Source organism: Erythrolamprus reginae, chromosome Z (genome assembly GCF_031021105.1).
Source record: "Erythrolamprus reginae isolate rEryReg1 chromosome Z, rEryReg1.hap1, whole genome shotgun sequence".
Classification (NCBI taxonomy): domain Eukaryota; kingdom Metazoa; phylum Chordata; class Lepidosauria; order Squamata; family Dipsadidae; genus Erythrolamprus; species Erythrolamprus reginae.
In genome coordinates, this window is record NC_091963.1 from 44,274,732 (window position 1) to 44,346,820 (window position 72,089).

The following is a 72,089-nucleotide window of genomic DNA, read 5'->3' on the forward strand; positions in this document are numbered from 1 at the left end:
CTTGTATTATTGATTTATTTCTTTATACAAATATTTGTATATTTTCCACCCTTGAGCCTCATGAGTTATTTTTCTTGTTCACAACTTGACGTTCTGATTGGCATTCCAAGGAATAAAAGGAAGAGAAACATGCAGTCTTATCCATCTTGCTCATTAGGAAAAACTTGGGTTCATTTATAATGGCTTGTATTATGTAATCATACATACAAGGCCTAACTCACATTTCCCTCCATTTGAATATGGCTAGTTTGAGAGAAGGTAGTTTTTCCATGGTGGTATTGCCTTTTCATAGTTATATGAGGAAGTCTTTCTGCCTTAGTTTATAAAAACTAAATTTACATGATTTAGTTTAATTTTTTAAAAATAAATTTGCTGTTTTCAGTTTGCAAGTGAAAAAAATGGTGAAAATATCACAGTCTTAACTTTGATTTGAAACAGTGTATCTGTCATGATTATTTCTAGAGATAACCGGCATCCTTCATCCTCTTTAGTGTGAGCAATCAAAAAAATGTTTTGCAGAGATTCCTTCTTACCTTCAAATTATGGATTTCTTTGTGATGTGATAAAAGTCAAAATAAGTTATTGGCCCACTCTGGAGGTACACAAAGGAAAGCCTAGATCCCTAACAAAAATCTGGATTATTTACATTTTCTTTCCAGCATTCTTCATGTACCATGTTATCAGGGCCACCATCAGGAATTTTGGGCCCCCATACAGCCTAAGTGTCTGCCCCCCCGCCATTTTAAAACTATTTTAAGTCGCCAAGCCACTCCATCCCCCGGGGATCATTTCCCGCTTCACGCCAAGCGAGGCGGTCCCATAGGCCAGTGTTTCCCAACCTTGGCAACTTGAAGATATCTGGACTTCAACTCCCAGAATTCCCCAGCCAGAAAACGCTGGCTGGGGAATTCTGGGAGTTGAAGTCCAGATATCTTCAAGTTGTCAAGGTTGGGAAGCACTGCCATAGGCTATTTCAGGAACTGGGTTAAGCCGATTGTGTGGACTCGTCCAGGAGAAAGAAAAAAGCGGGAGCGATGAGGGAAAGAAAGATCCTCCTGGCATCGGTCAGGCGGAGCGAGGCTTATTTACAGCTCCTTGGCACTTCTCCCTTCTTGGAAGAGGCCTTGTTGACAAAACCATGTGCTTTCTAGCGAGGGGAGAGGGGAGGGGGATCCCACACCCGGCAGCCACCGGCGAGGAGCTGGAAAGGACGAGGGGAGAGAAAAAGCAGGGTACCAGCAGTCAGGCGGGTGTCTTGAGGGGGCACTCCCATCTGGAAGGAAGGGAAGAAAGGCGAGGGCGAGCTATGAAGGGAGGAAGGAGGAAGGAAGGAAGGAAGGAAGGAAGGAATGAATGGTAAAAGGGGCGATCAAGAGAGGAATGGGTGAATGAATGGACGGAGGGTGGGAAGGAAGGAAGGAAAGAGGGAAGTGACAGGGTGAAAAGAAAGCAAAGAAAGGTGTGAAAGGAGAGAGTAAGAGAGGAAGGAGTGAAAGAAGGGAGTGAGGGAGGAAAGAAGGAAGGGAAGAAGGAGAAGGAAAGCAAGAAATGGAGGGAGGAAAGAAAGAAAGAAAGAAAGAAAGGGGGAAAGGACAGGAACAGAGGAAGGAAGGAAACTTATGAAAGGGGAGAGTAAGAGAGGAAGGACTGAAGGAAGGGAGGGAGGGAGGGAGGGAAGAAGGTAGGAAGGAGAAAGAAAAGAAGAAATAGAGGAAGGGAAAGTAAAAGAGAAAAAGAAAAAGAGCAAGAAAGAGAAAGAAAGAAAGAAAGAAAGAAAGAGAATGAAAGAAATAAAAAGAGAGAGGGGGAATGAAAGAAATGGAAGGAGGGAAGGAAGGAGAGAAAGAAAGAGGAAGAAAGAAAGCAAGAGAAAGAAAAAAGAATGAAAGAGCAAGAGAGAAAGAAAGAAAAAGAAACAAAAGAAAGAAAGAAAGAAGGAAAGAAAGAGAAAAGAAAGAAAGAATGAAAGAGAAATAAAAAGAGAGGGGAATGAAAGAAATGGAAAGAGGGAAGGAAGGAGAGAAAGCAAGAGAAAGAAAGAAAGCAAGAGAAAGAAAAAAGAATGAAAGAGCAAGAGAGAAAGAGAGAAAGAAAGAAAAAGAAACAAAAGAAAGAAAGAAGGAAAGAAAGAAAGAAAGAAAAAGAAAGAAAGAGAATGAAAGAGAAATAAAAATAGAGAGGGGGAATGACAGAAATGGAAGGAGGGAAGGAAGGAGAGAAAGCAAGAGAGAGAGAGAAAGCAAGAGAAAGAAAAAAAGAATGAAAGAGCAAGAGAGAAAGAGAGAAAGAAAGAAAAAGAAAGAAAGAAAGAAAGAGAAAGAAAGAGAATGAAAGAGAAATAAAAAGAGAGGGGGAATGAAAGAAATGGAAGGAGGGAAGGAAGGATAGAAAGCAAGAGAAAGAAAAAAGAATGAAAGAGCAAGAGAGAAAGAGAGAAAGAAAGAGAAAGAAAGAAAGAAAGAAAGAGAATGAAAGAGAAATAAAAAGAGAGAGGGGGAATGAAAGAAATGGAAGGAGGGAAGGAAGGAGAGAAAGAAAGAGAAAGAAAAAAAGAATGAAAGAACAAGAGAGAAAGAGAAAGAGAGAAAGAAAGAAAAGAAACAAAAGAAATAAGAAATAAAGAAGGAAAGAAGGAAAGAAAGAAAGAGAAAAGAAATAAAGAGAATGAAAGAGAAATAAAAATAGAGAGGGGGAATGAAAGAAATGGAAGGAGGGAAGGAAGGAGAGAAAGAAAGAGAAAGAAAGAAAGAAAGCAAGAGAAAGTAAAAAAGAATGAAAGAGCAAGAAAGAAAAAGAGAGAAAGAAAGAAAGAAAGAAAGAAAAAGAAACGAAAGAAAGAAGGAAGGAAAGAAACAAAGAAGGAAAGAAAGAAGGAAAGAGAAAAGAAAGAAAGAGAATGAAAGAGAAATAAAAATAGAGAAGGGGAATGATAGAAATGGAAGGAGGGAAGGAAGGAAGGAGAGAAAGAAAGAGAAAGAAAGAAAGCAAGAGAAAGAAAAAAGAATGAAAGAGCAAGAGAGAAAGAGAGAAAGAAAGGAAGAAAGAAAAAGAAAGAAAGAAAGAAAGAAAGAAAGAAAGAAAGGCAACTCCAAAGAAATGCTCACTGAGCATGAAAAGAGAGGCCGGGATCTCCAGTTTCCTCCCCCTCGCACCTCGCCCTTCCCACCCGGCCGCCCGCACGCGCTTACCTGCTCCCAGCGCCAGCAGCAGGAATTCGAGCGAGTAAGCCCAAAAGAAGCCATTGGCTCTGGGCAGCGGGCGGTGTTCATGCCCCCCCGAACCCCCGGCCCAGCATCTCCGGAGGCCGAAAGGCGCGGCTCTCTTGCCCTCGAGTCGCAATCCTTGGGGGGACACAAGGCCGGCGGAGAAGCCAGCCAGGCTCAGCCCTCTCCCGGCTTCCCCAATTCCGCTTCCCCAGCAGCGCGGCTTGGCTTCTGGAGGGCCGAGCTCCTTCCGCGGCTGCCATCGGGGCTCCCTGCCTGTCTGCCGGCCTCCCTGCCTTCTTTCCTCACGGGGGTGGGAAGAAGGTGCGGGCCGCGGTCGGAGAAACTCCGCAGAGGCAGAGTTCGTCGCAATCGGGGTTGGAGAGTTTTTGGTGGGCGCCGGGGCCCCCCCCCCCCATTATTCAATTTGGCCGGGCCCCTGACACCACTCCCAGTAGTACCGGTCTATCGGCGGCCGTGCATGTTATATGGACTACAAAGATCCATGCCTTTTTGTTTCTGGTCACAAATATTCACAAAGCATGCCAATTAAATGTCATTGATCCAAGAGCTGATCTTCAGCATTATGCCTTTGAGCTATTTTTACCAAAAAGTAAAGCTGAAAATGTGTAGTTTATTATTTCCAAGACAGATATCAGCTCTCCTGGGAAAGCCAGAGAGAAACATGACTAAATAAACTTCATTACTTCATTTTAAGGCTATTTGAACAAAATCTTGCAAGTGTGAAGATACAAACCACTTTTAATTGTCTGGTTAATTAGGGCAGATCCTTCCTAAATTTCTTTATATGACTAATAAAGCATTTAGGATTCCTCCCTCTCTTGACTGATAGTTCCCTAGGAAACATTTCATTGCCTCGCCCCCAAGGTTATCCACATGATCCATTACACGTATCTTGATTTCTACACCTATTTTTTGTCTTGCTAAAGTTAACAAAGTCATCAATGAAAATAGGCAACTTTTGCTAATTTGGGTATGTAGTCAAAGATAGCTCAGGAGACTAAAACCTAGTGACTATGCATTTTCAGTCCTTTTTGTTTTGTTTTGTTTTGTTGTTTTTGTCTTAAGGGCTCGACAGACCGACAGTTGCATCTACAACTTTTTTTGACCCATTCACCTGCTGATCCCCTTGCAGTCAGACAAGACATACATAATGCAATTGCTTTGCTTTTGAAAGGAATGTTCCATGTGTCTCATAACTAGAAATATTTCATGACTCCATAGTAATTTTCTAAAATGTGTTTAATAGAGAAGCAGTTTAAATAAAAATATTCCAGCTGATAATGCTACTTCAGTATTTAGTTCAATAAATATGGACATTTGTCATTTATATTTATTAGAACTTTCTTAAATTGCAAACACATGTTTACTTTTTCTGTACTGCCTGCCACTCTCCCTTAAAAAAGTTATCTTCTATTGGCAGAAACGGGAAGAAATTTAATTCCATCAAATCTATCAGCACAATCATCACAACAAAGTATAACAGTGAATTGGTTGGTCTGTAATAATTTCCCCTTCAAAGGGCATGGCCTGGTTTGAAATTAATGTCTTCTGACCAACCTATTTGGATGAAATTGCTGCTAGCTAATGCACAGCTGAAGATCTGCCACACTATTCATCAGTTCTCTGTGCTCTGCCAAGCACAACAAGGACTGCACTGATTCGCCATTACATGTGTTTCCTTTGGGGCTCTGGGAACTTGGAAAAAGTTGACCTGAAATGCCAGAACTTTATCAACTCTGCTTTCAGTTTAGAGGAAATGTGATGTGTTAAGGTCTTTTACTGAAGAGGCAGGAGACGGTTTAGTGACTTCAGCTCTTTATTGGTCATAGCGAGCAAACATCAGCAACATCCTGCTATAGACAGAGGTTTAAATAGGTAGCCCTTTAAATCAGGAGCCAATCATATTTTACCTACTGTTCTGTCGGGCTCTCTGGTAGAATCCTCCCAAAAATTCACAGGTACAAATTTCAGACACACACACGTTTGAAAATTCAAAACAATGTTCTTTATAATGAAAATTCACTTAAACTAAGCCCTCTTTTGGTATAGCAAAGAGCACTAGTCTCCAAACAAACTGGTAATTTATACAAGTCCCTTATCAGTCCTGTGATACTTAGCTTGCAGCTGTGAGGCAATTCAAAGTCCTTCCTTCACAAAGTGAAACATACTTTGCTCTGGTTTAGTTTCAAAGCAGGGAAAAATCATCACACAAAAAGTCAAAGTCAGTAACGCAGTCATGAAACACAATGATCAGATAATCCTCCACAATGGCCAAACCCTCACTAATTACCACAGCCCCACCCAACCACAGGTGGCCTCATTTTCTTTGATAATCTCTCAGTTGTTGTTGCCTATGCATCGCTCTCTGCATCCATGGCTGTATCATTAACTCTTGTTCTGAATCCAAGGAGGAGCTAGATGATTGATCTCCTTCTGAGCTGTCTGCCCCACTCTCCTCCCTGTCACTCATGTCTTCTTGGGCAGAGGAGCCTTCATCATCAGATTCCACCGGGCGCAAAACAGGCCTGCAGCATGTGGCTGTCTCCCCCACACCCACAGTCCTTGGAGCAGGAGCTGGGCCAGAGCTAACCACAACACCTACTTGAGTTCCTGGTCAGACTGGAGTGAAATCTTCCCAGCTTCTCAGGACATAACATCCCTCCCTCCTTAGTTCAGCACATAATTTTGCATACGTAATCATTTAGGTATGTGGGGCATGATACTGCTCTAGTTGGCTGGAGTCGGAGATGCCCTCTCTCTCTCGGGCTCCCTCTGTGGAACTTGCTGGGACATCGAGTTTGAGGCTTCAGCCTCTGTTGGACTGGACTCATCAATGTCACTGAGTGGCACCTCAGGATCCACATATCTGGCTTTTGGATTTTAATCATAGCTGCAGGAAAGACATGTTTAGGATTTGGGACTCTTTCCCAGTCATTGGTAAGCGGTCAGTGCTGTCATAATTGGTCCAATTGCCACTGCCATTTTCTGCCATCCCCCAGGCCTACTATATATAATTTGGGCCTATTATCTCAACAATCTCTCCAGGTAGCCATAGGGGCCCTGTGGCAAAATTCCTTGTGTGAACTGGATCACTTATTTGGAATGTTATGATTTTCTCCCTGCTGTGAGCTTCCCATATGTTGTGATAATTTGGGTGTAATTTATCCAGGATAGACCAGAGCTTCCTACCCATTAGGAGATCAGCTGGGCCTTTGCCCATGGTTGTGCTAGGGGTTATATGTTGAGTTGCTAAAAGTTTGTCCATTCAGGCCTGCCAGTCCCCTGGGCCTATTCCTCTCAGAGTTTTTTTAGTGGTTCCACTAACCCATAGTGGTTCCACTAACCCATTGCTGCTCGGCATGAAAGAGGCTATTAAGGTTGTTTAATTCCTTGACTTACTAAAAATTCCTCAAATAATATGGGCGTTAGCTGAGGTCCATTATCAGACACTATAACATCCAGCAGCTCATATGTAGCAAATAATTGGGTAATAATAAGCCCCAGGAACACTTGTAACTCGGCCTTGTGGGTGGGCACCTGAGCCTCTCTAATAGCCCTAAGATTATCTTTACTTGGGTAAAGCCCAGATCCATCTATTCAGTATCCAAAGAATTCTACCCCCAGAACCCCTATCTGTCACTTGTTGCCTTAACTAATATGCCTGCAGCTCAGAAACACATGAGTACCTCCCTCAGTCTGTCCCTCAGCTAGCTAACATCCTTGCCATTATTAATACATCATCAAAGTATGGAACTACACCAGGAAGCTTTTTAAAGATTCGTTCCATTATTCCTTTAAAAATTCCTGGGGCCATGCTAGCCCCAAATTGAAGCCTATTACATTTGAAAGCACTGTGGCAAGTAACTATCATTTGGATCTCTGCAGTCTCACAATCAACAGGAAGCTGCTACTATGCTTGCATGATGTCTAACTTTCAAAAATGGCATCTGGGCCCAGCGTGTGTAAGAGGTATTGGACTACTGGCACTGGGTATGTGCTCTGCTGTAATGCCTTGTTCAATGTGCACTTATAGTCAGCACATATTTGCAAAGACTCATCTCTCTTGACAATTTTGCATGATCAACCGGTTCTAGGATTCTCTGCCCTATTAGTCTATCTAGCTCTTTGTCGATCAGTGGCTTAAGCACCAAGGGAACACTATGGGGTGTAATCTTATTGGTTGCACTTGAGGATCTAAACTAAAGGAAATAGAGGTGCCCACATACTTGATAAGGATCAGGTTGAACATGTCCTGCAACTTCCACAGCAGCTGCCCAGATTTGCCACGTTTAACATTTTCGCATCTCTGGTCACCTTCATTCTTAGTGTTCTGAACCAATCATGACCCAGCAAACTGGGAATGTGATCTCTGACAATCATAAGTGGCAGACTTGCTTCTTAGTTCTCATATTTTACAATCACTCTTTTGACATCTACCACCAGAATTCAGTTTCCTTGGCAGTCTGATATTCTCACGAGCTGCACTCTTAAATGTGCCAGAATATAGTTGGGCATGGCTCGCTTTGCTATTACCCAGGAAACTATCATTATTGAGGACCTATGTCTATTTGTGTCTCACAGGGGGACCTTTCCACTAAGTGTGATGCATATAGTGCAGGGGAGGGAATGAAGATTTTGCAGTATCCTTCCCCTACCACGCCCACCAAGTCATACCATGCCCACAGAACTGGTAGTAAAACAAAATTGGATTTCACCACTGCTTCAGTTCCCAAAATTTGTAATCCATTTTATTCCTTCTTTGATTTTAGAAAGCAGAGAATTATGTGAAACTTGATAAAATGGATTGCATTCTGTATGTAATTAAAACTCTATCACAAAACTGCCCTGAAATGAAACATTGTTGAGACAACAGTAATGAGGTGGGTATAACATGTGCACTTTTTATGCATTGACCATTTTTTAAAAGAGCACCTCATTGGTGAGATTAGCCGCAGTCCTATCATGAAGCCTTAGGGACATTTTAACAATAAAGAGATTAATTTTCAGCAGCATTAAAAGGTTTGAATTAAAACTTGTGGGGTAATGAGGAAATATCTCAAACCCCCGAAACAGTGTGCAAAACAATGGGTAGAAATTAATTGGTTCTCTCAGTTTATTAGTTAATTGAGAAAGAATCCCCTATTGTTTAACGAAAGAGAAAATGTACTTAAATTAGTTCTTGGATTATGCATCCTACAGCTCTCAGTATCAGCTTTTCAATTTTTAGTTCACTATTGAATGGATAGTTAGGAATTATTCATTTCACCTATCATATTAAATTCCTCCTTAGGAAATTTAGGTATTTGTAAGCTTGCCAAAATTCTTTTCATTTTCTTTTTTTTGCCAATAGTCAATTTTTTGGGTAAAATTATTTATGGAACAGAAAAGCAGAGATAAGCTTTTTAATATAACCATAATCATAGTATTAAAACAAATGTTTTTTTTAAATTAATTGTAGATTTCAATTGTGAGAGACTTTTAAAGGGTCCAAGAGATGGGACTTTTAAAGGGTCCAGGGGATGGAGTACATATTACTTATTAAAATCTTCGTAATCAAAAAATTAAATCAGGAGTAAAGATGCTAAAATTCAGTAAAAATCGTTGACTTTTATCCAAGGACACTGTATGCATGATTACAATAAAATGTAAATTTGAACACTCAAATGCTGATATTTTTGTCAGTAATGACTTACAATAAAATAAACCCTGCTGGACTCAATAAGACTTACTTCTGTAACATATGCATTAGATTACTATGTAGAGCTCCTGAAAATAGGAAGGAAACCTCTCTTCTGCTGAGATTAAACTCTAAGCAAATTATGAGCAAATCCAAAATTTCCAATTCTAATCTTTAACTTTATTTAGTAAGGGCTATTTTCTACCTCCAACTTATTCAGGACATGTTTAGAACAGCTTTATTTTTGTTTTATTAAGCTTCAAAAATTGTAATTAACATTTCATTTTTAAAAACCCTTCGTGTTTTTGTTATTACAGTGATCCCCCGGTTATTGCGTCCCCGACCATTGCGAACAGGGTAATTCGCGATTTTTCAACCCGGAAGTCAAAACACCATCTGCGCATGCGTGCCCTTTTTTTCTATGGGCACGCATGCGTAGATGGTGCCCGGCAGATCAGCTGCTGGGCGGCTTCCCTGGGTCTTCCCCCTCTTGCTGGCGGGAGGGCAAAGCCCCCCCAGCACCCGCTCGCCCGCCCTTCGCCCTTCGCCCAGGAAGTTCGCCAGGAGTCAGCGGAGAACGGCGCAACTATTTTAAAACGATCGGAGCTTTCCAATGAGTCCCGAAGACAAACGTCAAACTTCCGCGTTTGTCTTCGGGACTCATTGGAAAGCTCCGATCGTTTTAAAGCAGGCACGCCGTTCTCCGCTGACTCCTAAAGCGGGGAAGTTCGCCAGGAGTCAGCGGAGAACGGCGCAACTGTTTTAAAACGATCGGAGCTTTCCAATGAGTCCCGAAGACAAACGTCAAACTTCCACGTCTTCGGGACTCATTGGAAAGCTCCGATCGTTTTAAAACAGTTGCGCCGTTCTCCGCTGACTCCTGGCGAACTTCCCCGCTTTAGGAGTCAGCGGAGAACGGCGTGCCTGCTTTAAAACGATCGGAGCTTTCCAATGAGTCCCGAAGACAAACGTCAAACTTCCGCGTTTGTCTTCGGGACTCATTGGAAAGCCGCGCGGGTGTTTTAAAACGTCCCCACCGACATGGGGGGCTTGCTAGCACCCCCCCAAACCCGGGTTGGGGGTTGGGGGGGTGCTAGCGAGCCCCCCCATGTCGGCGGCGACGTTCTAAAACAGCCGCGCCGCCCCCAATCTTCGGCTCCTCGCTAGCGCTGCGGAAGTTAAAAACACCATCTGCACATGCGCAGATGGTGTTTTTACTTCCGCAGCGCTACTTCGCGAAAACCCGCTCGTTGCGGGGGGTCCTGGAACGGAACCCTCGCAACAAGCGGGGGATCACTGTATATATAAATTGAATATGATTAAAACAATATAACTTTATTATTATTAATAAAAACTATATACATAAGGAAACATCACAGTATTAGGTATTAACTTATGTATGTTCTAACCAGTATAGTGATAGTATGTCAACATCAAAGCTATAGACTCATACTGTTATAGAATTAACCTTTTAAGATTAGAGCTATTTTACATCTTGTAAAACATGGAATCTTCAACATAGATCCTATTTTGGAAAGGAATTGAATAATATGCAATTTATCATGAGAAGAAATGAGAAACAGTAAGTGGGTTTGGAGGACTACTGAGAAAGAAAGAGAAAGCAACCTAATGTTCAAGAAAAGCAGGGCCAGATAGTCTTACTGGAAGAGCAGATATAGCAATAGACAAAGGATCAGATAGCCATTCAGAGCAGAAACAAGCAGACCCTCTCCTGAAGTTGAGGCATTTTCATCAAATGCTGGCAACCTTGGAGAAGCAGCTGACCTCTCCCTGGGGAACATCTGATACTTGAGAAAATTTTTCTGGCCCGATTCTCTTGCCACGTAGTCATAGAATCAGGAGCCAATGGACACTTCCAGAAAGTAATTTATCAATAAAATGCCTCACTGATTAGCTTGTTTTCATGATGCTGTAGCCTTCCCATCTGTGTTGAGAACCACCTGTCATTTGCCTCAATGAAACATTATTTTGACCTTGAACATTTGCCAAGTTGTCAATATTGTTATCTATGAAGAAGCATAGTACTTTTACAGCAGCTTCAACCAGTTTCTAAAATCTTGGTTTTTTAATGTATTTCTTGAAATTGATCCTCCTTCATTTCATTCCCGTTCCCAGTTTTTAAGTACTCTGTCACCATAGTTACAGTTATTCAGGAAAAAAGTACTTTAATGTGGCCATGCATCTATAGCACCATTACTGCATCTATTCAGAATTTCTCCATCCAACTACATCACCAAGCACCATGGTATTATCAGTAAATGGGATTTTCTGTGAAAAATATGGAAGTTGTAGTCTAAACTAGTGCTATGTTATGTTTTTTACATTTTTACACACATACAGATGCATACAAATATAAAATTAAAAATTGCTTTCTAAAGTTTCTTTATTTTTTTCAAAAATTCATCAGGATTACAGTAATAAGGTTCATGGAAGAATACATAAATATTTATTTCTACTGATAAATTTTCAAAACAATGTGCACTGATACTAATCTAATGACACAATCTGCTATATTATACATATTAGCAATTTACCAGTAGGTACTTAGACAAAAACATGAGCATCATTTAATACAGGAAAATGTATAAATGAACAGATTAAACCAGTGATATTGAGTAAATATAAATGACTATGCTAGATATTTATTATCTCTTTCCAATATATACAGTACAGTGATCCCCCGTTTATTGCGTCCCCAACCATTGCGAACAGGGTACTTCGCTATTTTTCAACCCGGAAGTCAAAATACCATCTACGCATGCGTGCCCGTTTTTTCTATGGGCACGCATGCGTAGATGGCAACCGGGAGATCAGCTGCTGGGCGGCTTCCCTGAGTCTTCCCCCTCTTGCTGGCGTCAGCGAGGAGTTTCCCCACCGCCCACGCAAACTCCTCGCTGCCGCCCGCCCTTCGCCCGCCCACGCCGTTCATTCTCGCCGCTTTCGAGCTGAGTCCGGGAGCGAATTTGCTCCCGGACTCAGCTCGAAAGCGCCGAGAACCAGCGTGGACAAGCCGTTCCTTGCCGCTTGCTATCGGCGCTTTTGAGCTGAGTCCGGGAGCAAATTCGCTCCCGGACTCAGCTCGAAAGCGCCGATAGCAAGCGCCAAGGAACGGCTTGTCCACGCCGTTCATTCTCGCCGCTTTCGAGCTGAGTCCGGGAGCAAATTCGCTCCCGGACTCAGCTCGAAAGCGCCGATAGCAAGCGCCAAGGAACGGCTTGTCCACGCCGTTCATTCTCGCCGCTTTCGAGCTGAGTCCGGGAGCGAATTCGCTCCCGGACTCAGCTCGAAAGCGCCGAGAACCAGCGTGGACAAGCCGTTCCTTGCCGCTTGCTATCGGCGCTTTTGAGCTGAGTCCGGGAGCGAATTCGCTCCCGGACTCAGCTCGAAAGCGCCGAGAACCAGCGCCCCCCGGACCCCCAACCCGGGTTTGGGGGGCTGCTAGGAAGCCCTCCATGCCGGCGGCAAACAGCCACGCCGCCCCCAATCTTCGGCTCCTCGCTAGCGCTGTGGGAGTAAAAACACCATCTGCACATGTGCAGATGGTGTTTTTACTTCCGCAGCGCTACTTCGCAAAAACCCGCTCGTTGCGGGGGGTCCTGGAACGGAACCCTCGCAACGAGCGGGGGATCACTGTATATCTAAGGAGACGGGATGCGCCAATTGTACAAGGCATTTTGGTTCAGAAAAAAAGAAGAATCCCATAAATCTGAAGTTTTCTCATTCCTCTTTTATATATACCAATATTGAATTTTTTTGCCTTTATTCCAAAAGTAGATCTCATGGCTTGTCCCCCAAGATGGCCTGTTGAACAACAGACAATTCTTTTTCTCCTATTTATGAACAGCTGATTTTGCCACTAAATGTGGTTATTTGGTAGCTCTTCTCCTCATTTTTTAAAGGGCATTTGGATGATCATGCATTAAAACTGAGAAGAAGAGGGTGGGTGGGTGGGTGGGTGGGTGTCTGGATCCCGCAATTCTTGGTTAGCAGCAACCACAAGGTCTGGTCTCTTGCCATCTTTTCCTTTCAGATGCTCAATTTTCTTAAGAATGCCTAGATATTAATTGTACTTTTTCAAGCTTTACGATTTCTTGATTTATCATTAGTTGACTTCTGGCTTATAACTCCTTGCTAATTTTTTTCTATTCTTTCACTGTTTACTATTAAATTCCAAACTATTTCTTAACCATAAGGAACTTTTCAGTGGGATTTACATTTACACAGGATTATACAACCAATTTTTGGTTTTTCTAGTTTTTTTCTTTTTCCCTTTTTTTTAAAAAAAGAGCCTTAATATTAAGTTTTTATTTTTTGATGGGAAAATTCCCTTTTCTTTAACTTTGGTGGTAGTAAGCGTTTTACAGTGTCTTAACAATTATGATCTACAGTATTTCAGGCAACTTGGCAACTGTAAGACTTGTGAACTTCAACTCCCAGAATTTCCCAAACAGCTATACTGGCTGGAGCATTCTGAGAATTGAAGTCTATAAGTCTTAAGATTGCCAAGTTTGAAGATCTCTGATATATCTGCTTCTCTTGTCCTTGAAGAGAGAACAAAAGGGTTTATCATGCCTCTAAAAGGACATAAATATTGGGGGAGGTAACTGAAAAAAGAATGGTATCCAGATTATAGGCTTTATTCAAAAATATAAACAAAAAATTCAATAGGTAAATAATGGTTCTACAAACTCAAGATGATATCCAAAAATAGGAAAAAAAAAACAATTGAATTTCATTTGCAATTTGAGGTATTGGAACCTGGTTGGTTACATTCAAATGCAAAGAAAAAAGTGTTTGATTTGAAAAATATAGATCTATCAGAAAAGATAAAAAAATACACTGCTCAAAAAAAAAATAAAGGGAACACTTAAACAACATGACATAACTCCAAGTAAATCAAACTTCTGTGAAATCAAACTGTCCACTTAGGAAGGAATGCTAATTGACAATCAATTTCACATACTGTTGTGCACATACAACTTTGTACAGAACAAAGTATTCAATGAGAATATTTCATTTATTCAGATCTAGGATGTTTTATTTGAGTGTTCCCTTTATTTTTTTGAGCAGTATATAAAAATATAAGAAATTATGAGATAATGGATATGATAAATGATGAACTGGACTTTTGTTTTCAAGAAAATGGTGATGTTATCAAGCAGAATTATCTCACAATGTATATACAATGTACAATGGTACCTCTACCTAAGAACGTCTCTACTTAAGAACTTTTCTAGATAAGAACTGGGTGTTCAAGATTTTTTTGCCTATTCTTAAGATCCATTTTCTACTTAAGAACCGAAGGCCAGAAAAATTTCCCAGGAAATTTGAGAATGGCACAAAGGCCAGGCCAGTTTCCTGCCATTCCCCCTTTAATCCCGCCCATCTCAGGCTTTTCTGGACTACCAAAGGAGCCTTTCGGTGGTGCTTAAAGAGGCTTTGGCAGTTTAGAGCAAACAAAGCATTTTCCTTTGAGTGCTTGGAGAGGGAATAAACCACTTCACTGTGGTGACTCCCTCTCGCTGCCTCTCATACACCCAGCACGAGGTTGCCTCCCAGAGCATCTGGGCATTGAAAGGAAAAAGGGGACACTTTGCCTTGTCCAGATCAACTCAGCTTCAGCCAAGCCAAGGAGTCACCACAGTGAAGGAAAGGCGCCAGCTACAAAGCAAGTGACTGAGAAGAGAGGGAAGCCCTTCAGCATGGGAAGGAAGAAGAAGCAGGTAGCAGCAGCTGCCTTTCAGTCAAAGGAATGGGAGGTTCTCCCCTCTCACCTGGCTGGGTTTCTCTCTCTGGTGCAGTGTATGGGAGGCAGCCACGCGCCGGGTGTATCAGAGGTACGTGCTCCTCTTCACTGCTTCAGAGTCACTATTCCGTCTAACCTGCGCTAGGCGCTATAGTGCAGGAGATTTGAGAGCTCAACACACAAATTTTCAATTCTGGTGCAGAGGTCTCAAATCTCTTTTTTCCCGGGCTGTTGGCCATAAAAATTTGGAAGGTGCGAAGAAGGAAGCTAAACTTCCAGTCTTGCAACTTTTTGCTGAGGGTGCAAAGAGCAAAACATTCCAAGACCGGAAGCTGAGTTTACTTCCTCGTGACTTACAAATTTTCCTGACCACCTTGTTCCTCTTAGGTGCGCCGCCTGAGTTAGCCAGTCCTGGCGGCTCTCTGGCTGAGCTCCACCCCGCAGCTTTGGTTTCAGCTGCTGCTACAGGGACCCCCAATAACATGGGGCTGGTGCGGGTGATGGCTCTGCCCCTTCAGGCTCCCACTCCTTCCCCACCGCCGGCACCTCCCACCAAGCCGGCAGCCGTTGCCTGGCATTGACGCTTGAGAGCGGGCTCAGGGCTCTCGGTGTCAGCGGCTGCCACAGTGCTGTTGTTGTCATCGTGGCAGCTGCTGCTCCGGGAATGGAGGAGTGGCATCTCCTCGTCAACCATCTTGGAGCAGCAGCGACTGCTCCTTCCCCCTCCTCCTGTTTCTCCTCCCCTCCACCTGCCATCAGTGGCTCATAGTGGCGCTGCAGATAAAAGCTTTCTAAGGTCACGTGGCTGGGCTGCCAGGAGGGAAGCAGCAGATCCTGCCTGGAGGGTGATGGTGGCAGGAGGGTTGGGCTGCCCAGAGGGTGGTGATGGCAGGAGCCGGCGGGGAGGTAGACGTGGCGCCTCTGCTGGGAAGGGCTGTCGAAGAGGTCCTGAAAGGGGACAGGGTGGTCCCCGCTGCCTGGGTCAGCATAAAAACCTTTGGTAGCATATAATTAAAAAGAAAAATAACAAATATCAAAAGAAAAATGGAGGCTACTGAAAAACAACATGGTTTCTTCCCTTTGGCAAGGGTGGTGGAAATTTGAGGAGGGATGATTGATTATTAAACATGGTAAGAGATATACAGTGGTACCTCATCTTACAAACTCCTCTTCTAACGAACTTTTTGAGATACGAACATGGTGTTTAAGATTTTTTTTGCCTCTTCTTCCGAACTATTTTCCCCTTACGAACCCAAGCCGCTGCTGCTGGAATGAAGGGGTTTCTTTTCCCCCCTTTTTTGAAGAAAGAAAAGGGAGGGGCGGCTTGGAGGGGGAAAGAGTTTGCATTTTAAAAAGTAGGAGAACAGCGTGCTTGCACAGGCACTGAAAGAGTGTCTTTTGAAGAAAGAAAAGGGAGGGGTGGCTTGGAGAGGGAAAGAGTTTGCATTTAAAAAAGTAGGAGAACAGCGTGCTCGCACAGGCACTGAAAGGGTGCCTTTTGAAGAAAGAAAAGGGAGAGGCGGCTTGGAGGGGGAAAGAGTTTGCATTTTAAAAAGTAGGAGAACAGAGTGCTTGCACAGGCACTGAAAGGGTGTCTTTTGAAGAAAGAAAAGGGAGGGGTGCCCTCCTTGCCTTTCTTCCTTCCCACTCACCCTTTAGCCTAGCCTTGTTTCTTCCACCCGTCCCCTTTAGCTGCTCCTCCCTGCCCTCTATTCGCCTCCCTTCTAAAGTTTGGGATTTTCCTGAAGGATTTGCACGCATTATTTGCTTTTACATTGATTCCTATGGGAAACATTGTTTCGTCTTTTCACCTTACGAACCTCCTCCTGGAACCAATTAAGTTCGTATCATGAGGTACCACTGTATTTAGATGTTGTTTAATATTAGGATGTATTAATTCGTAAACTTGGATTAGAATTTTAGAACTATATAGAATTACATAGGTAAAATTAATGGAAGATACATAGGATAAATAAGGGGTTTATGATATGTACTGTATGATTTTATGACTTTGCATTATGAATTTAAAATATACTTGGAAATGTAGAAGATTGCTGAAAGTTAATAATAGTAAATGCTAAGTGCCTGAAAATTAATTGAGCTTGGAAATATTGAATGAAATTATAGAAAAGTAAATATGGAAATATATTAATTGATGAATTGGTGTTCAGATAGATTTTCGTAGTATTATTAGATTACTATAATACAATGATAAATATTTAAGAAATGAAGATTTTAAAGCATGGATTTATTAATAGTTGTGTTTTGTTTTACAATAGTTGTGTTACTGGTTATTTTAGTTTTAATAGTAATAGATTTTGGTTTTGTTTTATTATTAATTTCTTTTAATAAAAAAGAAGGGAATTTTTTTCCTAATTAGGAAAAAGTTGTATAAGGGTTTTTTGTTTCTTTTAAGAAGAGAATATATAAGAAGGAGGAGTAGGCATGACGGCCTATCTGGATTTATAAGAGAATTATGATATTAATTGAAATATAAAATAACAGAATACTGTAATATAGTGGGAAGGGACTTTATTCTGCCCCAACACCGAGCCCCAAATAATTGCACAATAAGTTGTCTTGGGTGACATCTGTGAAAAAAATCAGGCATGAAAATTTATTTGTTTGTTTATTTTATTTATTTATTTATTGTCTATTTGTTTGTTTGTTTATCTATTATTTTGACTTCTATGCTGCCCAGTCCTGAAGGGACTGCCACTCAGACACTATACTTTTCCGCCCACACTGGAAAAAAATTAGAGGGAACATTGCTCAGAGTCCCTCTTTTTTTTTTTAAAGCCTTAAAGTTTTGAATTTTTTTGATTCACTTCGCCTCACCTTTTTCCTTGGCAGCGACTGTCCTCCTCCTCCTCCTCCTCCTCTTCTTCCTCCTTCTCCTTCCACCCAAATTCCAAGCTTTTATTTCTTTCCTAATAGGTTTGCATGCATCATTTGCTTTTACATTTATTCCTATGGGAAAAATTGCTTCTACTTACAAACTTTTCTACTTAAGAACCTGGTCACAGAATGAATTAAGTTCTTAAGTAGAGGTACCACTGCATTTACAGCAGAGATGTATAACTTTGGAAATGAGATGCAATTGGACCATGATTCATTTAGCAAACATTTAAAGTTATAACAGCACTGGAAAAAAATGACTTATGACCAGTGAAGGGCTACCAAAACTTTTATTACCACACTGTGGGTGTGGCTTATGCAGGATGCCATGCATTTTCTTTCAACATCTTTCAGTGCAAATTGGGTGCTCTGGGGTGGAGCTCCATTTTCACTACCCCACTGCATTCCCCCCTGTCCAGGCAGCAGACCGCTCCTGCTTATGACTGGTTATCACACATACAGCTATTGCACTTATCCATGGTCGCATGATCAGAATTTGGAAGCATTGCAGCTGGCATATTATTTATGGGGTGATGTTTCAGAGTCATTTATCATAATTTCTGACTTTTACAGCTGACTTCTGACAAGCAAAGGCAATAGAAGAAGCCAGATATTCTTAACAATCACATTATTCACTTAACAACTGTGGTGATTCATTCAACAACCATGGATAAAAATGTTGTAAAGTTAGGTGAAATTCACTTAACAATTAAGTTGCTTAGCAGGGAAATTTTGATCCCAATTGTGGCCAAACTATCTGTAAACAGACTATGGATCCAGATCGGTTTGGAATATGGAAAGTTTTCCAATAAGATTTTGGAATTAATTATAAAGATCAAACAACTTCATATGGGAAATATATATGTTTATTTGCAAAACATAAGAAAGGTAAGTATTTTTATGGCCCAAAAAATTAAATGCTAGAGAATGCTAAAGATTCTAGGCAGAGAGAAGAACACAGAAGCCTGTATTTTGTGTTAACTGACTGTTGTGGTTGTGGTTAGCTCTGGCCCAGCTCCTGCCCCAAGGACTGTGGATGTGGGGGAGAAATCCACATGCTGCAGGCCTATTTCCCCCCCCCCCCCCCGATGGAATCTGATGATGAAGGTTCCTCTGACCAAGAAGACATGAGTGACAGGGAGGAGGAGAGTGTGGCAGACAGCTCAGAAGGAGATCAATTATCTAGCTCCTCCTTGGATTCAGAACAAGAGTTAATGATACAGCCACGCATGCGGAGAGCGATGCATAGGCAACAACAACTGAGAGATTATTATCAGAGAAAATGAGGCCACCTGTGGTTGGGTGGGGCTGTGGTAATTAGTGAGGCTGCTATAAAGATCAGCCTGTGGGTTTGGCCATTGTGGAGGATTATCTGATCGTTGTGTTTCGTGAGTGCTTTACTGACTTGGACCTTTTGTGTGCTGATTTTTCCCCGCTTTGAAACTAAACCAGAGCAAAGTGTGTTTCACTTTGTGAAAGAAGAAGGACTATGAATTGCCTCACAGCTGCAAGCTAAGTATCACAGAACTGATAAGGGACTTGTACAAATTACCAGTTTGTTTGGAGACGAGTGCTCTTTGCTATCCCAAAAGAGGGCTTGGTTTCAGTGAATTTTCATTATAAAGAACATTGTTTTGAATTTTCAAACGAATGTGTGTCTGAAATTGTACCTGTGCATTTTTGGGAGGATTCTACCAGAGAGCTCGACAGAACAACTGACTGACCAACAAAATGATGCAAAACATGGAAAATATTAAAGGAAACGTTTGTAGAATAGAACCAGAAACCAGTAACTGCAATATCAGCAATATCCCTCGTGATGTCTGGCTCTGTGGATAGACTATGTTCAAAATATGTTATTCAAAAGTGACAGATTTGGAACAATTTTTATCTGACAATATAGGGACGGTTACAAAGTGATTTGATTTACAAATGACAGCCAACAGTATGGCATGAAAAATAATGTGTTACTGGGTATACGAAAGAAAGTGGGTGATGTTTTAAAAATCAAAAAGAAAATACAAACGACCTGAGTTGTTTTTTTCTTATTGAATTTACAAAAGAGACATGTTAAAGACCTGAAGAAATTTCTGCAACGGGATCAATAAGAAATGAAGATAAATCAAATCCTTCAATAATACGAGGGAGGGGCATGGTCAGCGCCTCAGTGAGACGGCATCTCTTGCGCTTCAGTGAGGAGATATCGAATCCCCGCTGTTTGGGAGTGTTGATTCCTATTGGATCAGCCCCGAACCTCTCTGGAGGGGTGTGTGAAAAAGGAGTCTTGGTCCCCACCATTTTTGGGGTTGGCATACCCTCTGGTGAGCTGGCTCTCGACCTCGACGGGCAGTGGGTGAAATGACCTCGGTCGCCATAGCCGCAGCAACTATGTACTGGAAAGATAGAATTTGAAGTGTCAGAAGTCATCTGGAAGGAGAAGAAACATAAGTTCTTGTGCTGGAGGTTGAAAAGAAGAATTTGGAAGAAAGGGTGAGCTACTATGCCAGAGGGAGACCTTCATACAGATGTTTAAAAGAATTTTTGGAAGCTGAGTTAAAGCGAAAGCGGAAGCAGCCGTACTATTAGTGCAGTGTTTAATTAGCATTAAATGGACTTAAAATTAATCAAAACCCAAGAATTTCATAATTTGTTTTACTTTTTGAAGTTGGGAATTAAATTTGGACTTTTCAGACTACAGTAGTACCTCTAGATACAAGCTGCTCCACATGCGAGTTTATTCCAAGATACGAGCCATGAGGGGAGAGAAATTTCTTTTCGAGACCTGAGCTCAAATTCGGGATATGAGATGAGTGTCCACTAGGTGGCACAAGAATCCTTGCTTCTGGTTATCTCGGAGGGGAAAAACAAAGTCTAAAGCCATTTGTTCCAGATATGAGTTGTTCGACATACAAGCTCCCTTCTGGAACGAATTAAACTCCTATCTAGAGGTACTACTATTAGAATTTAAACTAAAAGTTTTTACAGAAACCAAAGAATTGAAAGTAATCGTGAGATCGTATACTGGGGACATCTGCCGGTGAAGTTTTGTTGGATTTGCAATTCACTGGATATAACCTTGATGCAATGGAACTGGGCAGATTGTTTTTACAATAAATGATAAAGAGGAGTTGAGAATTCAAAAAAGAAAGAAAATATTCTGGATTTGAACTTTAGCTGAATTTGAAAGGGGGAGAAGAAAAAGAAAAAGAAAGAAAGATTGATTCATTACAAGAAATTTGGCTTCTGGGTGATATAAAGATTAATTGGACATTTAGTCAAAGTTTTTTGATATATTAATTCCGGATGAGATGGAAGATATAAGAGACTTATTTAAGGACATACTTAAATATATCAAAAATGGAAAGAAGAAAGCAGAAACAATAACACCATTTCCTTTATTCAAAGCTTTAATCAGGATTACAGAGAAAGTGAAGGAGAAGAGAACAATGCTGAACAGCTAGAACAGGCTGATCAACAGGGAAACAAGAATGGAAACATAAAAGTGTCATTAGATGGGCCCTTTTAAAAGGGACAGATTAAAGGATATAATATTGATAAGATAGATGATTTCATATTTAATGAGTTGAAAGTGGAAGGCGAGGGATGCAAAAAGACAAATGAATCAGAAAATGGCTTTATTGAAGAGGGGTCACATCCTTGATGATGATTATTATAAAAAAATAAGCATTAATAAAACTGAGAATAGGTGTGATCCGACATCCTGGAATAGGCAGAGTAAGAAAGGAACTAGAACGGAAATTAAAAAGTTTGGAAAGATTCTATACTTGAGTAGAAAGAGAGGAAGGAGAAAACAATGGGTTACAAAAAGATAAGAAAGAAATTCCTTGGGGATTGGCAAAGATGGCACTGTGAGGAGGGATGATAGATTATTAAATATGCATTGATTATGGAATGATGTAATTAGATCCATTTAGGTGTTGTTTTAAGATGTGTATGATTTTCTGAAATTTTATTAAAATATAGAACTATATAGAAATAGACAGACTTTATATTATTGAAATTGCAAAGATTGGTGAAAGTTAACAATAATGAAATGATAGGGTTTTTGAATATTAACTGATTATAATATTAAATGAAATAATAGAAAAACAAATGTGGAAAGGTATCATTTACATACATACATTTTGATAGACTTTTACAATAATATCACATGATTGTAATATAAGTTTAAGTTATAAGTTTTATTAGATTTGTATGCCGCCCGTCTCCGAAGACTCAGGGCGGTTCACAACAACAGCAATACAATACAGTACAAATCCAATATAAGTTAAAAGCAATTTAAAACCCATAAATATTTAAAAAACAATCATTACTATGATGATAAATGTTTAAGAATTGAGGATTTAACATAATGGATTGATTAATATCTATGTTTTTGTATGCTTTTTGTTTTGTTGATTTTTTTTATACTTTTAATAGTAATAGTTTGGCTTTTTTTTCTTCTTTCTTAATACTATAATCTGATTTTTTTTCTTTATACTTGATAAAGTATATAGTTGAGTCCTTGGAGCGGGGCAGCATATAAATCTAAATAATAATAATAATAATAATAATAATAATAATAATAATAATAATAATAATAATTAGTAGTAGTAGTAGTAGTTTTTTAATAAGGGTTTTGGAGAATGTTTAAGATGGAGGAGTAGGCATGATGGCATACCTGAATTTGCAGGAGGATAATGTTTAACTTAATCAGGTCAAAAGGAAATTAATGTTAAATTCAATTAGAAGAAAATTAGCTGCCTAGATGACAATATCAGAGGTCACGTTTGTAAGGATCGAGGAATACCGAAAGTAATTAATTTATAACCAATAATTGGGGGGGGGGGTAATTATATTTGTTTTACTAATTTGATACTGTTTTATTGTAAAATGAAGATATTTTGAAATGTATTGAAAAAGGTTTTATGGAGGGAGCTCCACCCCCAAAAAATTCCTTCAATAATATTTGATTGAACCAAAGATTAAATCTGTTAGAAATAAGGAAGAAATATAAAGTTGATTTAGTTAATCAAAATTAAAACAAGATGTTACAACTTTTGGCAATCTTTTCTGGATCATCAGATGACTAAAAAGAGGATGTTTTGTGATTTTTCCTATAGGTAAGATATGGGATATAGGATGAAGAAATAATTGTTTGTAACCTTAGAGATGGTAAAGAGTCAGTAAATTTGTTTATACACATGATACTTGTTTATTTGTGTATTTGTGTCCGAACCATCACATATACTTGTGATGTAAGTTGAAAATAACTTCTTTACATATTTCTTTTTCTTACATTCTCTTTTTTCCCCTTTCCCTTTCTTCTTTCTTTAGTTTCTTAAGTTTTTATTAGATTTTACTATTGTAGTAAAAATTCTTAAAATGCATTACCATATTTTTTGGAGTATAAGGCACACCTTAGTTTTGGGGAGGAAAAAAAGGGAAAGAATCGGCTTACCAGATTTTGGCTATTATCAGCACATTATATTATCCCCTGGTTAGGGCTTTTAAAAAACCTTATTCAGAGAGAGTAAAATGAAATCATACAGGTAAAAGCTGGTAAAATCATTAGCACCTGGTTAGGGCTGGAAAGAAACTTTTGGAGCAAGTTAGAGCAATGGGGGGGAAAACTGTAAAGACTTAGGGCTTGGAAAACATTCTTCACAAAGAGTAACAATGAAAGAACCTGCAAGGTAAGAGCTGGGAAGATCATTAGCACCTAGTTATGGCTGAAAAAAAAAAGCTTCGAAAAATGCTACATTCAGCGTATAAGATGCACTTGAATTTTCAGCCTCTTTTAGGGAGGAAAAAGGTTTGTGTGTGTGTGTGTGTGTGTATATATATATATATATATATATATATGTCACATGTTTAAGCTGAATTTGAAAATTAAGGGAGACTAGGATAGATCTATTTCGGCCTTATTTTGGCCTCACCAGCTAGCCATACCCACTGGGACTTGAACCTGCAACCTTTGCCTTGTAAGGCAGAGAATTATCCTCTAGGCTACAGTATCCAATCCCTTCAGCTCTGTACCAGGGAAGGGTTACATTTTGTGTTGAATCACCCTGGTATATTGAAGGAACATCACAGCTCCTTTTTTTATATATATATATATGATAAATGTTTTTAGCTGGAATTTTAAAATTAAGGGAGACTAGGATGGTCCCATTTCGGCCTTGTTCTGGCCTCATCAGCTAGCCACACCCTTTCCTTTACTGGGATTCAATCTGGTGAACTCTGCCTTGTAAATATATATATGACGGTCTTGGCATATTCGGGTTTCTTCCCGTGTAGGATTCAGAAATTTCTGGTGACGTTTCGACGAGGTCCCACTCGTCATCTTCAGACTGGTGCTTCTCTCCTTGTTCTAGGGCGAACACAGCGAGACCCCAGTATTTATAGAGGGAAGGGAGCTTAGGTCATCCTAGCACAAGGCCAAAAGCACCAGCCTGAAGATGATGAGTGGGACCTCATCGAAATGTTGCCAGGAATCTCTGAAACTTACACAGGAAGAAAACCGAATATGCCAAGACTTTCATACCTGTACCCATGAAAATCTTCTCTTCTCTTTATCTAGTCTGTTTCTGTTACTTACTGGTACTTTCTTCTGCAACTTACTTACGCTCTTTTTGTTCTGTTCTTTTTCCCACTTACTGTTACTATTGATTAAACAGTAAAATACTATTTTTAGAACTAGACATTTGCTAAATGTTTTGTTATTTTATTTTATTTTATTTTTGGATATATGTATGGGATAGATTTGAATGCTTACATTGTTTTGACTTAAAGTGATATAAAAATATTCAGCCCAGAACTTCTTCAGAGAACATAGTTCAGGGTAAACAGAAATTTTTCTTAACCTTCTTTGATATTTTTAAAAAAATCTCTCATGTTCAACGTCATCTCAGGGTGTACATTGCAACTTTGACATTTCTGAATCTAAGTTCTTGTGCTTGAGAAGAAACAGAGAGATGACTGAGATGGACTTCCCAGAATCTTCCTCCGGAATTCCATATCTACTACTTTAAACTTATTTAAACTGATAACAAAGATTAAAAACAAGGAATTTGTTAGATGCAATATCTGTATGTGAGAAGGAATAAAAGCTTCCTTCCCATTCAATCTTCCCTTATTCCTCACTTACCAATCCCACAGCCATTTACAGGTCAAAAAATGAGAAACTAGTCATAACCAAGGGATAAGAACTTGAATTAAATTGGCCAAAGGCACCAAGCCATTCAGGTAAACATTCTTTTCAGGATGTTCCCTTGTAAACAAAAGATCCTTTCTTCCAGGAAACTCCCATTTCCATGTATAATGCTAATTGAGCATGAAATAAGCAAAAACTACAGCTCACTAGGGTGTCTGAACCTAAAATATCCTCTTTTTGGAAGACCAGTCAATTACACTTCCTAAAAATTTCTAGACTAGAGGAAGATCTCTGCTGCACACTTTTGAGAAACAAAAAAAAAAAAAATTTACAATAAAAGAAACCTGTGTAGGAAAAATAACATTGCAATCTCCAGTCAGTAGATCTTTTTGCTTTCACTTGCATCATGTTTTTTAGGAAAAAAACTCATTTGCTTCAAACAACTGCCTACTGTCTGCATTTTTAAAGCATAGTTCAGAAACAGATCTGGTTTTCTTCTAATATATATTCTGCCAAAATCTATCTTTATCTAGTTCTCCCATCCATATCAGCTAGCCTACTTAGTTTTTAAAAATCCATTTTTAAAAAATCTTATTTTGCTTTTTAACATTAATCGTAACATTATGTAAAAGTTATTTAAAAATACTACATCAAAATACAAATCAATGAAACAATCCTGCAAATAAGTGTAGATAGCATTTAAAATTAAGACTTGGAAGTGTAAAAGATTTATATTGATGTGCTAAGTTTTTTTGAATTGGCTGCCTCCATTTGATCAGAAATACATCAACAAAAGGTATTGAAAACCCCTGAGATAATTATCAATATTCACTATGATGACCAAGTAGCCTAATGATTTTTTTCTGTAAAAATAAAGACATTTTAGCTAACAGTTGCTGAACTGAGCGGGAAGGAAGATTTGTCTAGCTGGAAGATTATGGTACTCATAGACAAAACTGTCCATAGATGGAAATGAATAAATCCCTAGATACCAAGGCACCCCTCTAAAATAACTAGCCCAACTCTATAGATGCAAACATATTAGAATGACTTAGAAAGAACACTAGTTTTCCCCAGCTTGATTTAACAATAGCAATTACATTTAGGCTTATATACAGTCCCATAGCCTTTACAGTACTCTCTAGGTGGTTTACAATGTAAGCATTATTTGCATATGATCCCTTACAATCTGGGTCTTCAGTTTGACTCAGCTTGGAAGGCTGGAAGGCTGAGTCAACTTTGAGTTCCTTCACATCAAAACTCCAAGCTTTGGGCAGTATTTACCTGGATTACTACACTTTAGCCATGCTGCCACCATGGCTCATATCTCTATAGTGATGGTGCCTGGGAATCTGGGAATGGGGAATTGTTGCTGTAAATTAACATGGCACAAGAAGTCTGATCTCTATAACAGGAGGCCGGTGAGAAAACTTTTCAATTTAATATCTTAGAACTAAACTTCACCTGGCTATAGCAGATTTTTGCATTTAAGCAAACACCTGCTCCCTTCAGTGGGTAACAAAGTGGCAAATGCATTTTAACCTAAACAAGTGCAAAGTTATGCATATCGGGGCAAAGAACCCCAATCATACCTACCAACTGATGGGGACCAAGCTTTCTGAGACAACACAAGAAAGGGATCTTGGGATTTTGGTGGACAGCTCAATGAAGATGTCAACCCAGTGCGCAGCAGCAGTAAAAAAATAGCAAAATCAATGCTTGGCATGATTAGGAAGGGAATCAAAAATAAGTCAGTAAGTGTTGTATTGCCTCTGTACAAATCGATGGTGAGACCACACTTGGAGTACTGTGTACAGTTTTGGTAACCTCACTTCAAGAAGGATATAATGGAACTGAAAAAGGTGCAAAAAAGAGCAACAAGTATGATCAAGGAAATGGAGCACCTCCCTTATGAAACCAGGTTGCAACACCTTTGCCTCTTCAGCCTTGAAAGACGGCGTTTAAGGGGTGACTTGACTGAAGTGTATAAAATCATGCATGGGATAGAAAAGGTGGAAAGAGAAAAAAACATTTCTCTATCACACAATACTAGGACGAGGGGACACTCCCTAAAGCTCATAGGTAAGAAAGCAAGGACAAATAAAGGGAAATATTTCTTCATCCAGAGGGTCGTTGGTTTATGGAATTCACTTCCAGAAGAGGTCATGACAGCTGTCAGACTTGATAGCTTCAAGGCAGGATTAGACAGATTCATGGATGCCAAGTGTATCCGTGGTTACTGAAACAGATGTCCATGTGCCGCCTCTATGTTGGTTGAGGCAGGCAGGATTCCCTTGAGTACCATTTGTTGGGGGTTAAGGGAAAGGGAGGTTTTGCCTTCTCTTTCTGCTCAAGATTCCCATGTACAATTGGTGGGCCACTGTGTGACACAGAATGCTAGACTCGATGGGCTTTGGCCTGGTTCAGCATGGTTCTTCTTATGTTCTTATGTTCACAGTACCGGTAGCAAAATTTTGTGGGTTTTTTGTTTTTTTCCCTTCTGGGCTCTGTGTATGTTTTTCCTATTGAAGTAAATGAGATTGAATGTGTATAATTTTAGAAGAGCTGTGCATGTGTTTATATACATACACTAATCACTACCCGGATGGGGGGAAAATGGAGCTCCACCCCAGAACACCAAATTTGCACTGAAAGATGTTGAAACAAAATGCATAAGCCATGCCCACAGTGTGGTAGTAAAAATTTTGGTAGCCCATCCCTGGAACTCATGATAAAAAGTTCACCCACCCTAGGGAGCCCTAGTTTTCAAGTGTTTTTCTTTAAGACTATTGATTTGCCGTGTCTGTAATGAAATAGAAGTTCTGAATTAAAATAAAAACTAGGGCTCAACAATCTTTCAAATTCTTACAAACCTTCTCTAATTAAGGTTGCTGAACACCAGTGCAATGTTTTAATAATGCCTAAGCAAGCTCTCTCACTCTTTTATTTTTTCCTCTGTTCACCTATTTCTGCATCAGTTTTGTTGCCTCCTTTTCCCCTCCACAGAATCAAAAAATTCTACTGGATCACACCAGAGTCCAGTTTAATATTTTTGTTTCTACAATCACTGGATGCCTCTGGGCTGCATGCAAGCAAGAGACCATTCCTTTCTTACTAATAATGTTCCCTGCAAATATTCCTCAGTAGATCAGTACTACTAGCTCATAATAAACATGCCTTTCACAAATCCATCCAATCCCATTTTAAAGCTATTCAAGAAAATGGTCATTACCACATTTTGTGATAATGAATTTCACAGGTTAATTTTCTTTCTTCCCAGTGCATTAAATCCTTCTTCTTATCCCATCTCCATCCTATGTTTTCTTCTTTGTGGGAGAAGAAAAGGCAGTGTATGTTTATGTGTTTCTATACGCGTAACAGAATGGCTGATATATGCACCTGGGGACCAATCATTGTGGTACTTTATTTTACAGGCAATTAATTTTAATCAGTAGTTATTACTTCAATTATTTTGAAGGTTTTTTTCCTTTCTGCCCTATACTTTTTTGGCAGGTATATACATATCCATGAAACACATGCATACATTTACTGGGAAGAGGGAAATCTCCACAACTGTTTTCTGCTAACTTTCTTTCTTTCTTCTTTCTTTCTTTCTTTCTTTCTTTCTTTCTTCTTCCTTTCTTTCTCTTCCTTTCTTTTTCTTTCTTTCCTTCTTTTCCTCCCTCCCTCCCTCCTTTCTTCTTTCTTTCTTTCCTTCCTGGGAAGAGGAAAATCTCCAGGACTGTTTTCTGCTAACTTCCTTCCTTCCTTCCTTCCTTCCTTCCTTCCTTCCTTCCTTCCTTCCTTCCTTTCTCAGCCCAAGGCAAATCTTATGTCATTTCATCCTTTTAACAACTAACACTTGTATACAACTGAATATTATCATTCTGAATATGAAAGATTTCCATACTGGAGCTTATCATGACTATGGATAGACTTTTCTTCTTTTTGCTATAAATTAATCCATTTAAGGCAGTGGTCATTGTAATGTAGCATCATGTTCCATTAAGTTTTTTTTAAATGGGAAAATATATGAGGGATTTTTTTTTGGTATATCCTGAATTTGGGTTTTAAGTGTGGGTAACAAGAAGTTGATGAGAGGACAGTCAATACAAACAACTACAAATTGGCTTTAAGAAAAATGTCACTTTCATTCTAAACAGTTTCTCCCTTTCCACATCTAATATCACAAACCACTTTAATCATGCAAACTCCTTAACATATTATACCAAATTAAAACACCTCTGCCAAAAATATTCTGTAAATCACATTGGTTGGCTCAAGCTATCATATTTTGGAAACTATGGTCATACCTCATTATTCAACTGCTTTGAAACTTATTGAATTTGGTACTGAACACATTTTGATATGAACATTTTGTCCCAATTTGTTTGGTATTTGATGTGCAAGCTAGAGCTTGTCAGTGTTGGCTACCTGGTGATTTGCTACCATTTCCAATGGAAACAAAGGGTAATGTATTAATCACATGGTTTGTTTGGTACTTGGGGTTTTTTTTATACTTGTTTTTAGTATTCATCACTTCTCCCAGATCCAATTAATGATGAGTGTTGAGATAGCACTGTGTTGTGGTTAGCTCTGGCCCAGCTCCTGCCCCAAGCAATGTGGAGGTAGAGGTGGGGGAGACATCCACATGCCACAAGCCTGTTTTGCTTCCAGTAGAATCTATCTCCTCTGACCAAGGAAGCATGAGTGACAGGGAAGAGGGGAGTTTGGCAGATAGCCCAGGAGGAGATCAATCATCTGTACCATCCCTGGATTCTGAACAAAAATTAATGACACATCCACGCATGCATAGAGTGATGCATAGGAGACAACAACTGAAGGATTATTACAAGAGAAAATGAGGCCACGTTTGGATGGGTGGGGCTGCTGTAATTAGAGCTCCAGATAAAAGTGCAGCCTGGTGTGTTAGCCTCATGGCACTTTATCTGATTCATTGTTTCGTCAAGATTGTGGTTTTTTGCTGTTCAGATTGTGTGTGTGTACTCTCTGGACTTTAGAATTGGACTCAATTTCCCAGTTGTTGGGTGAGCAATTGGATTGCATTTCACCTGTGCCTTGTGTGTACCAGAAAATCGCTTTGATATTTAAAAAGGGAGCTGTTTCTGTTTTTCTGTTTATAAAAACTTTTGGGTTTTCCTTTTATTGTGTGGTGTGTGTCTTCCTGGACTAATTACCCTGTAATTACAGGCGGTTGAAACACGCTGGCAGAACAGCACTGTATCATTTTTGAACACATTATGTGTTCAAGACCCAGCTCCATTGAAAACTCCAAATTGCTGGGAAAGGTAGGATGGTGGAAAAGGACAGAATGAATAGCAAAATGTGGATGAATTCCATAGATGCACCATTGGAAAGTTTAATTGAGAACAAATTTCCCTAGAAAAGATTGATCTACAGTATATGATCACCAAGAATTTACACTAACATTGATGGCACACATCAGTCAAGATCAAGCTACAGACAATCAGAAATTACAGTAAACTCTACTATAAACCCCTTTTGATGTCATGAGGTTGTGAATAAGAAATTTGTGAATCTCTTTACATATTGCTGGATTATATCATATTTAACTATATATGCTGATGAAAACAAGATTCTAACCAGAATGTCATTAATAGGCTATTGAGAGAACTTTAACTACATGCAATAGCAATAGCAGCTAGTTTTATAAACTGCTTCATAGTGCTTTACAGCCCTCTCTAAGCAGTTTATAGAGTCAGCATATGGCCCTCAACAATCTGAATCCTCATTTTATAAATCTCAGAATGATGGAAGGCTGAGACAGCCTTGAGCTGCTCAGCATCGAACTCCTGGAGTGAGCAGTGAGTTAGCCTGCAATACTGCATTCTAACCACTGCACCACCAGGACTCATAATGACTTTACTGATGAATGAATAATTTGAATTACTGTAAATCCCAAATCTATGGGGTTTATTCTCAAATACTCATTCATAACACTTATATTAACTAGCAAAAGTGGTATGTTTATTTGAATAAAATATTCTCCTTTTGTCAAATAATAATAATAATTAGTTATAGACTTCCCTCTATTTAAAAAATAGTTTACTTTGCAATCAAAAACAATATCTGTTCTTCTTGGAATATATAGCTTTTGCAAATGCAATGAGTGCAATAAGAGGAAATCTAGTGTACTATTTCAAGTTTTACATTCATGTTACCTCAAATTTTTTCAAGAAAACAAACCTTTTTTTTAAACTTGCAAAGGTGAGCAAATCTGCAATTTTCATCACACTATAAATGTAAATGTAAAAACTGCATGTTGTAAGCAGAGTTGCCTTGAGGTGAGATGGGGAGCAAATAAATTTAAAGACACAAATCAAAAACCTTCATCATCATACTTAATATTATGTGTGAAATAGAAATGTCTGTATTGATGTTCTCAGTGGATCATAGATACCAATAAATTAGAAAAACCAATGAAGTTTTTCTATAAACTTCTCATTATGTTTCTTCTTACTCTTTGGTCTGTGAGTTAATCTTCACGTTAAGTAAAGTAGCAGGTAAATCAAGGCATATGATTGTGCGCATTGATGGCATTCCAAAGTCATTTGGCCTTTCCTGGTGGGGCAAAGGCAGCAAACAACAGGGTTTATTGTTTAGCTTTGGTTTGTCATGATTCCATTTCTAGATTTCAAATTTATCACAATGCTCATGGGATAACTGAGTTCTCCACTTCAACATCTATGTTGAAAAAAGAGGAGTGAAGATGCTGCCTCCCAGGGACCAGACAGAATGCAAATTCTTGGTGCATCCTTGCACCAAGTTTGCTTTTGAAGTCTATGGAGAGTCTCAGTCATCCAGATCCGAAAGGCACATTTTTCAAGAGACAACTGAACTTTCTGTTTTTTCTTTGAAGATCTTTTGCTTCTGGGATGAAAAGCGAAACATCTTCAAAGAAAAACCAGAAGGTCCATCTGCCCCTTGAAAAAAGCACCTTTGGGTTCCCCTTTGAAATCTACAATTGCTGCTGGTACCTGTGGGAGCCTGATCCCCTGTCAAATGCAATCTCTCTTGAATGTTGTGGATGTATTCCAGATCTTCATGCTTCCCACTGTATTGCACAGTAGAACCCAGCCATCTCACCCAGAGACCTTTCAATAGTGTTGGATTACCTAAAGAACTGAAATGGCTGAAATGTAGTTCCACACATTTGGGGTTACAAATGAAAGCATGGAAGCTGGTGGAAAGATGTGTTCAAGATCTATCCCGCCTCAAAAGTTTGGATTCAATAGCTAATTGTCTATGGAGACTTTCAGTCATCCAGGTTATGGTTGTCCCAAAGGTGCTTTTTTCTTGTTTTTCTTTGAAGACTTTTATCTTCTCATCCAAGAAGCTTCTTCAGCTCAACTATTGGATTCAATACTTTCCTAGGGAGAGCAGTGGATCTTCCGAAGCCTTGAGAAAATGTATCTCTGGGCCGAGAATCGGAGAAAAAAAATATTTTTGTCACCTTGTTCATTTCACTTAAGATTATGCTATAGCGGCAGGGAGACGAAGAGCTACTTGACTCAACAGCTTTGCGCCCTCTCCCAAGACAGCGCCAAGAGCTGAAGCAACCTCCAACGCCAAACGCGGGGCAAACGGAGAATAAGGAAACCGCGGGCGAGTACGGGGGAGGGGGGGATTTGGAGTCACCCATGCGCGATCGCCCGAGGCCCCTCCTGCCTTCCGGAGGAGCCATAAAATACCGTCGCCGAGGCGCACAGCCCCACACTGGGAAAGCTGAGCATTGGCGAGAAAAAGCGGGCAATACCGATCCGGGAGAGGCAGAACAAGCGAGAACACAGAAGGTGAGCAAGCGCATGTCCCGAATCGCACCGCTTTTTTTCGTCCCTTTTTTCTCCTTTATAGGAAGAGTAGCGTCTACTCGCGTGAAATTCGACCGGGCTGAGTTTCCTCGAGTCTACTACCTTCCTTATCCCCTTCAGACCGGTGGGCGCCTCCTTTCCAGGCATTCAGTTCTGAGGAAGGCTACTTTCCATCCAGCGCCGTTTTCTTGGGCTTTAAAAGCTCGCCACTTTTCCCGCGCGATGCTGCGGTCGAAGCGTGTGGCTAAGTTCCTTTGGACTTTTATCCCCGTCATTTAGCTTCCCAAGACAAGGGTTATAAGAGAGGGATGCCGCCTATTCCTAATATACCTTTATTTCCTACAGTCTGGAAGTTGGATTATGGCAACTGGATTTCTTTTGTTTTGTGTTTGAAACATTTCGCTGCTTATTCAAAATGACTAATCAGACTGATTAGTTGAATAAGCAGCGAAATCTTTCAAACCCAAAGAAAAGAAGTCCAATTGTTCTGACTCAACTTCCAGATAACTCTGTCTGGATGACTGAGAATCTTCATCGATTTATTTGTACTTCTTTCCAGAGAAAAATTCCCCTCCTCTTTTTCTCTTCTTTTCAGGAAATTTGAATTCCTTTGTTATCGGTTAGTTTATGGAGGAAAAGTTAAAATAATTTGAAAACAAGCCAAGAAAGCTCCAATAAAATAAACAAGACTTTGGAAAGAATGTAACATCTGGATTATATAATAATTTTGGATTATATGATTTTCTATGTAGTTGGAAAAGGATTTGTTGGGCAGTTAGTGATAAATTCACATCTGTTTTTCATCAAAGGATCCCAATGTTAATTTTTTCCATTTTCACAGTGGAAAGAAAGGTGTGTGTGTGTATAATGTGTGGAGAGTATCCTAACATTCAGACACAAATCCTAGAGTTCAGTTTTAAGCATTCCTGAATTAGCAGTGATTTGAGATTTTGGATCGTTTTTAATGCCTCATTGTTATGCAGCTAATGAAAATGTTTGGCACCAAATCTGCAAATTTAGTAAAATTTCAGCTGAATTTTATAAACAACATATATGAATTAGGCATTTTAAAAAATGAAACATACCCATAAGAAGATCTAGAGTTCTGGACAAAATCATACAATATATTTATTCTGCAATCCTATGCTAATTGATGGAACTTGGTAGGAAGTTCCATTATGTTTTCTGTTTTTAATCCTATTATTTCTTCTACCTGTTTTTCTGTTTAGGGAAATCCATTAAGGAAAAAAAAAAGATGTAATAGCTGTACTTTGCATTTTTGAATAATACAATAGGGTGTACAAAAAGCCTTGAATACTTAAAAAAAACAGCCACTACAAAAGAAAACAAGAAAGGAATTTGATACAAGTGTCCTCCTAAATATAATTTGTCAGAATGTAATAATTCCTCAGAATGTCATTCAGAGGAATTATATATTTTCTTCTTCTTTTTTACTTAAAAAGGTTCTATACTGCTCATGAGCCAAAATAACCTCATAACAATTTGCAATGCATTAAAGCCAAAGCACAAACAGGTTCCCACTCAACATTAAATAATTACAGGGGCTAGTACGCAAGATAATAAGGTTACAGAAGCATTTCTCCAAGCAACAGAGGCAGATTTCCATCCATCCATCCATCCATCCATCTTCTAGTTTTGGAAAGTAGCCTCTGGGCAAATAATTTTCTTTCTTTATTTATCTACTTATGTTGACTTATAAGACAATCACAGATGACTCTAAATGGTGACATAGTAGAGCTGAATGAGCTTCTTCTTCTAAAAATCTTTGTGAAGGCAAGGGATTGGTAACCACACATCTTCCATTCCTGGTGGGGAAAGGAACAGAGAAATATTGAATTAATCCCTTTGGTTGCCTCTCCCTTGCAATTACCTGTTTTCCTACAGATGCAGGGGACCATGAGGTTGTGGCTTTCCATGATGACACTTGTCCTGTGCTTGCTGATCTGTCTGGGAACATTGGCAGAAGCCTATCCTTCTAAACCAGACAGCCCCAGTGACGATGCACCTGCAGAAGATATGGCCAGATACTACTCAGCATTGAGGCATTATATTAACCTCATAACACGGCAAAGGTAGGCACCAGGGCAATATTCAGTGTAAATAGGGGAGGAATATGATACGATTATTTATCAAATTTTTAAAATCTTCGATTGTCTTCATAAAAGTTTTTTATCCTGTCTTATATCCATAGTGAACATAGTGTCATTTAGATCTTAATTCATTTGTACTTCCTACTCAATTATGCAGAAAAAATGTAGAAGTGTTTCAAATGCATGTTTCTCTTGCATGACACTAGACTAACTGAGTTGTTCCAGAATGAAATTTACTTCCTATGAAGCTGTTAAGCACACTGTATTTCTCTATACCATTGGCCAGCAATGATGACTTCCCTCTTAACTTTGACTTTTATTTTGAACAATTTACAGACTTTTGATTCCAACTGGTTGTATTCTTGAATTTTCCTTCCAGGTAAACTGTAATAAAAAGTAACAAAGTTCAATACTATTGCAAGGCAATCTTCAAAATAATATGGTATTGATTTTATCTCACTGGTAGTAGAGACATTAAATGGGGTCTATTGTATTTCATTTGTTTTAAAAATAAGCATGAAACTGTTTTTCTCTCCAATAGCAATGAGATAGAGCTGTCAGTTTCCCCATTACTTCCCTCTACTTTTCTTAACAACTGATTGTCCAATAATTTAAGATGGGCTGGCATATGTGATAAGAAAATATATTTGTATTGCGGTCATACTTATGGTGGATCTATGTATTTTCATTTACTTTTTTTCCGCAACAGTCTGCAATCTATGCAGCCTCCCTGACTTACACCTGTGAATTAGAGTCTTCCAATGGGATTTTTTTTCAGATTAGGAAGTATGAATAGCCAGGTAGCTTCTGAAGATGGAAAGACATACTGTACAACAATTAAAAGCATCACCTAAAAATTGATCACCTTGCAACTATTAAAGATTTAAATTACGGTATACTTTAATAAGCTTTAAAGCAACAAAGTATCAGGTAGAAAACAGAGGATCTTTCAAGAAAAAATGAGTTATATGAATCCCTGTAATAGTTCTATTATTACTGTTTGTTAATCTATTTGATTTTGTTAATCTTGGTCAAATGTATGGAAGAAAATCTTATGTCATGATGAAGGCCAACCCATTTTATAGCTTTTGCTTTTGCCAACTGGAGTTCATTCCATCAACTTTCTGGATCATAAAAAAATATGCAAAAATAAATGTATTATTCTTAATGGTGTTATAAACTGTTGTTGTCTTTGCTGCAACAGACTAACAACGTGACCATTCTTTTTAATTTATTTATTTATTTATTTATTTTATAATATAGAACATACACACAACATATAACAATGTGCTCAGTGATTAGTGCCCGCCACCAGACAACATTCATCCCTTCCACCAAAATGGGGGCACATTTTGCATATATTATTTTAACTCACGAGCAATATATCTATTTACATATTATAAAGTGATTCCAATTTATTTCTTGTAGCTTGGTCTCAAATTCTACTGACCATATATCCTCTTACCTTGTCCCATCATCCCATCAGTTCCCGCAGATCAGTTTCATTGGCCAAATTCATCCTCTTATCCATTATCTCAAATTGAATATGATCCATCATATATCGATAACAGTTTTGTATTGTCCATTTTGTCGCATCTTTCCAGCCTAAGACTATTACTGCCTGAACAGTTTCTGTCACTCTTCTTTTATTTCTCTAAATTCTCCCATCTCATTCCTTTTAACTAATCCCGCCATTTCCTTTGTAATTGTCCATAATATATTTAACATCCTATTAATATCCTCTTGCACCTTTTTCCAAAAGTTCTGCGCTACCATGCATTCCAAAAACATATGCATAAACACTCCCTTATTTTGACACCCATGCCAACAGGTATATTTAACATTCTGCTGAAAATATGCAAGTTGAACTGGTATGTGATACCACTTATGTAATATTTTCCTTCTCATTTCCCTGACCCTTGTTTTCTTAATTTTCCTTATATTCTCCATCTCTTGCACTTGTAATTCACTCTACCACCATTTAGTCAGTCCTTGGATCACACACCCGTCTGCCTACACTAACATCTTATATATATTACTTGCTTGCGTCTTGGTGCCCTCACTTTTTTTTCTTATTATTTTCTCTAACTCTTAAGTAGTGCTTCTTTATTCTCACTTTAATTCAGGTATTTGTATATTGCATTTATTTGTAGCCATCTTCTATACAATTTCTACTTGGCCTCCCATCCTTCTCATATAACTATTCTATCTTAATTATCCCTCTTCCCTTCAACTCTCCTATAACCCTATTTAGAATTGTTTTGTTATCTCTGTTACATATAGCGATATATAGAAAAGTGACACAAAGTGACCATTCTTAAGAAGGTAGAAAAAGAAGATCAGATTTTTTATTTGCTCTTTGCTTGACCTCACCCAATATGGAGCTGTCACCATATATGCAGTTTGAACTTCTGAAGATAAAGGTAAAGAGCATTTGACCCTATCAATCTTTCTTAAGAGAAAAAGGCAACGAGAGTAAGAAGAATATTGTTCATATTGTGGAAGTAAGTAATAAAATCTATGCCCTGCTTGATTTAAAATTTTCAGGAGACCATATGAACAAAGGCACAGGCAGTTAATGCACTGTATACACCTTTCTCTGTTCTCTAAGTTGATCCTGCTCCCACACTTTTATCCAGGGGTGGACTTCAAAAATTTCAGCAATGGGCTCTCTGTCAGGTTGCTGGATGGGGGTGGCCATTGTGTGCATGACCTATTATTTTTGCCTTCTCCAAGCTCTGGAGGCTTTCTTCGAGCCTCTGGGAGCCTGAAAGCTGCCTCCCTGGCATGGGAAGTCCTCCAGAGGCTGGAAATGGGCCTCTTTCTGGACTGGAACATCTGGGAGGCTCATTTTTTCCCCTCCCTGAGCCTCCACGCAGGCCCTGCACTTACCTCCCATCCAAAATGGGCTGTATGGAGGACTCCTGGGAGGGTCAGGGCAGGGTGGGAGGGACGGGAGAGGCCAGCCAGGGGTGGGATTTGGAGGTTCTCTGAACCGGCCATAGCATTAGCTATGGGTTCTCCCAAACCCAGATGAACCCGTAGCAGCCCATCCCTGCTTTTATCTGTGGAGTTCTGTGAACCACTTTCTCTTTTAGGAAAGAAATATGAAGATGAAAATTTAACAACAAAAAATTGTTATCTAACTTCTCTATAACTTTGGTGCGATCAACAGATACTCCCCCAAATGTTTACTATGTGACACTATAAACACTTCAAATCATTCTAAAAGTTACGATCAAATTTGGCAAATGGGAGCTATGTCAGATCTTAGCTTTGTAAGATTCGTAAGGAATTTTATATGTGAATGATTTCTCTTAAGTCTTGTGTTTCAAGACTGGGCTGATAGTTTACAGAAAGTTTTCTCATTCATTTTTGGGCATCCAGTCATTATATAATTTTCTGGGGATGTTTCAGTAGACACAATGTATAAAATAGATTTCTTAGGGCATATATTCACACTTTTATGATTAATAGTGAATCTCTGTATGCCAAAATGTAATTTAACTTTTTATGTAAAGTTACTCGCATATAATAGAAATGAGTCAACTGAAAACATATTCCTATAAAATAATTTTAAATCTTTTTACAATTGACCTGTGTTTGTGTTTTTTATCTTATCTTAAAAGTTTCTGGATTTCTTATTGTAAATTTGGCAGATAGCTTCATTGCAAAAAGAGAAATACAGATTGTCCTTGGTTTACAACCATTTGTTAAGTCACTATTGAAGTTATAATGGTACCAAAAAGTAATTTATAATCATTTTAATATTTACGACTTTGCAGAATTCCCATGGTCATGTGATTAAAATTCAGCATTTGGAAACTGGTGTTACAGTGCTTGAGGTCATGTGATCACCTTTTGCAACCTTCTGACAAGGAAAGTCAATGGGGAAGCCAGATTCATTTATCAACTTTGTTAATTTGTTTAACAACTGTAATGATTCACATAACAGCTGTGGCAAGAAGGTTGTAAAATGGGCAAAACCCAACTTGGATGTATAATATTATCAACTGAAGTTGTTTTATCAAATATATAAATGATTGTCTGTGCAGTAAATAGCTAAGAAGGCTTTCAGGAATTAAATTGAAATCTTTTTCTTTCAGCATTTTGGTCTATTTTCTAGTAAAAGTTTTCTAAAGAGGAAGTAAAAAAAAATACAAACTAATATAAAGTGAGAAAAATAAATTGAATATAAAGGTAAAAATACAAGAAAAGGAAAAAATAATAGAAAAAAAGAAAACATTCAAAGAAATAGTTCTGGATCTTCTTTAGAGCAACTGTATGTATAATTATAAGTTTATTTCTTACCTTATAGTTATAACATACAGTAGCTCTCTTATTTCTGTTATTTTGTATAGTTATTAAAATCTTAAATCATGTTCTCTCTTTTTGGTTTCACACTATATAAGGAATTTCAAATCAAGAATAAGTGTAGATTGTCTTCTCAGACCAAAAAAGTCAATTTAGCTGTCTCGGGAAATTCTGTCATCTTCACCAACCATTCTTCCATTGTGCTAATGCTGAAATTTCCATCTTTATGCATACAATAATCTAGCTGCAGTGCAAAAACAAAGTTCCATTTCATTTTTCCAAAGCATTTAATTCCCAGAGTTGCAAACAAAGCTATTCTGTAGTAGACCAATAGATCATGCATGTAACAGCAAACAATTCCCATAAAGTGTTGTCATTTTCCAATCAGCAGTAATTGCTCTCTGTAGCCTTACTCTGGTTCTTATTCTGTTTATATGAACATAACCAAATCAGAATTGTTTCTTGGATAGGGCAGTTCTACACAAGTACAAATTTAAGAAATTGATTGTAATGCTTTAAAATATTAAATTATACATGATGTCAGTAGGTGGTCTAATAGGGAGTTGTTTCAGAGGGATGGTTTGCATCCATCATACAGAGGTACCCAGGTGGTCGGTGAGGAGTTTAGAACTTTTTTGGACAGGCATTTAAACTAGGTAAAGGGGACAGAGATGTAACTGATGTGGATGATTTCTGTCCTCAACCAATGAGGATAAATCAGTTTCTGGAAGCTTATAAAAAGGAAGCTGCAAATAAAATAGATGTACAGTGATCCCCCGGTCATTGCAAGGGTTCCGTTCCAGGACCCCCCGCAATGAGCGGGTTTTCGTGAAGTAGCGCTGCGGAAGTAAAAACACCATCTGCGCATCTGCAGATGGTGTTTTTACTTCCGCCGCAGCAGCGAGGAGCCGAAGATTGGGGTTTCCCCGCCGCCCACGCAAACTCCTCGCTGCTGCCGCACCCGCCGCTCGCCCGCCCTGAAAGGGAAAGCCCCCCCAGGCCGGCTCCGATCCCCCCAGGCCGGCTCCGATCGTTTTAAAACAGGCGCGCCGCTTCTCCGCTGACTCCTGGCAAACTTCCCCACTTTAGGAGTCAGCGGAGAAGCCGCGCGCCTGTTTTAAAAGATCGGAGCCGGCCTGGGGGGGCTTTCCAGCAACCCCCGAGCCCGGGTTGGGGGCTCGGGGGTTGCTGGAAAGCCCCCCCAGGCCGGCTCCGATCTTTTAAAACAGGCGCGCGGCTTCTCCGCTGACTCCTGGCGAACTTCCCAGGCGAAGGGCGAAGGGCGGGCGAGCAGCGAACGGCGGGCGAAGGGCGGGTGGCCGGGCGAAGGGCGGGCGAGCGGCGAACGGCGGGTGGCCGGGCGAACGGCGGGTGAGCGGGTGCTGGGGGGGGCTTTGCCCTCCCGCCAGCAAGAGGGGGAAGACCCAGGGAAGCCGCCCAGCAGCTGATCTGCCCGGCGCCATCTACGCATGCGTGCCCATAGAAAAAAGGGCACGCATGCGCAGATGGTGTTTTGACTTCCGGGTTGAAAAATCGCAAATTAGCCTGTTCGCAATGGTCGGGAACGCAATAACCGGGGGATAACTGTAGTTGTTGATGATAAGGGGCAAATTAATAATGAAAACAATGTTCTTCGGATAATGTGCACAAATGCTTGAAGCTTGAGCAACAAGCTCTGTGAGTTAATGGCCATAATATCTAGAGATAATTTGGATCTGGTTGCCATAACTGAGACATACTTTAAGGATTCTAATGAATGGGAAATATCCATACCAGGATATACACTGTATAGGAAGGATAGAATAGAGAGAAGGGGAGGTGGAGTAGCCATTTATGTTAAGGAAAGTCTAAAAACAACACTAATTCAAAATACATGTAAAGATCTGGAGACTCTCTGGGTTTGCATAAAAAATAAAGAAGGTTCTGTCATTAGAATTGGGTGATTTATAGGCCTCCAGGGCAATCTGAGAAATATGACAACAAGATGGTGGATGAAATTACCCAAATGGCAGTAAAGGGAGATATTGTGGTTATGGGTGATTTCAACATGCCTGATGTTGACTGGAATATCCCCAGTGCCCTTACATGCAAAAGTAAGAATATAGTAGAGGCCTTTACAGGAGCAGCTCTGGCATAGCTGGTTAAGATACCGACTAGAGGGGAGAATATTTTAGATTTAGTCTTTACGAATGGGAATTGGGTTTCAGAGATTAAGGTGGGAGAAAATTTAGGTTGCAGTGACCATCTATGTTTGTAGTTTGATGTAAAAACTGATTGTGAGCAATCCTATACTGCAACCAAAATATTGGATTTCAGAAAAACAAATTTTAATGCAGTGGGGGAATATTTAAATAATGAATTAAAGGGGAGGGATAAAATGGCAGGAGCGAGCACCCTATCAGGTTTTTTTGTTTTTCATGTGGTTGTCACAATTTGGACTGACAGAGAGTGACTGATTCAAGATCATGCAGCTGGTTTTAAATTAAATTATACTTCAGGTTTACTTCTGCTGTTGCTTGATCAATGACAACAGAGGTGGAGGAGATAAGAAGCGGGATGCCATGAAGTAATCTTTCAATAATTGATCATGGACAAGTGTGTGCTTTGTTCTGGTCTTTGTTCTGGACTGAGAGTTTTTAGGCCTATAAGATAAAAAGTAATGTTTTGTCATCATTCTTCCAAAAGTGGCTGGGAAGCTGTAAATAACATTTGTCATTTCTTCATTTAAAATTCCAGCTGTTAATTTTTTTTGTTTATCAGAGTTATATAGATCTGTACATAGATATTTTTGAAAAATAGAAAATAAATCAGAGTATATTAAGAAAAAATGTTATGGTTCTAGCTGTAGAAGTTAGAAATAAGATCAAGAAAGCCAAACTTAGTAGAAATATTTAATGGCAGATGCAATGACTCCTCAAATAAAAGTCCTAGCAAAAGGTTCAATATTCCCGTGCAGGAATCTTCTACAGAATGACAGAATGACTAAATTTGGAATATTTCAATTCTCATACAAAGCAATAGTAGCCTTGTTAAAAATGTACAGGGTTGACATGGAACTTTTTATTAGGTTAGATGAAATTTAATTATTGTCGACATTAAGAATGCTTCAGTTAAGTCAGTTAAGAAAAATAACAATTGGTGAAAAATTATTGAGGGACAACTGAACACTCACAGTAAAAAATACTGAGTTAGAATTTTTTTAAAAGTTGATTATAGCCAAGTAAACTTTGTCGTTCCGCCAGAGAGAATTAGAAATTGATTTAAGATTTACATGAAGAAATTCTCAAAGAAAAGAAGGAATGTATACTTTCTCAAATAAAGAAATAATAAAGTAGCAAATATAAAGCAAAATAGGTACAAAAATCTGTAAGAAAATTGTTACCCAAATTTTAATTTAATCAGATCTGTCTCCCTGCTTATTGCTTTTGTGGAACAGGGCAAAGTGGAGAATTTCTGCTAAGCTTCAAACGATTTATTCTTTCCTGCTCTTTTGAAAACAATCAAAAGGCTCATTATTTGCTGATTTGAGATTGGCAGATTTTCACTGTGGGAAAGAATTTTGGGGGGAAGGATTCATCTGTAGGATTCAGAGCACTCTTCCTGATCTGTGTCTAACTGATCAGGTTTGGAAACTAACTTACCATAATACTGTACTAATAAGAAACATCTGGCAAATCATGTCAGGCCAGAGTCTGTATTCTATCACCCTCACCACAGATATTAGCAAGGATTTTGACAGATGAATTTAAAAGCCGACTTTATGATTAAACAATAAGAAATGAAATTACTGTTCCATATCTTTTTTGCAATGGCACATTAGCTCTTCCATTCTTTCTGCAAAAAAAGATGATTTTTCATATTGTTTTTCAAAAGGCACAATGTTGAAAAACACATTTATATTGGGTAAAATATTGACAATTCAATGTAGTTATTTTCTACGCCCATTGCTCTGTACTCTTAAGACAAATATAAGACTGCTGAGAAGGAAAAAATCAGAACTAATTTTTACTAAGCAGCAGATACAAAGCTTATTAGCATTCAGTATTAACTTATCTTTACCAAGGAAACTGCACCCTGCATTTGCTAACTGAACAGTATGAGCTTCACATATTTTGAAGCTATTCCATCTAATTTTTAACCTGGTATTTCTAAATGATTCAGGTTGACATGGAATGGTGAAAATAAATGTCTCCACATACAAAAGGTACCAGATTAAATGAAACTGGTTTGTAGATTGAGTATTAAGGACATTTTTGTCATCTGGGATAGAGATGTTTTAATGGCAACTCCCATTAGCCACTAACTATATTTACAAAAATATTGATCTGATTTTTTGATAATATACACTGCTGAGATGGTATGTATTTATAAATATATTTATTTGATATCTTGATAATGTGCAGTGCAGGTAATGTGCAGAAATGAGTATTTCTAAATTTTGAGTGAGTAAATTATCCTCATGTATAGTGAGTTTTTAAACCATTAAGTCATCCTGCTGTAGTTGTAATCACTTCATAAATATATCTCCATCAATACAGTAAAAATATGTTACCATGTTATAATTTTTTTCTTTCAAACATAAACAATGGATTTAATTCTTGAAAGGTACATAATAAAAGTGACAATCTTAAGGAATCTATTTTTATTTTGTTTCCTTGCTTTGAGTAAAGCAGAAATATTGTCTTAAAACTGATAGTAGAACTGCTTAAATAAAAAGATTTGAGCTTAATTTCAAGCATGTGAGAATGCCAGTTTTTCTCAACTATTATAGAAAATAAATCTTTTCCCATCAGGCAAAATCTTATTAAATGATTTCAATAAATACTTTGCTATATTTCTTCAAAACAAATAAGATTCCCTGGATTTTATTATTAAAAAAATATTTATTTGCTTGGCTGCTTAAGTTAGGTCCATTGGTTCATATTTTGAGAACAACATGCAGAAACAAGCCACAGGCCATTCTAGATAAATATTTGAATCAACTGTATAATGAAATAAAATAGCGGCTTTTCAATTTAATAATGAAGCTGGTTCCCTTTACATTCTACATGTATTTTGGCTTTTGATGATTTAGAGAAACACTGAAAAATATCTCTGACTATACAAGTATGCATACCATTGTAACAATTGTATTTCTAAATCTAGATCTGCTGATACTTTGTAAACTTTACTAGAACTTTCTTCTGCAGCAACAAAATAGTTTTTATTGCTATATTTTTTTCCTTTTTCTGTCTCCTGGCCTATAAAGCTTCTTTTTAAAAGCATCTCTTTAAATTTTAATTCAGTGTCAGTAAAATGAGATTCTGTAAGATGCTTGGTCAAATGCTATGCTGCAACTGCAGGGATGGATAATAGCAGATAAATGTTATCTCTTTTTGTTAAGGTAGCACAATGATTCTTTAGAAAGATTAGCTTGATTCCTTCTCGGTTATGTTTTATGGACACAATGATGAGTGTTCTGTATCATCGGGTATTTAATCATTTAATGTTACGTATTGTCATATTTAACTTTATATTTTCCTACTTAACTTTTATTATATCATATTGTATATATTGTATAATTATTCTCTGTCACACTGGGTGAAGTTGAAGAAGTTGCATTCTAGCATATCTGAAGATGCAAAATTGGGGACAACTGAGTTCTAAACAGCAGTGTCTCTCCAATGAGTTTTTTGAGACCAATATTCTTGGATTTTTTTTTATTTGCAGATGGCAGGACTGAATACAGATCATTTGTTGAGAAAGTCTACCTATAAAAACAATCAGATGTTGCACTTTTGTGATTTACATATGGGGGAGATACAATGTTTAGATTGTGTTTTAATTTTTATTTAGTGGTTAAGCTGAATTCTTGTTATTAATACTAGATCTTATGTAATATATTTTTCTCTTCAATTGATCTATAAAACAGCATATACCATTATGGTTGGAATAGTAAACATGCAATGGAATGTTGGGTGGCAATTGTGCATGTTCATATTTGTTTAGTGTTTTATTTTTAAAAAATGTAATAAATTTAATTTTAAAACTCATTTAACAGATATGGGAAACGATCCAGCCCAGAGACGCTGATCTCCGATATTTTGTTGCGAGAAAGCACAGAAAACATTCCTAGATCTAGGTAATAGAAAAGTAGCTTTCTGTAGTTATTCTTGTAAGTTGCTTATAACTTTATTTGCACTGTAGACTACACTATATTTAATACAAAGGCCAGATTTTATATTTGGGGTTTTATCAATTATGGAATGTTGATGAGTTCCACATCCTACATTGAAGGGTGACAAATCTTATTCGGTGTCTAAAAAGAAAACAGAAAGGAAAAGAAGGAACTCCTAACAGATAACAGAGTTGGAAGGGATCTTGCAGGTTGCCCTGTAACACATTACATTATTTCTTATCATAAAAATGTGTTTGCTATTATTTATTTATTTATTTATTTATTTATTTGATTTGATTTGATTTGATTTGATTTGTATGCCGCCCCTCTTTGTAGACTCAGGGCTGCTCACAACAGCAATAGAACAATTCATAACAAATCTAATAATTTAAAAAACATTTTAAAAAACCCCATTATTAATCAAACATACATACATACAAACAAACATACCATACATAAATTGTGTAGGCCCAAGGGAGATATCTCAATTCCCCCATGCCTGGCAGCAAAGGTGGGTTTTAAGGAGTTTATGGAAGGCAAGGAGGATGGGGACAGTTCTAATTTCCCGGGGGCGCTGGTTCCAGAAAGTTGGGGCTGCCAAAGAGAAGGCTCTTCCCCTGGGACCCGCCAAACAACATTGTTTAGTCGACGGGACCTGGAGAAGGCCAACTCTGTGGGACCTAATCGGTCACTGGGATTCATGTGGCAGAATTCATGCCTCCTGGAACCACTTAATAATGAGTTACTGAGGTACTACTGTATTACACTGGTCTACAAATTTTGAGAAATAATCAACATTCAAGATAAAATGTGTTAATTTTACATATTTTGATTAAATGAATTAGAAGAGAGGTGATAAAGGTTAAGATATTTCACAATAAAATATATAAAAAAGAACTGGTAGAATTTGGAATCAGCAAAAAAATTAAAACGATAGAGGAAATCTTACTAGGATCAGATAGGAAACTCATTACAAAGATGTAACATTTTTTGTTAAATTATGAAAACATAGAAGAAGTGGTAAAGGAAAATATGATCGTTTGGATGACCAACTTTGGCTACACTATTCAGTTAGAGGATTGGGAAAAGATTTGGAAAGATAATTACAAATTGACAATTTCGATACCATGTAGAGAGAATCTATGTAAAATGTTTTACGGGTGGCATTTGTCCCGGTAAGACTAGCAAAAATCTGTCCTAATTTGAAAAATGAATGTTGGAAATGTAAGTCAGTGCATGGTACTTACTATCATATGTGGTGAATGTGCCCAGAAACAATAAAATTCTGGATCATGATTCAAAATATGTTAAAAGAGATATTAGAGTATGAAATAGAATTTTTACTCAAGACGTTTTTAGTAGGAATAATTAGAGGACAACAGGCTAATTACTATTTAATAATTCACAACTGCAGCTCAACCCATGTTTGCTCAAAATTGGAAAAAAGACATACCATCCAAGGATCTGGTAATTAGGAAAATATTAGAATGTGCAAAATGGAGTAAACTTACATTAGAGTTACAGAATAAACAGGAAGAAGAATACTATACTGGGTGGGGTAAATTCTATAATTGGGTTGATGGTAAGAAAGGAATAGAATAATTTTTTTTAAAGGGAGAAACCGAAGAAACAGAAATGCAGTTGTAAATATGTCTTTAAGTCTGATGTTACTACTGCATATTGTTTTTTATGATGTTTGTCTTTTTTGTTGTTTAAAAAACCAAATTAAAATGATAATTAAAAAACATATTTCACAATAAAAATTATACACAGGCATGCATATTTGCCTATAAGGGAAGAAAGTATCTAATGATTATGATGCTTAATAACTTTCAACAAAAGTATGGTAGAACAATGAAAATGGAATCACATGGAATTGGATTTAATTTATCTTCACTTTGAGAACATCAAAGCAGATACTATAAAAAGCATGTGGAAAAAACACTTGATGCAAACATGTATCTGAAAATTCACTTCTTATACTTGCATTTAACTTTGAACTACGAGGCAGTGAGTGATGAGCAAGGAGTGAGATTTCACCAGGATATTGCAGGCATGGAGAAAAGATACCAAAAAAAATTGAATCCATCCATGCTTGATAATTACTGCTGGAATCTCCCCAGGGATGATCCTACTATCAGTTTTTCATGCAAAAAGCATGAAAATGTTACATTAAAAAACAATAAATGAATGGAAATGTATGTAATGATTTGGTGTGGCACTATTCTCATTGCTATATCACACATCCGCCTCATAATTTTGAATAATTTTGATTCAATTTTGACCTGAATCTGTATCTTGAAAACTGGAGCCAATTAATACGCAGGACTTAATTTTCCTTTATTAGTGACCCAATTCTGATAAAATTAAGCTACTTTCATTTCCGAGGCTGTCTCCTTCTAGACCACTGTTATTATCTGAAAGAGTTGTTTCCATTATTAAGAAGAGATATATCATCCCTTGTTCATAAATGCTCAAATTCCCAATTATTTTAAAAATTCAAATAAAATTCCAGAAATGAATAACTTCCCTTCTTCATGTGCAGAATTTTAAATTATTTCTAAATGATTATAGGCATAGCAAATATATGTCAGTGGTTTGTAGTAAAACTATAAATTGCAGACTATAGTGAATGTTGGCAGCTATCATTCTGCTGTTATTCTTTCTGAATACGCCTCCAATTTATTTATTTATTTTTTCTACATGGAAAGAGATTTAACTTCTGGGACATATCAATTTTCTGTTTTTTCCCCTTGCCCTTCTGTCCTCACCACCACCCCATTGTCTAGATAAAGACATCCCATAATAAATAGGTGTTCTTCATCTTACCCCTATCAATTTATAACCATTTTTGTGGGTATAAATTGATAGGTGTATAAATACATGGATATGAATTAATAGATGGGTAAATGAATGGGTGTAAATTGACTGTGGGATGAAGGATGCCTATTTATTATGGGAAGCCTTTGTGTAGAGGCACGGGGGGAAAACAGTAAGAAGCCTCATTTACTTATTATGTGTTTTTATAGATAATAAGGCAAATGGTTGTTTCCAATAATCCTTCCATATCAGTTGTTGGCCAATGTAATCCTAGAGAGATGAGAAAAGTGTTATATGACAGGAAAGATTTGTAGAAAGACTATAACCCACATTTGATAATTGTGGCAGTATAAGATTATGCCCAGTAATAGTCACAAAGTTTTCCCACTGCAATTTACCATTGAAACCTTATTCATTTGAACAGAGCAATTACCTATCTTTGGATTTTCCACATCAGCACAAAGAAGAAAAAGCTGGACTATGTATTATACACTTCCTATGTTTATAAAGTGAAATAACAGGAAGATCTTGATTTAATAGCTCTTTCAATTGCACTTTCTCATTCTTTTGTATATTGTTGGGGTCCTTGATTTGGCCCTTGGAGCTATTATGATCAGAATTCCTCATTGGTTTGAAATAAAAGTTGATAACACACATACATAAAATTGTTAAATGCTTTGCCTTGTTCTTTTCCCCCCAACTGAGTGTCCTTTGGGTCTTTAACATGCAAATATTGAGAATATTTAATTATTCTGGTTCAGAATTCTGGTAACTTGAGTTCTAGTATACATGGAAGCAGAGGTGGGCTGCTAAAGTGGAACGGTGACGTGTGCTCACCCCCGTGGCTCTGAGTGCTAGCGGAGTCCAGCAGTATTCTGCCACTGCACTTGGGCAGGTAGCAAAATCATGCATGTCCATGTGTGATTTCACTACCTGACCAGGTGCAGTAGCAGAATTGCACTGGATTCCACTAGCTCTCAGAGCCATGGAGCGAACACACGTCACTGTTCCACCTTAGCAGCCGACCTCTGCATGGAAGTCCAAAAATTGAGAACTTGTGTTATACAATAGAATCCAAAAATTTAGCATTTATCTCAGACAAGATGTTCAAACTGTCACATAATTTCTTTTTACACATTGTATGGACTATCACAGTGTAGACATAATTTATAGGCTGTTAGACACTTACCTCCTTTGATATGATGAATCATATTACATCAGGAATAAGGAATCTATGTTCTTCCCCATTTCCCTGGTTATTACCCATGCTGGCTGAAGCTGGTGGAACTGCAATCCAGCAACACTTATCAGTCAAAAATGTCTCCATTTTTAATGTATTCACTGAGTCTAAATATAAAGTAACTAAGTTCTTCTAAACTTACTGATAATAAACTTCCAGAATAATAATTTGATAGTTTTTCCATAACCATTATGTAAATTATATATAACTAAATAATACATTTTAAATATAAACATGTTTCATTATATTATTAAGATAACAATCCTGCATTCAAAGAAGAAAGACATATATTTATTTATTAATTTATTAATTATTACTTATTATTAATTACTACTTATTATTACATGACTAACAATTCAATTGTTTGATAAGTTTAAATTTGGCTATCTTCTTTAGTCTTTTATCAATAATAAAAAGAAAAATTTAAAAATAAGAATTTGCTGCATTTTATAAGAAAATATTATTTTTCCTTGCTTCATATGTAAATTTTAATTCAAATCATTGTGCAAATCATGTCCAGTCAATGAAGCAATGGAAGTGATGTGCCAATGCCTGGAGGCTGTTGGGGTCTGGATGGGTGTCAACAGACTCAAACTCAACCGGGATAAGACAGAGTGGCTGTGGGTTCTGCCTCCCAGGGACAATTCCATCTGTCTGCCCACAACCCTGGGGGTGGGAATTATTGACCCCCTTAGAGAGGGTCCATAACTTGGGCGTCCTCCTCGACCCACAGCTCACATTAGAGAACCATCTTTCAGCTGTGGCGAGGGGGACATTTGCCTAGGTTCACCTGGTGCACCAGTTGCAGCCCTATCTGGGTTGGGACTCACTGCTCACAGTCACTCATGCCCTCATCACCTCGAGGTTTGACTACTGTAATGCTCTCTACATGGGGCTACCTTTGAAAAGTGTTCGGAAACTTCAGATCATGCAGAATGCAGCTGCGAGACCAATCATGGGCTTCCCTAGGTATGCCCGTGTTACACCAACACTCTGCAGTCTGCATTGGTTACCGATCAGTTTCCAGTCACAATTCAAAGTGTTGGTCATGACCTATAAAGCCCTTCATGCCATCGGACCAGAATATCTCTGGGACCGCCTTCTGCCGCACGAATCCCAGCTACCGTTAAGTCCCACAGAGTTGGCCTTCTCTGAGTCCCGTCGACTAAATAATGTCATTTGGCAGGACCCAGGGGAAGAGCCTTCTCTGTAGTGGCCCCGAACCCTCTCCCCCCAGATATTAGAACTGCCCCCACCCTCCTTGACTTTCGTAAACTCCTTAAAACCCACCTCTGCCATTAGGCATGGGGGAATTGAGACATCTCCCCTGGGCCTATACAGTTTATGCATGGTATGTTTGTGTGTATGTTTGCTTTTAATAATGGGGTTTTTAATGTTTTTTAAATTATTAGATTTGTTCTACATTGGTTTATTCTTGCTGTGATCTTCCCCGAGTCTGCGGAAAGGGGTGGCATACAAATAATAAATAAATTATTGTAAATTCAATTGTATTATTATCACTCATTGTCTATGCCTCTTTCAGATCCAAAACTATATAATGATTTTTAATTTTCTTGCAGAGGCATCTGAATCTTTTCCTATTTTTCATAATGATTTGTAGGTATGAAGATCCTGCAATGTGGTGATGGGTGTCACATTCATAATTCTTTCCTGGTTTCCACTCCATGTGCCGTTAGTAGAAGATCAATTGGAAGTCCACTTACCAGTGCATGCAGTCAATGTCCTGAATTCTGTAGGTCTTTTCCTCCCTTCATTATCCTTGTACGTATGTTTATTTAAATAAATTACTTGTGCACTATACATGGGAACATTTTAATGCAAGAGAGTCACTCCTAAAGAGGAGTGATTTTTCAAGCTATTAAAATTTAATTTACAATTTCATTATTGTCCAAAATAGCATGTATAATAATTGTAGTACCCAACCTAATAATTGTATAAAAAGTAGCATTCATTTTACATATTTTGTCCACTTTTAAGAATTTATTTCTACATTATTTATTTCATAACTATTGTTGCCTATGACACAACTGAAAAAAAAAATAAAATTATGTGGAAAGTGCATATTTTTCTAATCTGTGTATAGAACATTATTTATTGTCTTGGCAATTCTATTTATTGTATCATTTTATGAGATGAAAAGAATCTACTTATATTCCAACTTGGAATATTAGTTGGAATATTCCAACTGATTGAGAAATGCATATTAATATCCTTGCCATTCCATATATTTTAAGATTATCTACAGGAAGGAAGGCTCCTGGTTCGAATGGTCAGAATCGGTAGTGATGGCAGTACGAGGTTTCACTCACCTGCCTGGATGCCACCTTTTTGGTTCTTTTACCCTCTGCTCATGCGCAGAATGCTTTGCATATGCTCAGAAGATAAAATAACCCAAATGATGGCATCCAGACAGGTGGGCGAAGCTTCGTGCTGCCTTTGCTACCAGCTTTCCGACCATCGACAGACACACCTGAACCAGGAAAATTTCACCGCTGGAGGAAGGATGGAAGAAATAAGAAAACAAATATTTTTAAAAGAAAACAGAAACAATTAATTAGCAAAAATTAAACATTACTGCAGAATTTAGGATTATTAAGTAGAACACAGTCTGTCACTAAAAGGCCCAAATTTTTGGGTCCCCATGGAGGAATATCTCTCCAGTGCTACTGAGAACTGAGACTAACCTATCAGCTCCCCGCCACCCAAGTTATCCTGTTATAATCCAACTCTTGGCATAGTGGCTGATTGTGCTACTGTGTGTATTCATACATAATGCCATGCTCTGGCTTTTACAACTATAATTTAGTGAATAAACCATCACTAGTTAAAAAACACATAACTGATTGTGCCAAAACCAGATAAACTATTTGATGTCATTTGTGTGTTCTAAATAATGCCAATGACTTTCATCTTATCCTTGTTCTTGCAGTTACATTTACCTCTGTTTTTGCTAGATGCACCATATTTTTTCAGAGTATAAGACCCACCTCCCCCACCAAAAAAGAGGGTGGAAATGTCAATGCATCTTATACACAAATACAGCCATTTTTTTGTCTACCGAAGCCCTCCACCTGCATCCCATTTTTGTGAAATAACTTTCCATTTGGGAGCATTTGGGACGTCTGCAGATTGCTCTTGGAGGCTGGGAGAAGGCAAAAACATCCCACCTTTGGGTGGGAAACCACTGAAAATGGGGTGTTTTTGCCAAAATTGGGCATTTTTGCCTTTCCCTAGCCCCCAGGAATACTCTGCAGACTTCCCAGACCCTCTGTGTGCCCCGTTTTTGCAAAAATGGGTGAAAATGAGTTTATTTTTGTGAAAAACAGAGTGTGTAGAGGATTTGGAAGGCCTGCAGAGTGCTCCTAGGTGCTGGGGAAGGCAAAAAGGGGATGCACAGAGGGTTTGGGAGGTTTACATAGTACCTCTGGGGCCTGGGGAGGACAAAAACATTTTTTCTTACTTTCTTCTTTGAAATCTTGGTGCATCGTATATACCAGTGCATCTTATAGTCTGAAAAATGTGGTACTTATGTCTGTTTGTCTGCCTATCTGCCTGCCCACCTCTCAAATTATGCCCTTATAATAGAAGCAGAGTCAGGATAGCTGGGCTCTATTCTATAATGCATGATTGTCATGTCACATTCTTCCCCATTGGGGATTCTTATCCTGAGGAATCTATCTGTTTCCATAATTTGTTTGTTTGTATATTTGAATCAGTCCTGACTCTTTATGAGTACTTGGACTAGTCCTTGCAGTTTTCTTGGCAAGATTTCAGAAGAAAAACCACCTACAAAATGACAATCCTCATAAGTATTATGTATTGTTAAACTAAATAAAATGCCTAAATTTGCCCACCACCACGTATAGAAAGCTGCCACATTCATGGTAAGGTTGCCTGTTTTGGAGCAGAATTGGATCTACGTGGTACTTGGACAGAAGACCATCAAGAAATTCTACACCGAAGAGTAAAAAAACATTATAGAAGAAGGAAATGGGAATTGCCCTTAGCATGCAAAAAGTTTAGTATAACATCAGTGTTTATTTGAACAAGTTAGCCAATTGCATCATTTAGTTATGATGAAATGTATGCTTTTCATGTGGAAAATTTAGAAAATAAGGTCTGTATTTGAAAGGCTGCAATGACAGATATTTACAATGAAGTCCTGGTGAGAATAATTTAATTTGCCCTGCTCTATTTCTTCCTTGTAAGAAGATTGGAAACTAATCTTCGAGATGGCTGCACCACTGCTGGCAAGGCCCATAGAGATTGATGCTTAATTCCAGGCTTAATTAGGCAGAATGCCAGAAATATCTCAAACATTGCGATACAAGCTTCATTTTTTAAAAATGGGAATGACTTTTTACTATTTCTCATTGTGATAGAAAGATCCCAAAATTAGAGAAGGAAAAAATCAGGACATTTTCCTTATGTATTAAATTTCACAACAACTATAATTTGTTTAATAATCATTATTAAATAAACTATGGCTCTTCGGATAACCAATGATGGGCTCCTATGGGTACAGTCAGGTTCTCAGAACCAGTAGAAAAATTTTGGTCAGGTATATAGAACTGGTAGAAAAATTTCGAATTTTTTCTTCTTTTTTTCAGGGCTTCAGGGCTCTGGGTATGTTTTTCCTATTGCAGTAAATGAGGTTGAATGTGTATAATTTTAGAAGAGCTGTGCGTGCACACAGGTGTGTACATACACATACAGTTTATACAATAGATTATATATATTTGTGTGTGTGTACACATATGGCATATATACATAGAATTAAATAGTATACTTTGGATATTCAGTAATAGTAAATAGATAGGTGTTCTGTCGGGCTCTCTGGTAGACTCCTCCCAAAAATTCACAGGTACAAATTTCAGACACACACACGTTTGAAAATTCAGAACAATGTTCTTTATAATGAAAATTAACTTAAACTAAGCCCTCTTTTGGTATAGCAAAGAGCACTCATCTCCAAACAAACTGGTAATTTGTAGAAGTCCCTTATAAGTTCTGTGATACTTAGCTTGCAGCTGTGAGGTAATTCACAGTCCTTCTTTCACAAAGTGAAACACACTTTGCTCTGGTTTAGTTTCAAAGTGGGGAAAAATCAGCACACAAAAGGTCAAAGTCAGTGAAGCAGTCATGAAACATAACAATCAGATAATCCTCCACAATGGCCAAACCCACAGGCTGCTATTTATAGCAGCCTCACTAATTACCACAGCCCCACCCAACCACAGATGGCCTCATTTTCTTTGGTAATAATCTCTCAGTTGTTGTTGCCTATGCATCGCTCTCCGCATGCGTGGCTGTATCATTAACTCTTGTTCTGAATCCAAGGAGGAGCTAGATAATTGATCTCCTTCTGAGCTGTCTGCCACACTCTCCTCCTCCCTGTCACTCATGTCATCTTGGTCAGAGGTCCACATCCACAGTCCTTGGGGCAGGAGCTGGGCCAGAGCTAACCACAACAATAGGGAAATTGTATCTCTTTGAGGCAAGGAGAGGTCAGACACCCTAACCCTAATCCAAACTCTTGACGTGAGTGACATCAAGTTGGCCACCTTTAAGCCAGTCACATGACCTTTAAGCCAGCACCAGTCACATGATCATCAAGCCACACCCATAAAATAAGCCACACCCACAGTGTGGTAGTAAATTTTTTTGCAGCTCTTCACTGGGGATGACATCTGTAATCGATAAAACCATAGTTTGCAAATTATTGTGTGTGGATTCATATAACACGCTGACCAAAATCAATAAACCACAGACACTTTTTACCTCCAACAATGTGCAAATGGAAATAGAAAGGAGTAAACTGGTTTCATGGATTTGTGGCAAACCATGGATCTGCCAGCATAGTCCAGCAAAAAGGGGAGCATCTAACCTGAAGTTCCATGCACAGTGATAGGGAAGAGAACAGTGAAATGGAGGATGCTGTGCTTTGTCCACCTATAAGCAAATTTGGTTTTTTAAATTATCCCATATAACAAACACTTTCAAGTTAAAAAAAATGCTTGATCAGCAAATGGAGAATAATGAGTGTGCTCAGTACTTATTATGAATGTCATTAGGACAACTTTGCAATACCAATTTTACTTCCTGGAGCAAAAATTGTGCATCTCTCAGCTGTCTTTTATGCATCTCCTTTCTTACTGCAAAATTCCAAAGAGTTCCATAACATACAGATGACTGAAAGAAGTGAAACAATGCAATACAGTAGAGATAGCCTTTGCCTAATGGTCACTCATTTAGTATTACCCACAGTTTGTGTATTTGGATAATGCCACACATATCGGTCAAGCATTGTCTGGTCACATGATCACTATTTGAAACCTTCGCTAGCAGCTTCTGACAAGTAGAGTCAAAAAATAAGCCAGCAGGAGGTAATAAATAACAATAATTGGCATTGCACCTAATAATCACATAGCATTTGCTTAATGACGGCAAGTGGAATTGCTGTTGTTGGTTGATGTGTTCATGCTACACTTTGGGACCACATATTTTAGAAATGGAAATGCTGGTTCAAATTGCTGTCATTAAACAAGGATTATGTAGACACAATAAACAGGTTTTGCTGCTGCTCAGGGATGCAAATTACTCTGCTTTGAATGACTAGATTAATTGACATTGAGCATATGGCTTACAAATGTCATTTTGCTTAATGTCAGGAAATGCAAATCTAGACAACATTACCATAGGAAATCTTGAATGCATGACCAATTTCAAATTCACATGTTTCTTCCTTAATCACACAGATAACATGAAACTAATATTCCAAAACGGCACACAACTTTAATTTTAATTTCATGAGTGTGTGTTATCCAGGAGTGGTATTCACTTACCTTCCCTACTGGTTTGCAAATAGGCATGCATGCTTTCCCTTCGTTCACATGCGCCACGCCCACATACAGGCAAAGCCTTCTGTGCATGCACACAGCATCAAAAACATGGTTTGCTTACATCCAGGTGGGTGAATGGGGCCTCCCGCAGTCAGTGCTACCAGTTCACCCAATCCAGATATAATACCTCCTCAATCCACAGCTGACTTTGCAACATCGTCTTTTGGCTGTGGCAGGGGGGCGTTTGACCAGGTTTGCCTGGTTCACCAGTTGCAGTCCTATTTGGACAGAGAGTCTCTACTCACAGTCACTCATGCCTTTATCACCTCGAGATTTGAGGTGCTCTCTACAGGGGGCTACCTTTGAAGAATGTTCAGAAACTGCAAATTGTCCAAAATGCAGCCGTGCGAGCGGTCATGGGCCTTCCTAGGCATGCTCATGTTTCTCCAACACTCCGCGGACTGCTTTGGCTGCCGATTGGTTTCCGGACACAATTCAAAGTGTTGGTAATGACCTATAAAGCACTACATGGCATTGGGCCAGATTACAGGACTGCCTTCTGCCGTATGAGTCCCAGTGACCGGTTAGATCCCACAGAGGTGGCCTTTTCCAGGTCCCATTAACTAAACAATGTCGTTTGGTAGGGTCTAGGGAAGAGCCTCCTCGGCGGGGGCCCAGCCTCTGGAGTCAGCTTCCCCCAGAGATTCACACTGCCCCCAACCTCCTCACCTTCCGTAAGACTCTTAAGACCCACTTATGCCGCCAGGCTTGGAGCCAAATGTTTTTTGCCGACAAATGTTATGTATGGTTGTTGTTTCAATGGGTGTGATTGATTTTTAATATAATTAGGATTTTATAATAGTTTATTTAGTTTTAATTGATTGGATTTAGCTTGCTGTATTTTATTGTTTCTTTCATATGTTGTAAGCCGCCCCAAGTCCTCAGGGAGAGGAGGCATATAAATCCAATAAATAAATGAATGAATAATAAATACCACCACTGGTGTTACCATTATAACCATGGGGTAAAATTTAGTTAAAAATTAATGTTAGAAAATAGTTCTAAGCAGGCAACCTAGAATAATAAAGGCATAGTTATTGCTTCTACCATTCTTCAATATGAGTTATTAATTTTGCCTTGAGTTAGTACATCAGGGTTTTTCCACTATCACAGTGCTTCTCATAATTCCTCAAGGCCTTAGGCATGATCCCAAATTACGGCAATTTCCTATTATTCACAGAATATTAATCGTCATGGCAGACCACAGCTCTTCTTTTCAGACTGAGAACATCTGTTAAGTCAAGAGTGACATCAGTCAGAAATGATGAGTCATCCTATTGGATTTACACTTGGCTGGATGTTTTCATCTTTTATTTGCTGTCTTGCCTGGACTCCAAACCAAATGTGGGAAACAAGAGAAACTTATGATTAAGGTTCTTGCGCAAACTGCCTGTTTGCTGCAGTGTGAATTTAATATAACTCTGCATTGAAACGAAGAATTGTATTTAAAATGGCATAAAGCTCCAGCTGAGATAGTACTTCCTTATCTGGCAAGTCCAGAAGTACCATTTACATTTCTTCCCATGCCAATGAAGGCTTATTTTGCCATAGTGCCTCTATTCACAGAATAGTTCAGAACTTTCGCAACATCATATGGATGTTCTTAGTATCAGCTGGGAAGAGTTATTAACTAGAAACTACTTCTAAAAGTACTGAGATGATTGGTTTTTATATATATTTAATTGTTTTAACATATTCTTTCCTTCCGGTAGTGCTCTTCGCATTAATCAAGCACTTTAGCAATTCTATTTAAATAGCCTGTGCCTCCCAGCCTCCACAAGAGACGAAAACCTTTTTTCATTAAGATTCATGCAGCTCCCTGGCCAACAAATGACAAGTATGTGGTTGTTGAGTGGATATGATTGATTTTGAATAATGGGGTTTTGAGTTTAGATTAGTGGGTTCATATTAATTAGATTTGAATTTGTATTTTCTTTTATATGTTCTTTTATATGTTGTGAGTCGCCCCGAGTCCTTGGAGACGGGTGGCATATAAATCCAATAAAGAATAAATAAATTCTTGATTATGGATGTCTCCCCATTCTCTCATTCCACACTGTGGGCTTCCTCCAATATATGTCTTTGTCCCAAGGAACAGCAACTTTCTATGTTGCAGTTTATAGTATTGGTGATCAGAAATAACTACCGTGTTTCCCCGAAAGTAAGACAGTGTCTTACTTTCTTTTTACCCCCAAAAGCCCCACTACGTCTTACTTTCGGGGTATGTCTTACATTGGAAAAAAATTGAAAGGGTCGCGTTCCTGAAGGCATCTCCCCAGAGTCCAGAAGGGCAGCCGCGGGACAGGAGCCTCGTGAGCCCTTTTCCAAGTTCAACCTCAGGGCTCCAAGCGGCGTGCACGCGTGGAGCCACAGACGCGTGTCGGGGAAGCGTGTGTCTGGAGGGGAGGAGCCGCTCTGCGCAGTTGGGCAGCCCCACCTGCCTGCCGGAAAGGAGGCGGACGAAGGAGAGCGCAGCTCCGGCCGCTCGCCTCGGAGCTGGTCAGCCTCGCTGGCCGCTTGCAGCTGAGCCTCGGCAGGACTCGGTTGCTGGGATGAGCGCCTTCGCTACAAGCCGCCGCCCGCTTGGCTCGCTTCGGACCAGCGCCGTCCTTCGCTTTGCCAAGCCGGGGAAGAGGCGGTGGCGCCGCGGCGAGGCGAAGGCGAGGGGCGCGCGGGGAGCTTGGAAGCGACGTCATCGGGCTCCCCCCGGCAATACCCCCGTGTTTCCCCGAAAGTAAGACATATGTCTTACTTTTGGGGTACGGCTTATATTAGCCAACCCCCCTGAAACCTCCGATACGTCTTACAATCGGGGGTGTCTTACTATCGGGGAAACAGGGTAGGATAGCATCAGCCCCATAGCATTTTTTCTTGTGGATTTCCATCTTTTTCAGGTTTTAGATGGCCATGTCCAGTTGAGTGTGCGCTCTGGTCTCTCTCTCCTAGTGGTGGGCTAAGAGCCGGAACACTAAGTTGTGCTTGCTGTCGCAGCTTGTAAGTTTTTGCAGGACCAGCATGATATTGCTGTTGTACCTGTGGAGGAAGCAAAATCACACACGGAGCCACAGGTGCATCCATGTTTCAATGAGGTTTTTTTGCTTCCGCGCATGCTGAAACACAGGCACACCTGCCATTCCGTGCACAATTTTGCCTCCTCCAGAGGTGCAGCAGCAAAATCATGCTGGCACCGCAAGAATTTATGAGCCACGGTGGTGAGCACAATTTAGCATTATGGTTCATAGCCCACCGCTGCCCTCTCCCAACACCTGAAATTCACAGAATCTCTTTTTAACCTTTACTACTATACCACTCCTTCCTTCCTTCTCTTCTGGCTTTCTGATCTCCAAAGATGACCGCCTTCTGCCGCACGAATCCCAGCGACCAATTAGGTCCCACAGAGTTGGCCTTCTCCGGGTCCCGTCAACTAAACAATGTCGTTTGGCGGGACCCAGGGGAAGAGCCTTCTCTGTGGTGGCCCCGGCCCTCTGGAACCAACTCCCCCCCAGAGATTAGAATAGCCCCCACCCTCCTTGCCTTTCGCAAGCTTCTTAAAACCCACCTTTGTCGTCAGGCATGGGGGAATTAAGATATTGTTTCCCCCTAGGCTTCCACAATTTATGTATGGTACGTTTGTATGTATGATTGGTTTTTAAAATAAGGGTTTTTAGCTTCTTTAGTATTGGATTGTCACACGTTGTTTTTATTACTGTTGTTAGCCGCCCCGAGTCTATGGAGAGGGGTGGCATACAAATCCAATAAAATGAAATGAAATGAATGACTACTACCCAGGATTCACCTTGTTTCACCTCTAATTGGTTACTCAACCTCTCCTGAAAATTAATTTATTGTAAATATTATGGACTGTATCTGAACAGCTTAAGGAAAAAGAAGGGGAAATAGCAAGCAAAGTCAGAAAGCAAGTAAACAAACAAACAACAAAACAATGTAGAGAATGTGGCCTTTAATATATGAAGACCAGTAACTTTGGAATCAGAGTAGCTCTGGAGAAACTACTAGGTGAAAATGGTACCTAAGCAACAACAGCTTATCAAAAGGAGAACCAGACTCAAAGCTTGAGGAGAAAAATAATATGTCAACATTTTATTTTATAGATTGATTGACTGATTTTGTCCATTACACAATGAGTGTTTTAGTGGGTATACACATAGTAAAATACATAATGGAGGTTATAGAGGATATACTCATAGTAAAATATATCTAAGAAAGAATAGAAGATAAGATATAGGAATAAAATATATCAATGAAAGAATAGAAGAAGAGATATAGGAATAGAAGAAAGGTATAGGAGATACAGGAGAGCAATAGGACAGGGGACAGAAGGCACTCTAGCGCACTTATGCACGCCCCTTACTGACCTCATAGGAATCTGGAGAGGTCAACCATGGATAATCTAAGGGTAAAGCATTGGGGGCTTGGGAATGACACTATGGAGTCTGGTAATGAGTTCCACGCTTATTTTTTACAGTCAAGTTTGGAGCGCTTAATATTAAGTTTAAATCTGTTGAAGCATCTCGAACTGTAATTTCTTTCCCCCTCCCTACTCAACTCCATGATCAATAGGTATGCATAGTAAATGATGCGCTGATCTTTGATAGAGCTTAAGTAAAATGTGGCTGTCAAAGGAATTAAAGGAGTTAAACTATTTGGTGGTTGTCTTGTTATTTTTTGTAGATTTCTTGCTCTCCTTGATCTCTTGGACATTGTTGTCTCACTGAAAGATATGTATTCTCATAATGTTCTAACTACTGATCGAAAGAAAAGTGGAAAAGCAGCTAACGACCCCATCCATATCCAGCCTTTAGACTATTCAATTTCAGCAGTATGTGAAATTATGCCTTAAAAGTACTATTTTGCAACAAAAATATTTCCTATTTTTCTGGGTTATAATTACTTTAAATCTGGGTTATAATTATTTCAATTAACCCAGACTTTTTGTCTTCAGATTTACTTTTAAATGGAGAGTAGCACTGATTTGGACAAAAACAAACAAGAGGACATTTTAGGCAGTAAATTGTCTCTTCTGTAAAATATGAACTACAATTACAAAATAGATGTTAAAATGGGGATTAATGAGGAAAAGAAGAAACGGTGCTCTTTTCTTTTAGCAACTGGTAAAACCTCTGACTTCTGTCTCATGACAAATAGTAGTTACACCGGAGGTCAGCCAACATTTAAATAAACAGTCCATGTGGCTCCCTAGGGTAACAATAGACCACTGACCCTGTTTGTGCATGAACCATCCCAAGAAACAGAAATAAATTGTGAATCATAGTTAAAGCTTCTTGACACACTAACTCAACTGTAAAAAAAAGGCTAAATCTTCCTAACACTCTAACACAACAATACCTATCATTAATCATGCCAAACAAAAAATCAAAAACCTCAAATACAAACACCCTCAAATGGATGATACCTCTAACAAAGATAACATTTATTACAAATGCAGTAAATCCATCAATGATATAGAAGAATACAACAAATGCCAGATATGTCTAAACTACACCCATAACCAATGTTCCCTCTATTTTTCATTCAATATTTCCAAGCTCAATTAGTTTTCAGGCACTTAGCATTTACTATTACTAACTTTCATCAATCTTCTACATTTGCAAGTATAGTTTAAATTCATAATGCAAACTCATAAAACCATACAGTACATATCATAAACTCCTTATTTATCATATGTGTCTTCCATTAATTTTACCTATGTAATTCTATATAGTTCTAAAATTCTAATTCTACAAATTAATACATACTTTTCTCTCTCTCTCTCTCTTGCTTTCTTTCTCTTTCTCTCTTTCTCTCTCTCTCTCCCTCCCCTCCCTTCCTCCTTCTTTCTCTCTGCCTCTCCCTCCTTCTCTCTTCCCCCTTCTTCTCCCCTAAACCTATCAAGTTAAAATACCATCGAATAATCTGGAGTAGAAAATGTGTCAATTTTAACAGTAACTGTCAGTAAACAAACCCCATAAAAGTCCTTTTGCGGTCCAGCATCCTTTTTTAAAAGTGGGAGAAGGGGTTCGGGAGAAGAAAGTTTAGCAGACACTCTGCAGAGCCCCGTCTTCACTACGGGGTTATTGAAATACGAGAGTGGCCCCGGACTTGCTAGGCAGCATTGGTGAAAGCAAACAGGAGACTCTAGAGGGCCCCGCAGGGCCACCTGCACTCTGCATAGCCACGGAACTGCCTGGAATAAGCACATTTCCCATTTTGATGCAGAGGCAGCAAAGGCGGAGAGCGGCTGCGGAGGGGGCCTCAGGGCTGCCGGTCCCTTCCTGGTCTGAGGGGAGGGTGGAAGGAGGGCCAGCTGGGAGGAGCCCCTTTCCAGAGCCCCCCGCCTCCAAGTCCCCACTCCTGGCCCAGCGTCAGGGTGGGGAGGAGACTCGGCTGAACTTCAGCGGGTGGGCAATTATTTATTATTTTTATTATTTCTGTCACCTTCATTTCTGTTTTTCTCCCGCTTTCATCCCCCTTTTGCTTTCTCTGTGGCTGCAGGATTGGGGTGGGGGCTGATGGAGTGAGCCCCCTAACGCCAATCAAGGCCGCCCTGCGGGCTTTCTCTATCATCAATGATTGGATTTCAGTGTTCCTGTCCAACAGACAACAAGTGGTCAAAATAGGTAATGCCATATCTAATCCTGCTCCGTTTAACAATGGTGTCCCACAAGGCAGTGTTTTAGGACCTACTCTCTTTATTCTCTACATAAACGATTTCTGTGACAATATGACAAGCAATTGTGTACTCTTTGCTGATGATATTAAACTATTTAATACCACTGATAATACTTCTACCCTTCAAAAGAACCTTGACCATGTAGCTGAATGGTCTAACAACTGGCAACTTCAAATCTTTACAAACAAATGCTCTATCCTACACATTGATAAAAAGAATCCGAATACTAAATACATATTTGGTAAAACTGAACTAACAGAGGACCCTCACTCAGTCAAAAACCTTAGAGTACTCATTTCCAATGACCTAGGTGCTAGAGCCCACTGTAACAGCATTGCCAAAAAAGCATTAAGAATTGTAAACCTAATCTTACGTAGCTTCTCTAGAAAAACTGATTTATTAATCAGAGCATACAAAACATTTGCCAGACCTATTTTAGAATATAGCTCACCTGTGTGGAATCCACACTGCATATCAGATATTAATACAATCGAAGGAGTCCAGAAATACTTCACAAGAAGAGTCCTTCACTCCTCCTCACGTAACAAATTACCCTACTCCTCCAGACTTCAAATACTAAATCTAGAAAATTATAACTACGTAGTCTCCAAACTGATTTAAATGTTGTTCATAAAATCATACATAATTTACTCCCTGTCAGTGAATACTTCACAACAACTTTAACAACAACTTTAACTACTTTAACAACAACAACACGAGAGCACGTAATAGATACAAACTCTATGTAAATTGCTCCAAACTTGACTGCAGAAAATACGATTTCAGCAATAGAGTGGTCACCGCCTGGAACTCATTACCTGACTCTGTTGTTGCTTCCCCCAACCCCAAAATCTTCAACCTTACATTATCTACAATTGACCTCTCCCCTTTTCTAAGAGGTCTGTAAGGGGCATGCATAAGTGCACGTTTGTGCCTAATGTCCCTGTCCTACTGTCTTATTATCCTTTCTATTACTATGTTCTAGTTATGTTATGTTATGTTAATATGTACTATAATACTATACTTACTTGACAAATAAATAAATAAATAAATAAATAAATAAAAAATAAAAAAAATCCTGTTTTTGGAATTACCATATGTTTTGCACAGACTGTATTTTGTTTGTTGACATAATCTGATCTCACCATCACTACCAGTAATCAAATGATAAACTAAGGAAGTGTTTCTGCACTGAATTTTTGTTTTAATATTTTCTGACTAAGTTAAAATTCCTGAAAAATGTATAATCATTATTTTCTTCTGTTTCTTAAAGCATTTCTAGCATGAAATTATAATTTCCCTGCACCCCATTCTTCCCTCCTCTATTACTAGAGTGTAAAATTCATTTCCTGTCACAGATAATTTAATTTGAAATCCAGTCTAAAGCTTCAGAGTGCTTGATGAATTGAATGAAGGAAATATGCCAAGAGAGCTTCAATTATAATTGTGATGCAAAAAATAAAAGTCATTGCTCATAGAGGAATACCTCAAAACTGTATTTAATTGAGAGAACTAAGACCTATCCAGTTATTACTTTATCCAGGACACAAAAATAGATTGATTTTGCCTCTGATGTCAAATATACCAGCTAGCATTCCCTTTTCTTTTACATCTCAATGTGCAGTGTAAATATTAATAAGCACATGGTATCTCAGTAGTCATCCTTAACTAATTCTGGGAGATGTGATGAGTGTTAAAAATGATACTTAATGAGGAAATACCATTTTCCCCATTGAGAATAATGTAGCAGCTGACACCAACAAGCTTAAGCTTGTGTATTAAGTACCAAATTAATGATGAGTAGCGGGAGAAAATTTTCATATCAGGATGCATTGAGTACCAAATTTGATGGGTTTCAAAGCAGTTTAGTACCAGGATACCACTGAATACAGTTTTTGAATGTTGGGTTGCATGCACAGAGAATCCATTGGAATAAAAATCCTATTGGCAATTATTTCTACTTGGTGGCAATTCCTGCCTATATTTTTGTATATATTAACAGCAGTCATTTAGTGCTGCATGCAATTATCAACAAAAATGCTATGCTAGGCATGTTGTTTCAATGCAACAATTTCCTATATTGAGTAAAAGTAGCTCAATAGAACCCTAGAAGTGAAGCTTAGGGGCCTATGTAAACTTTGGATGCCTAAAGAAGTTACACTAGAAAGATGTCAAGGCCAGATGCCATAGGATTTTCCTATCCTTCCCTTATTTTATTTTTTTAATGGCCTTGATTTTAAAAATGTGTTAAATTTGTAAAATGATTATATTAGAAGTTTAGAATGCTTGCCATTTCAAAATGGCATAAAACAACAAAGTTTTATTTAGAGAAATAATAGCTGATTTTTGGCTAGCACAAAGATTCTGGAGGGCATTTTTGCTTCCAGAGAGCCTGCAGAGGGATGGGGGAGGGTGTTTTTACCCTCCCCCAACTCCAGGGAAGCCTTTGAAGCCTGGGGAGGGCAAAACAGAAGTTGCAAAAGAGGCCATTTCCAGCCTTTGGGGGCCCTCCGGGGGCCCTCCAGAAGGCGGGAGAAGCTGTTTTCGCCCTCCCCGGGACATTGAATTATCGGTGTAGGCACTCATACATGTGCACACATGCCAGAAGAAAAAAAGGTTTGCCATCACTGTCCTAGTTCTTTGGTGAGAGTGAATGAAGCACCATTCCTTGCCTTCTTTTTTTCTAATTGCGTTTTGGATGAAAATATTTTTTTTAGTTGTTTTAGTATTGGATTGTTACATGCTGTTTTTTTATCACTGTTGTTAGCCGCCCCGAGTCTTCGGAGAGGGGCGGCATACAAATCTAATAAATTGAATTCAATTGAATTGAATTTATGAGCAACTGAGAATTATTGAGAGTTGAGTTGAGAGTTGCCAAGAAAGAAAGAAAGAAAGAAAGAAGGAAGGAAGGAAGGAAGGAAGGAAGGAAGGAAGGAAAGATAGGGAGAGAGAGAGAGAGAAAGAGAGAGAGAGAGAAAGAAGGAAGGAAAGAAGGAAGGAAGGAGCTATAACATTGCTCTTCTGGATTTTAAAGTTGTGAGATTCTTTCTAGCCATATTTTTTAGATAGATCTTCAGCTCACTCAATAAATATCTTGACTTTGATCTTCTTGGTCTACTGGATAGATCTTATTTATTTATTTATTTATTTATTCATACATTCATTCATTCATTCATTCATTCATTCATTCATTCATTCATTCATTTATTTGATTTGTATGCCGCCCCTCTCCGTAGACTCGGGGCGGATAACAACAGTGATAAAAAACAGCATGTAACAATCCAATACTAAAACAACTAAAAAAAACCCAACCCTTATTATAAAACCAAACATACATACAAACATACCATGCATAAATTGTAAAGGCCTAGGGGGAAAGAATATCTCAGTTCCCCCATGCCTGACAGCAGAGATCTGTCACTTAAAAAGATGAGAATCATAACATCTTGTTAAACCTTTTTTATATTTCTTGGTTTTCTTTAAAGGTTTTTCTGGAATTCCATTATGGGACATTGGATATAACTTTTTCCAAAGTTGTACCAATGTTATGCAATCTGATTATTTGATCCAGTGGCTTCATTTAGACAGCCATACAGCTCATCAAAGTTGTTTGACAGCAGCATAGATGGTAGGAAAAAGTCATTTAAAACTGCCCCTGAAAAGATTACATAAAAATAGAACTGAATAGTGAGAAGATAAAAAGTCAATTTACTTAGCTAAAGACAAAATTAATTGTTTCCAACTCATAGTAACCTTTATTGTGCAAGGTATTGTAAATGGAAAACAACCCTGTAATATTTACTCTCATGTACAAAAATTCTGTTTCCAAATAGAATGTTCTTGCAGCAGAGCTTATCTGGAAACAGCCTGAGCTATATCTTAAACATTGTATAAAAACCTGATATATCACATTGTCTGCTGCACAATTGTAATACTATTTCTTTCACCTTATAGAAGGCAGTGTTCCCTTGTTTACACAATTGAATGTTTACTGGCATCTATATGCTCTTCTGACAGGAGAAAAGAGAACCAATTAGTCTGTATTTGACTGCAGCATTAAAAACCTTCTCATAGTGGAACATCTATAGGGCACTGTTATATCTGACGCCTTAAAAATGGATTGCATAAACGTAAGATACTGCCTGGTACACAAAGGATGTAATTATTTCCTGATTGCTATCAAAACTAGATCTTGGTAGGAACTGGGAATTAGGAACACAGTTTATTTTGAATGAGGAGTGATGTAAGCAGGTTGGATTCCTCCTTGAAGTAGTATTGTGTCATAAGAGGAAAATGACAAGTTTGTTTATTTAATTATTCATTCATTTGATTTATATGCCACCCCTCTCCGAAGACCCGGGGCAGCTTACAATATATAAAGAAACAGTAACAATATCCTAAATCCAATATTAATTTAAATTAACTAGTCTAAAACTCAAATTCATTAAAAATCAATCACTCTCATTCATACAATCAAGCATGCATTCCATTCATCGGCCAGGGGCTAATATCTAGTGGCCCCAAGCCTGCCAGCACAAATGGGTCTTCAATTTCTTGTGGAAGGCGAGGAGGGTAGTATGAATCTCTGGGGGGAGCTGGTTCCAGAGGGCCGGGGCCTGCACAGAGAAGGCTCTTCCCCTAGGCTCTTCCAAGTGACACTGTCTAGTTGACGGGACCTGGAAAGGGTCGACTGTGGAAACTTACCGGTCGCTGGGGCTCCTGTTACAGTATTTTTTGCATCCCAGAGGGCCCAGGAAAGCTTCCTGAAGCCCCAGATCATGAAAAACAGCACACCAGTCAAACCAGAAGTCCATTTTCCAAACTTCTGGTTTGTCTATTATTTGGTACTCTGGAATTTCCAGAAAGCTTCTGAAGTGTCTGGAGGGCGAAACAGCCTTCCCCAAGACTGAAAATCAGCTGCCCATCACACGCATATGCACTGGAGCTGGCATAGGGCAACGCCCCACACGCCCTTGATGTGGCTTTGCATGCCACCTGTGGCACACGTGCCATAGGTTCGCCATCATGGCCCTACACCATTTCAGAGAAAAAGTTGACCAAGCTCTTCTAGAGTATTTACAACTTACATTTCATATAACATTCTACAAGTGAGTGCTACTCCATATATATATATATATATATATATATATATATATATATATATATATATATGTGTGTGTGTGTGTGTGTGTGTGTGTGTGTGTGTGTGTGTAATGTTTTTTTTTGTTGCAGGAGAGTAAATGCACGTGTTGCAGAACATAAGAATGCATTAAGGAAAAAGAAAAAACCTCCTCCCTTTTCCAACACTTCAAAACTACAGGACATGAAATTGATTTTGACAGTACTAAATTAATTTCCAAAACAGAACACTACAGCAAAAGAATAATAATGGAAGCCATCGAGATAGAAAAACATCCCCAAAATATGAACAAGCGGGATGATACCTCCAGCCTACCAGACATCTGGAAACCAGCCCTCAAACGTAACCCAGCCATAAAAACAGAAACTAGACTCAGAACACATATTGCAAAACAATCAAGTAGCCTGCAAGCTCCAACTACCCAGGATATCACGCCTAATCAACAACCATTAACTAATCAGCATACTTCAGCTAAATCAACGACCCCAGATGTTACACCACTGACTCACCAGTAAGTTTCTACACAGCAGGCAATTGCTGAACCATCAAACCACACCCAGCCACCAGTATTTATAGAAGGAAGGCAGCTTAGGTTTCGCAGTGTTCGCCCTAGAACAAGGAAAGAAACACCAGCCTGAAGATGATGAGTGGGACCTCATCGAAACGTCGCCAGAAATTTCCAAATCCTACACGGGAAGAAACCCGAATATACCAAGACCGTCATATATATATATATATATATATATATATATATATATATATATATATATATATATATATATATATATATATATATCACATATTTTTGCTGAATTTTTAAAATTAAGGGAGACTAGGGTAGTGTGATTTCGACCTTGTTCTGGCCTCATCAGCTAGCCATAGCCTTACTGGGATTTGATCCTGGGGCTTCTGCCTTGTAAGGCAGAGAATTAACTTCTAGGCCACCAGATCTGATCCCTTCAGCTTTGTACCAGGGTGGGGCTGTTAGATCACCCTGGTATATTGAAGGAACGTCACAGCTCCTTTTTGCCTCTATACTAAATGCCTTACAACAGGGAGCAACATCTGGCAAGAAGGTTGAGGTATGACTAAAGTTGTAATATTTTGTATATTTGTGCAACATTGGGCTGTTGAGCGACAACGTTCTGCTCCAGCCAGTAGTATGAATGATAGATGAATGAATGTTTTTGAATACTGGGGTTTTAATTTTTGTATTTGATTTTATTGTTGTACACCACCTTGAGTCCATCAGGAAAAGGGCAGCTCATATAAATAAATAAATAAATTTGCCAGGGTGGCGCAGCAGGTAGAGTGCTGTACTGCAGGCCGCTGAAGCTGACTGTAGATCTGTAGGCCAGTGGTTCAAATCTCATCACCGGCTCAGCCTTCCATCCTTCCGAGGTGGGTAAAATGAAGACCCGGATTGTGGGGGCAATATGCTGGCTCTGTTAAAACGTCCTGTTGCTAACATGTTGTAAGCCACCCTGAGTCTAAGGAGAAGGATGGCATAAAAATAGAATAAACAAACCAACCAACCAACCAACAAACAAACAAATAACATCAACATAGAAATGAAAATTTTCTTGTAATGCCATAACCCACCTTTGTCGTCAGGCATGGGGGAACTGAGATATTTTCCCCGGGCCTATACAATTTATGTATGGTACGCGTGTATGTATGTCTGCTTAATAATGGGTTTTTAAACAATATTTTAAATTGTAAATTATTAGATTTGTCATGAACTGTTTTATTGTGTTGTGAGCCGCCCCAAGTCTATGGAGAGGGGCGGTATACAAATCTAATAAATAAATAAATAACAGCCACCTTGCCTGTTTGGAATAGAAAATGTCAAAAGTGACTACAAAAAAAAGAGCTACCCTTGATGGGTATGATCATAATGTTACAGTTTTAGCATGTTAATGCAGTTAAATTAAACCACTAAATAAGATTACAAACAACAGTGCTTTTTTGTAATTTAAGAGGGCCATTATGAGATGATTGAATTACCATATCTTTCAGACTATAAGACACACCAGTGCATAACACGCATCAAGAGATAAGTAAGAAAAAACGTTTTTGTCCTTCTCGGCCCCAGGAGCACTCTGCAAGTCTCCCAAACCTTCTTTGTGTCCCGTTTTTTTTTTTTGCAAAAATGGAACTGTTTTTCACAAAAATAATATAAAGAATTTTAAAGATTAATATTCGACAAGCCAAAACTGTTCTTTCTAGGATTAATGGATAGTCAATTAGAAAAGAAACACAAAATATTATATTTATATACAATATCTGCTGTGAGACTATTATATACAGCCGGGAGTTGGGTGCATTTCACAGAATCAGCATATTGCCCCTAACAATCTGGGTCCTCATTTTTCCCACCTCGGAAGGATGGAAGACAAAGCCAACTTTGAGCTAATGATGAGATTTGAACTGCTGAACTACAGCTAGCAGCTAGCTGTAGCCTCTGATTTATGGATTTGAAGATTAGAAAGAGTAGTTTATAGAATGAAGAAAATTATTATCTAGTCTCAGATAAAGAGAATAAAATATACTTTTATAATCACTGTCAAAAAAGGTTAAAAATCACTTCTTTATCATCTTTTCTTTTCTATTTTTCTATTCTTTATTATTTATTCACTATTGTTTCTTATTTTCTTTGTTTCTTTTCTAATATTAGTATTGTTTTTATTTTGTTAAAAATACTTCCACTAAAATTATATTTCAAAAAATAGGGAGACTGAAATTGCTAAGGAAAGCTGCCCTCCAAAAATTTTGAACTGCAGCAATCATGATCTGGTGGAAAGTGATAGGAGTTAATGCATCAGGTTAGAGAAGGCATCCAAAAAATGACTCAGTAGTTGAAAGTAGTTGAGCAGAAATGAAAAAAAAAACACTGATAGCATAATAGTAGAATAACAGACTTGTAAGTGACCTTGGAGGTCTTCTGGTGCACGAGACCTTATACCATTGCAAGCAAATAGCTGTCCAATTTCTTCTTAAAAACGTCTAGTTGATGGAACAACCACAACTTCTGGAGCAAGCTATTCTAGTAATTAATTCTTCTTACTGACAGAATATTTCTCAATAGTTCTAAGTTAGATCTCTCCTTGATAAGTTTCCATCTATTAGTTCTTATCCGGCCTTCATGTGCTTTGCACAATTGATTCCTCCTTCTTTGTGACAGACTGATAGATATTGGAATACTGCTATCGTGTTGTCCAGTGGTGAAGTTCTCTCATTTTGGACCAGATCGGCCATACTGGTAGTGATGGCTGGCTGGCCACACCCCAAAACCAGTACTTCAGTCGCCGCTCATTCACTCTGCCCTGCCCAGTCTCTGTTCTGCAGCTTGCTTGCCTGAAGCGCTGTGCCTCTGATCTGCCTGCCTGGTAAGCCTGTCAAGATTACCTACTTGCCCCTGCTCCCCTGCACCATCCCAGCCAGCCTTCCCTACTTTATTCCCTTCCACCCACTGCCTCAACATGCTGTCCTGCCTTCCATATGGCTTTCCCAGTGTCCCTGTGGCCAGCTTGCGAAGGCAAGCAAGTTGAAAGCCAAGTGGAAAGCATGTAGGGCAGGCCAGCCATGGGGGAGGGAACTAGCAGCCTTCCTGGTGGTCCCCCATGCCTGCTTGCCTTCCTAGGTTGGCATCCAGCCCGGACCGGACAGGTGATGGCACTTGGTGGAATTGCAGCTGCTGTGGCTCTGAGTCTGAGAGGGGTGGCAGCTGGGATAGCCAGTTGCCATACTGTTTTACCCCTTATCAGGCTGAAAAGCTGCCGGACACTTTGTGAAGAGGCTCATATATAAGGGGTTGTCTAATAGATTCCTCACACTGTTACTGCAAAATAGAGCACTACAAAATACAAAATAGAATATATTCTGAAGAATAGAAATAGCTATGGGAGTGGGGATATAATTTCTTGCAAGGCTAGCAACGGTGTCTCCTTGGGAGCAAAATTTTATGCCTTTATAATCTGTTCAACTAGAAGAGATTCTTCCACATAAAGGTCCTGTCAGTGTGGCAGGATGAGCTGATTTCCTTTTGATCAAATGCTGCCTTAGGAAGGAGCCTGCAATTGTGAATGAAGCTACTGCTTCTCTGGTCCAGTGGC

At 38.8% G+C, this 72,089-nt stretch overlaps 1 protein-coding gene across 2 annotated transcripts; it reads left to right on the forward strand.

Moving 5' to 3' along the window:
* Window positions 1-32,483: 32,483 nt before the first annotated feature.
* NPY (neuropeptide Y) lies at window positions 32,484-51,302 on the forward strand. 2 transcript variants are annotated; one of them, XM_070766960.1, is made up of 4 exons: window positions 32,484-32,560; window positions 34,484-34,671; window positions 45,044-45,124; window positions 50,842-51,302. In XM_070766960.1, the coding sequence occupies exons 2-4, from the start codon at window positions 34,484-34,486 to the stop codon at window positions 50,864-50,866; spliced, it is 294 nt and encodes a 97-aa protein (XP_070623061.1). In that variant the 5' UTR covers window positions 32,484-32,560; the 3' UTR covers window positions 50,867-51,302. The 2 variants fall into 2 exon arrangements, with proteins under 2 accessions (XP_070623061.1, XP_070623062.1); XM_070766961.1 differs by having other exon boundaries at window positions 50,801-50,871.
* The last annotated feature ends 20,787 nt before the right edge of the window (window positions 51,303-72,089 follow it).

What these genes read in the sequence shown, in the direction of transcription:
- NPY (XM_070766960.1), top strand. Translation starts at nt 34,484, where the DNA reads ATGCAGGGGACCATGAGGTTGTGGCTTTCCATGATGACACTTGTCCTG. An exon ending in AACCTCATAACACGGCAAAG is followed by an intron (nt 34,672 to 45,043) that starts GTAGGCACCAGG and finishes CTCATTTAACAG; the next exon opens with ATATGGGAAACGATCCAGCC. An exon ending in GAAAACATTCCTAGATCTAG is followed by an intron (nt 45,125 to 50,841) that starts GTAATAGAAAAG and finishes AATGATTTGTAG; the next exon opens with GTATGAAGATCCTGCAATGT.